This window comes from Denticeps clupeoides, chromosome 5 (genome assembly GCF_900700375.1).
Source record: "Denticeps clupeoides chromosome 5, fDenClu1.1, whole genome shotgun sequence".
Taxonomy (NCBI): domain Eukaryota; kingdom Metazoa; phylum Chordata; class Actinopteri; order Clupeiformes; family Denticipitidae; genus Denticeps; species Denticeps clupeoides.
In genome coordinates, this window is record NC_041711.1 from 1574179 (window position 1) to 1645092 (window position 70914).

At 47.9% G+C, this 70914-nt stretch overlaps 3 protein-coding genes across 6 annotated transcripts; 2 read left to right on the forward strand and 1 right to left on the reverse strand.

Annotated features, from left to right (window-relative positions):
* Positions 1-8125: 8125 nt before the first annotated feature.
* tcaim (T cell activation inhibitor, mitochondrial) lies at positions 8126-25104 on the forward strand. 3 transcript variants are annotated; one of them, XM_028982114.1, is made up of 11 exons: positions 8126-8234; positions 8419-8569; positions 11422-11554; positions 12535-12679; positions 12758-13004; positions 13346-13468; positions 13538-13635; positions 13842-13933; positions 20633-20865; positions 20939-21070; positions 23326-25104. In XM_028982114.1, exons 2-11 carry the CDS (start codon positions 8535-8537, stop codon positions 23549-23551), a joined length of 1464 nt encoding a protein of 487 aa, XP_028837947.1. In that variant the 5' UTR covers positions 8126-8234; positions 8419-8534; the 3' UTR covers positions 23552-25104. The 3 variants fall into 3 exon arrangements, with proteins under 3 accessions (XP_028837947.1, XP_028837945.1, XP_028837946.1); XM_028982112.1 differs by having other exon boundaries at positions 12535-13004; XM_028982113.1 differs by having other exon boundaries at positions 8193-8260; positions 12535-13004.
* A 3095-nt stretch (positions 25105-28199) lies between these two features.
* trim71 (tripartite motif containing 71, E3 ubiquitin protein ligase) lies at positions 28200-39267 on the forward strand. Its single transcript, XM_028982101.1, has 4 exons — positions 28200-29190; positions 33540-33707; positions 35993-36127; positions 37301-39267. Exons 1-4 carry the CDS (start codon positions 28540-28542, stop codon positions 38750-38752), a joined length of 2406 nt encoding a protein of 801 aa, XP_028837934.1. The 5' UTR covers positions 28200-28539; the 3' UTR covers positions 38753-39267.
* A 2754-nt stretch (positions 39268-42021) lies between these two features.
* Positions 42022-54214, reverse strand: cnot10 (CCR4-NOT transcription complex, subunit 10). Of its 2 annotated transcripts, none has more exons than XM_028982110.1 (19): positions 54024-54214; positions 53288-53382; positions 50744-50905; positions 50293-50443; positions 48543-48679; positions 48384-48464; positions 48220-48303; positions 48009-48126; positions 47770-47922; positions 47444-47646; positions 47211-47332; positions 46548-46685; positions 44818-44898; positions 44045-44158; positions 42965-43095; positions 42830-42865; positions 42614-42741; positions 42447-42522; positions 42022-42286 (listed from the first exon to the last, which is right to left on the reverse strand). In XM_028982110.1, exons 1-19 carry the CDS (start codon positions 54040-54042, stop codon positions 42129-42131), a joined length of 2187 nt encoding a protein of 728 aa, XP_028837943.1. In that variant the 5' UTR covers positions 54043-54214; the 3' UTR covers positions 42022-42128. The 2 variants fall into 2 exon arrangements, with proteins under 2 accessions (XP_028837943.1, XP_028837942.1); XM_028982109.1 differs by having other exon boundaries at positions 48543-48682.
* Positions 54215-70914: the final 16700 nt, after the last annotated feature.

Here is a 70914-nt window from a genome sequence, read left to right on the forward strand (position 1 = left end):
AGCTGAGCGCGGCCTCAGTCTCTTGATGGACGACTCGTTTGCTCACGTCAGCAGCCATCTTGCAGCAGGTCAGCGCGTCTCGCTCATCGGGCCCGACTGACAGACCTCCCGACACGGCGATTCCGCGCTCAGACACTCGCAGTAATGAGATGAACCGCGAGCCGGGTCCCCGATACGTGTGACTGGTAGTTACTTTATTTTAACAGAACCTCTTATTCGAAGCACCGTTTGTCAGCGCTGCTCCGTAAATCAATTAGTCAATTCATAAACAGCGGTATTTCGGCCCGATCAATGGGCCCTAATCATGTGACCAACGTCAGATATCGAGCCCGAGGCGCCGCGGCATGATTAATGGCTGCATTATCTCAGCGAGCGGGTCCGGCCGGCATCGCACCGTCGCGCACGGCTGGGAACAAGAGGCTCTTTCTGCAGAGACGCCGCTTTACCGCAGACATTTTAACGCACGGGGCCGCGGGGTGAAGGAGCAGGCGGCACGGCCATTTTACAGCATACGCTCGCCGTCACCGTAAACCGGCCGCTTCACTCAGACACTTCCATATGGAGACGGATGACTTTTTTTTTACGTTTTTGATAGATATAAGTGTGTGTTTGCCTCAGTGTGTGTGTGTGTGTGAAGTTTTGGAGATGAAAAGTTTTGCCATTCGAACAGGTGCTTTACATTCTTCATTTATATTCCTACTTTTAATATAAAATGAACGTGTGTCCGAATGCAGCGGAGTCATGGGCGTCTACCTTCACATACTTACATCAGATGTTGGCTGTTTCTCTGCACACTTAAATTCAATTGAAAAAATCACCTAATCAAAATGTGTTCGGGCACAAACAGCAAAAGGCTGAAAAACAGAAGAAAAAAAAATATTTATTATGATATTACAGGATTTACAATTTTCACGATTGCAATACTGTGTATATAAAACGGACCACTTTCTGTGAAACCTTGATACTGAACATGTTCACTAAACATGTAACAGAATTGATTTTATACAGATCTTAAATTATTAAGATCCCTGCAGTTGCCATTTTAATAATGCCTGTAAAAAACAGCGTTAAAACTGTCCGTTTTGATCTGAAATTGGCATTGCAACTGTCTTCACACTGAAATGTCTGTTAAGTTGGACGTAATATCATGTTGATAAAGAAGCAATTTCTTTCATAATGAACGACACTGGAGCTCAGAATAATAGAAATGCAGATTAGGAGCCGTAATCCCAGCGGCCTCTCCGCCGAGGTGGCGCTTCGCTGATCGTATCGTTTTATATCGTCCCACAGCCTCCACGCAGCGGATTACTGCAAATAAACAGCTTTAAACGACAGCTTTAGGAAAGCTAAATGATTTTCTAATTATTATTATTATTATTATTATTATTGCGATTCTGGTTTATGTGCAGTTTATGTAACAGGCTGCTGCTGCCTCCCCTCCGGGAATTTTACTCCTTCACTGTTAATCAGAGATCCAGATGAGAAAACTTCGTATTCGGTGGGGCAGAGAACCTGGCGTAAGTGTGTGTTGCTGTAAGACTGATGCATGCTGGGTAATCCAGAGAAGCCATGGCGTTTTAACCGTTAAGAGTTACACATTCATTTTAAGTCTTCATTCATAAATGTCTCTTCCGTATGTTTGTAGATTTTGTCATCTTTCTGCATTCCAGTTGACAGTGCTGGGAATTTGTTACTGCATCTAGTATGAGTTTGTGAGTGTGTGTGTGTGTGTGTGTGTGTTGGGAAGGCTGCTTTTTTTTCGCAAAGAAGATTGTCCCCCTAAAAATTCTGCCCTGAAAAGTGCAGCAGAGGCAGTTGTGTGTAGAGCGTGTGTGTGTGTGTATAGTGTGTGTAGTGTGTGTGAATGAGAAAAAGAAACCAAGTGATAGAAGAGTCTGCTGCCAGGCAGATAAGAACCAGCGCCTCACACACACACACACACACACACACACACAGAGTGAGTTAATTCTGTACGCCTGTTCCAGTGCGCTGTACATTTGGCTTGAACGGGGATGGTGACGGGGGTGGGATCAGTGGTCCCATTCAGGCCCAGTCGTAGCCGGTCATAGCCCAGGAAGGGCGTGTCCATCAGCATCCTTCGGATCGCACTGCGCCGCGCTCGTTTCACTGAAAGCTTTCATTACAGCGGCAAGCCATTCACCATCCGGCGCTTTCTGCCCCACCCGAGCACCACGGCAGCCCCGGTGATAAAAAACTAAATTCCAGTAGGAACCACCTCAATCCTACGGTTCTGCTTCTCAGTGGTGGATCCTGAGTGCCCCTGGAGGCCACATCTTGAGCGTGGGCGGATCCTGTTCCTTTAGAGAACCGGAACTGGACCTGCGCAGCCAATCACATCAAGCGTGTAAAATGTGAGGCAAGCTCCTCCCTCTCTGCTCATCCAGGCCCGCCTCCAGAGCGTCAAGCCCTGTGTTCATGTGTAAAGAAAAAAGTGCTGATTAATTGTAAACCGAAACAAACAGTAGAGTTATGGAGTCCAAAAAAAGGACAAAAGGGGCTTCTTTTGCATGAGTAGGGTTGGCAGCTGGAAGAGAAGCTTCAAAAGCAGCATGGTGGGTGAACTGTGGATCGGGCCCGGAGTCACATGTGTGTATATGTGTATTGAATATCAGTCAAATTATGGCCCAAATGACTGGATCCGGCATCATTAACAACGTGCCCAGTCTATTCAGTTAAATGGTAGGTTTCGGTCGACCTTTTTATAAACGTTACGTGGTGGCCTAGTGGGGACAGTGGTGGCCTAGCGGTTAAGGAAGCGGCCCCGTAATCAGAAGGTTGCCGGTTCGAATCCCCATCCGCCAAGTTGCCACTGAGCAAAGCACCGTCCCCACACACTGCTCCCCTGGCACCTGTCATGGCTGCCCACTGCTCACCAAGGGTGACGGTTAAAAGCAAAGGACACATTTCCCCATGTCACCGTGTGCTGTGCTGTGTCCAACTGCGCGTTGTAGGTGGTAGCTAACAAGCAGGGAGCTAACAAAAAAAAAGATGTCATCAGTATGGAGGTCTGTCACACTTTATGTTCCACACCTGCAGCATCAAGGATTCGAGGGGCAGCAGTGATGCGAAGTAAAACACAACCAACGGGGAATTCAGTGAAGCAAAGACAGTGGGTACAGATATATTTGTGTAGTTGTTGTATTGTCATACCAGTAAAGAAACAGTATTTAACGGCGTAATCTCAGTCTCATCCTCATTAAACAGCGACTGCACTGCTTTGCATGTTTGGAAGCCATGACGGTCGGGGGAGCGACTTACAATCAGTAGTTACAGGGACAGTCCCCACCCTGGAGACACTCAGCGTTAAGTGTCTTGCTCAGGGACACGATGGTAGTAAGTGGGGTTTGAACCCGGGTCTTCTGGTTCATAGGCGAGTGTGTTACCAGCTACTACCTACCACACACTTACAGCTACTACCTACCACACTCGTGGTGTATATTCTGCAAGTTTTGTATTTGCTGTTTACAAGATTTCGCCTTTTTATTCTCATTATGAATAAAAAGCGGTATTATACCGGTATTATACAGGTATAAACAGGTACTGGTGTCAGAACTGAGACCGCTGATTCTGTGCAGAAACAGACAATCAAAACTAACTTTCCAAGCTTGATAATACAGTCCAGTAAAATAAGTAAAATAGAACCGCGGCAGTAATGACCCTCGTCCTGGCCTCGGACAGGCCTTACTGCCAGTCGGGGGTTTAACTGGTTCTGGCTTTTAGGAGCAATGTTCACCGTTAAGGAGAAACAACACGAACATTGAGCCTTTGGTGAAGGTAGTCTTCACCTGCGTACCTTCTCCGGTGTGACGTGTTATTCTGCCACGTGACTGATCCTGAATCTGTGCTTTTTATTTGCAGCTGACAAGACAACGAGGCAACCAGGACCGGGAGGCGCGGAACTTCCTGGAGGGGCGGGGCAGCTGGTGTTGTGAATCAGGCCGCAGCGGTGCCAATCACGGCTTCTTCACAACACCAGGGTCACGCGTCCTCCACACTCAGCAGCACGAGTGCCTGGGGTCACAGGTCATACAGCTTTTACACTTCCTAAATCCAGCATAAAATATGGATTTGTTCTCGGCACAGATGGTGTTTCCTGGTGCCAACACTTAATGTGGTATGTGGATAAACTGAAATAAAGTTACTAACTAAAATCCATGAAGTGATGGATTTCAATCAGGTTAATAAAGTTACTAACTGTAATCCGCGAAGTGATGGATTTCAATCAGGTTAATAAAGTTACTAACTGTAATGTGTGAAGTGATGGATTTCAATCAGGTTAATAAAGTTACTAACTGTAATCCGCGAAGTGATGGATTTCAATCAGGTTAATAAAGTTACTAACTGTAATCCGCGAAGTGATGGATTTCAATCAGGTTAATAAAGTTACTAACTGTAATGTGTGAAGTGATGGATTTCAATCAGGTTAATAAAGTTACTAACTGTAATCCGCGAAGTGATGGATTTCAATCAGGTTAATAAAGTTACTAACGGTAATCCGCGAACTGATGGATTTCAATCAGGTTAATAAAGTTACTAACTGATTTCAATCAGGTTAATAAAGTTACTAACGGTAATCCGCGAAGCAATGGATTTCAATCAGGTTAATAAAGTTACTAACTGTAATTCGTGAAGTGATGGATTTCAATCAGGTTAATAAAGTTACTAACTGTAATGTGTGAAGTGATGGATTTCAATCAGGTTAATAAAGTTACTAACGGTAATCCGTGAAGTGATGGATTTCAATCAGGTTAATAAAATTACTAACTGTAATGTGTGAAGTGATGGATTTCAATCAGGTTAATAAAGTTACTAACTGTAATCCACGAAGTGATGGATTTCAATCAGGTTAATAAAGTTACTAACTGTAATGTGTGAAGTGATGGATTTCAATCAGGTTAATAAAGTTACTAACTGATTTCAATCAGGTTAATAAAGTTACTAACGGTAATCCGCGAAGCAATGGATTTCAATCAGGTTAATAAAGTTACTAACGGTAATCCGCGAAGCAATGAATTTCAATCAGGTTAATAAAGTTACTAACTGTAATTCGTGAAGTGATGGATTTCAATCAGGTTAATAAAGTTACTAACTGTAATGTGTGAAGTGATGGATTTCAATCAGGTTAATAAAGTTACTAACTGATTTCAATCAGGTTAATAAAGTTACTAACTGTAATCCGCGAAGTGATGGATTTCAATCAGGTTAATAAAGTTACTAACTGTAATCCGCGAAGTGATGGATTTCAATCAGGTTAATAAAGTTACTAACTGTAATGTGTGAAGTGATGGATTTCAATCAGGTTAATAAAGTTACTAACGGTAATCCGCGAACTGATGGATTTCAATCAGGTTAATAAAGTTACTAACTGTAATGTGTGAAGTGATGGATTTCAATCAGGTTAATAAAGTTACTAACTGATTTCAATCAGGTTAATAAAGTTACTAACGGTAATCCGCGAAGCAATGGATTTCAATCAGGTTAATAAAGTTACTAACTGTAATTCGTGAAGTGATGGATTTCAATCAGGTTAATAAAGTTACTAACTGTAATGTGTGAAGTGATGGATTTCAATCAGGTTAATAAAGTTACTAACGGTAATCCGTGAAGTGATGGATTTCAATCAGGTTAATAAAATTACTAACTGTAATGTGTGAAGTGATGGATTTCAATCAGGTTAATAAAGTTACTAACTGTAATCCACGAAGTGATGGATTTCAATCAGGTTAATAAAGTTACTAACTGTAATGTGTGAAGTGATGGATTTCAATCAGGTTAATAAAGTTACTAACTGTAATGTGTGAAGTGATGGATTTCAATCAGGTTAATAAAGTTACTAACTGTAATCCGTGAAGTGATGGATTTCAATCAGGTTAATAAAGTTACTAACTGTAATCCACAAAGTGATGGATTTCAATCAGGTTTATGATCAGCCTGTTTTTCTTCCTTCAGTTTGTTGTTCTTCTTTCATTTTTAAATTCTTGTCCGGATTTCATTACCTTTCATTGTGAACTTTTTTCATTAGAACAAATTTATTCCCCTTTGCTTTAGCTTTGTGTTTGTTTATTTTATTATATATTAAATTTAGACTGTGTCCTGATGTTGGTGAAAATGTTCTATATTTTATAATAAAAAGCGAACATCTGAGTGTGTCCCTTGTGAATATGAAGGTTTTATTTGTGTTGCAGCATAGTCCTTCAGACATTCAGCCATTTTAATGTATAAATCTTTTCTGATTATGATATCTATCATGGGTTTAATGTATTTTACCTCTACAGCATTATCCAGAGAGCCTTACAATCAGTAGTTACAGGGACAGTCCCCCCTTGGAGACACTCAAGGTTAAGTGTCTTGCTCAGGGACACAATGGCAGCCACTAGGCTTCTACCACCATTTTGTTTCAGATTTTTTATCAACTTTATTCTTTTTTTGTAATTAAACTTTTTATTGAGTTTTATACATTTAAAGACCAAAGATATGAACACAAAAAAATAAAATAAAAAATATAGTAATAACAATCAAATTAGTTGTTATGAATAAAACATTGCAAATACAAGATGTTTATTCCAGATTATAATTTACACTGTCAAGGCATTATAGAGACATGTCAGGATCTCTGCTTTACTGATTAGTCCTCCGAGCATTTTCTCACATGCTGCATTTCAGTCATTCTCTCCTTCCACATTTTCAGGGTTGGGGGTCCTTCCACACCGTCAAAATAAGTCGGCACAAGTCCATTGTTTAAAACTCTGAAGCGGAGAGCGAGACCAGTGGACATTCCCACAAGGCATGCAACAGGGTACCTTTTTTCAAACACAAATCATCCTTACTAAAGGCCATTTTATGAAGTCTCGTTGGTGTGTAATAATATCTGTTGTGAATTTCATATTGGATAAATTTACCTCAAGCCGCCCTGATAAAGAGCCCATTTGCAGAGATGATTGACTCCCATGTTACGAATATTCTTAAGAATGTACTGCATATATTTACATATTTACATAATTACATATACGGCATATATTATACCATTTTGATGCCTTCGTGAGTAGGGATGATTATAGCAAGGAAGTTCTTTCTCCTGAGAAAACTTTATTTTTATCTTTCAAACAGTCTCTAATTTGTAAATGTCACCAAAAATGGCCAGATCGCTCCAAATTAAACTTTTCTGCCAGATCATTATAAAACATAATCTTGTTCTCTTTGTGTAAATCAGTCATTGTCCTTATGCCTTTTTTATGCCATAATGCTAAATAAATGGTGTGTTTGCCTATTGTAATTTTAGGATGCAAATTTCTGGAAATAAAGGGAAAGATTACATTTCTTATGAACCTCTTGACATAATATTTCCGTCCCTTCCTTGTCTAGTTTTTGTGCTTACACCTCCATAGGATTAAATGGGGAAGCGGACCAATTTTTAAATTAAGGGATCATTTACAATCTCTTCTCAGTTCTGGTTCCTTGTGGGCGAAGTGATTTACCTCTGTTCTCTGTTAGAGATGGCTTTGTCGATTTGTCATTTCACAAAACGAAAGTGACGTGATTGTCATTGTGAGATACTGCAGCACAGCACACGGTGACACTGTATTTAACCATCAGCCTTGGTGACAGTGGGCAGCCATGACCGGTGCCCGGGGAGCAGTGTGTGCCTCAGTGGCACCTTGACGGTTCAGGATTCGAACCGGCGACCTTCTATTTATGGGCCTGCTTCCTTACCCGCTATGCCACCACTGCCAATATTTAATATTTTTTCGAATTAGCTGAAATAAAGGAAACACAGCTCATGTTTTGAAATGGGGACACAGTCTTGATGCCTGCGCCGTGCGGTGCAGTGCTGTGCTGTCACCACCAGGCGTCGCCAGGACCCAGTGGAGCTCCCGCTTCCGGTCCGTGTGGCGCTCTGCTGCTTGTGCCTGCCGGAGTTGAGCGGGGTTGCCAAGTCCGCTTGTAGAAAGATTTTCTATCGTAATGTTTTCTACCCCCGAGTGTCGCGGACATTTGAGAGACCCCGTGTGTTGGTTCGTAGGCCGATGAAGGCGGCTGCTGTCCTACACGAACCGAGCTGAATCCAGAGACTTTTATTCTTTGTCTTCGCCTTGTTTGTTTGTCTGTTTGCTCGCGATTCCGACGGATCTGGCAACACGGAAATGACCCGTGAACGCGCTTCAAAGTCAGCGTGTAAGTGTGTACTGAGCGCTCCTCGGCCGTTATAACGCCAGGTGGGTTCGCCGGTGCCACAGTGCGGGTGTGTAGATACAGAAATTCTGTGCCGATAATCAGTCATGCCTAATTAGTCGAGAGCTGCTTTAGTGCCTGGTCATGGCGTTTTTGCGCCACATAAATCAATAAACGACGCAGTTTCAACCTCCGGTGATCACGTGACTTGTGTCCCGTCCTCTGTAGGGAGCCCCGTCCTCGGGCAGCTGACCCCGCCTGACCCCTCTCAGGCCGGCCTGGTCGGGCAGGATGTGAAGGGAGGCTGCTAGGCGCTCACTTGGGCTGCGGGGTCAGAGGTCAGGATGTCTGTGACCGCCATCCTGCGATCTGCGGTCAGGTGGGTGTCATTGGTCATCTGCACAGTAGGCAAGACGGAATGGACCCAGAGTTGCCAAACGTACGATGGTTATCGCATTTGTGCCATTGTTTTTCCCTAGGGCTGCAACTAACGATTAATAATCGATTAATCTGTCAGGGTTTTTTTTATATTGTAGAATAAATTTCCAACTCTTTATTTAGAAACAGATTTAAAATAGTTAGAAAATGCATGAACATGTTGCTCCTTGAGCGTTTATAATAATCTCCACCAGCTCCATCATTTCTCCAGCGTGTCCTGGGTTGACCTCCTGCCGGCAGGACATGACCGAAACACCTCCCCAGGGAGGCGTCCTCCTACAGGAGGCATCCTGACCAGATGCCCGATCCACCTCAACTGGAGTCCCTCCCGAATGTCTGAGATCATCACCCTATGGGGCAGTGGTGGCCTAGCGGTTAAGGATGCGGCCCCGTAACCAGAAGGTTGCCAGTTTGAATCCCGATCCGCCGAGGTGCCACTGAGCAAAGTACCGTCCCCACACACTGCTCCCCGGGCGCCTGTCATGGCTGCCCACTGCTCACTCAGGGTGATGGGTTAAATGCAGAGGACAAATTTCACTGTGTGCACCGTGTGCTGTGCTGCTGTGTATCACATGTGACACTCACTTCACTTTGAAGGCTGCACCCGTCCAATCTACGGAGGAAACTAATTTCGGCCGCTTGTTACCCAAAGCTCATTTGTACATTTACGGCGTTTATCAGACGTCCGTAGTTACAGGGACAGTCCCCCCCTGGAGACACTCAGGGTTAAGTGTCTTGCTCTGGGACACAATGGTAGTAAGTGGGGTTTGAACCTGGGTCTTCTGGTTCACAGGCGAGTGTGTTACCCACTAGGATACTACCACCCTACTACCAAGCTCATGACAATCAGTGAGGATCAGGACGTAGATCGACGGGTAAATTGAGAGCCCTGCATTCTGGCTCAGCTCCCTCTTCGCCACGACACGCCTTTCGGATCTCCTGCTCCCTTCTTCCTCACCCGAGATACTCAAGGCAGGACCTCTCTCCCGAGCTTACGTCTGCCAAACACACACTAAAATATAGGGCTGCAACAATGAATCGGTTGAATCGATTTTTATCGATTACTAAAAGAGGCGTCTGATAAATGCTGTAAATGTAAATGTTTACCCGTCATCCAGCTTGACAAGCATGACAAGTTAGCGTTAGCGCGTTAATAACAGTAGTAAAGCGGGGGTGCTATAAGTTACTTTGCATTAAAAGACTAAAGACATGTTTTTATTCACTTGCCTTTTTTGGACCATTCATTTTTCAATCTGTTGTCATGTATAGATACACTGCAAAAAAAGCTTTTCTTACCTAGTAATTTTGTCTTGTTTCCAGCCCAATATCTAAAGAATCTTAAATCAAGATTACTAGACAAGAAAAATGGCATGAGAAAATTAAGTGATGCTTAAAACTCCTGTTTGAGATTATATCTCATTAAGATTAGTTTTCTTACCCAATTGGCAGATAATTTTGCTTGTTTTAAATAAACAATCACTTAATTTTGAGATGTTTTTTTCAGAAAACAAGACAATTTCTTATACTATTTCATGTGTCTAGTAAATGTATCTTAATTTAAGATTTTTTAGAGATTTGGACTGAAATCAGGACAAAACTACTAAATTAGAAAATCATTTTTTGCAGTGTGTGTGTGTGTGTGTCAGTGTGAGAGTTTGTGAGTGTGTGCGTCTGCGAGTGTGTGCAACATGTTTTTGCACTTTCTAAAGATTTTGGTTCTGTTTTTGAATAAAGGGTTGGAAATGAATGCTTTTCTTGTTTTTTTGTTTTTTTTTATCCGATTCTACAACAGATTAATCGATTATTAAAATAATCGTTAGTTGCAGCCCTACTAAAATACAAGCTGCCAGAACAATAAATAATTTACAAAAAAAAATAAGAACAATACAAATCTGAAAATTTTACAGGATTTGCTTGAATGTCAGAACTTGTTGTCTACACTACACTGGACACCCACAAACTCTCACACTGACACACACACACACACTCTCACTTTGTCTGACGAGCTGGCTGTTTTGTGGCGTGTCAGAGCAGACGCGTGACGCCTGGACAGAGCAGGTGCGGTGGACCAGGTGTCACGTGCAGAAAGAGAAGCCCACGTAACGTGTGGTCACTTTGACCACTGCTTACTGCCTGCGGCCACTGGCGCCACTTTTTTCATTAGAATGCGTGTTCTTAGCCTTTTACTACGCGTATCTTTCCTCTACCAATGCTCGCTCATTTTTTATTTTTGCTCCGCCCTGTCTGTAAGGCGGCGAATGCAGGCATCAGTGCGCGAGAGAGACCGATTTCATAATCGAATGTCTCACGACACAACGAATCGATTAACAATTTTGTTGCCGACTCTTAGTAATCGATTTTTAACGATTGCATCGATTGGTTGTTGCAGCCCTAGTACGGTGTACGATCAGTAATTCCAACAATCTCGTACTCTGTGATAATTTTATCAGCACGACCAGGTACGGATCTCAGTTCTCATCTGGCTTATTGATGCACAGCAGCGTCACGCGCCTTTACAGCCAATCAATGCACGATGTGTCCATTCATAGTTTTGATGCCTTCAGTGAGAATCTACCAACGTAAATGGTCATGAAAATAAAGAAAACACGTTGAATGAGAAGGTGTCCAAACATTTGTCCTGTACTGTGAATTTCACCTTTAATTCACAAATACAGTTCTTTTTTGTTATCATCTGTGTTGTTATAATCGGAATAACCTTAAACTGCTGAGGATACGAAACATCTAAGGATCTCACAGAGGGTTGCTAGATGCTGTTCTTATGTTCTCATGCAGAGCCGAGAACAGACATGTCGTGACGCACATCATCCCGAAGAGGGCGCTCTCCGGCGCCGAGGCCGTCAACGCGCTGAGACCCTTTTATTTCGCCGTCCACCCGGACTTCTTCGGCCAGCATCCAAAAGAACGTGTGAGTTGCCTGCTCCGCTCGGGTTCTTCTGGTCGAATCACAGAACCGTCTAGAACAAATTCCAGTGATGTTTCTACATTTAAAAGAATATATAGAATTCACTCCTGGGATTCCATGAAAGTTCTGATTCTCGGGTGCAATGTGTTTGAATTCATGGGGTGGTAGTAGTAATAGTAATAGTAGTAGGGTGGTAGTAGTAATAGTAATGGTAGTATGGGGTGGTAGTATTAATAGTAGTACTAGTAATAGTAGTATGGGGTGGTAGTAGTAATAGTAATAGTAGTATGGGGTGGTAGTAGTAATAGTAATAGTAGTATGGGGTGGTAGGTCTTATCTTCGTCCTAGTACCTCGTAGTATGGGTGGTCGTAGTTCGTCGTAGGGTGGTCGTAGTCGTCATGGTCGTCTGGGGTGGTCGTTCTTCCTCGTCGTCCTCGTCCTCGTCGTCTGGGGTGGTCGTCTCTCGTAGGCGTAGTCGTCTGGGGTGGTCGTCGTCCCGTCCTCGTAGTATGGGGTGGTAGTTAGTAGTAGTAGTAGTATGGGGTGGCAGTAGTAATAGTAGTATGGGGTGGTTGTAGTAATAGTAATAGTAGTATGGGGTGGTAGTAGTAATAGTAGTAGTAGTAGTAGTATGGGGTGGTAGTAGTAATAGTAGTATGGGGTGGTAGTAGTAATAGTAATAGTAGTAGGGTGGTAGTAGTAATAGTAGTAATAGTAGTAGTAGTAGTAGTATGGGGTGGTAGTAGCCTAGTGGGTAACACACTCGCCTATGAACCAGAAGACCCAGGTTCAAATCCCACTTACTACCATTGTGTCCCTGAGCAGGACACTTAACCCTGAGTGTCTCCAGGGGGACTGTCCCTGTAACTACTGACTGTAAGTCGCTCTGGATAAGCGTGTCTGGTAAATGCCCTGGTAAATGTAAATGAATTGTAGATTTTGCTCAGCGTAAGGTAAACGTCACCTTTAACACGCGTTTCAGGAAGTGAACGAAAACTCGCTGAAAAGACTGAACGGATACCTGGAAAGCCTTCAGAAGCCGGGAGGCCGGCCTGTCCGGCCAACGAGGCTGACCTTTTACGTGCGGGAAACGCAGGCCCAGGGGGACGAGGAGAGAAAAGCAGCAGGTACGTCCGTCCGTCCCCTGGTAGACGGCAGCGCCGGCTCTTCTCCGAGTGAGGCGGGTCCCCTCGTTCCGCATCCAGGCTTCCGCCCGGTGACCTTCACCCTGCAGACGCGGGACGTGCTGAGCACGGTGGTGGACGTGCTCCGGTCCTGCAGCCTGTCCGTGGAGCACGTGCAGGCCCTGCAGAGCGGCAGCGGTTCCGGAGCCGCGGCCGCGCGGCCCTTTTACAGGCCCATCAAGTGGGACAAGACGTACTACGCCTTCACCGGTTTCCGGGACCCGGAACAGGAGCTGGAGCAAGCCCGGCGAGTGGAACCGGCGCTGAGGTACTCGCCTGTAATCGAATTGATATAAAGCGAGGAGCAGTTAGAAGTCACATGTCCAGAGTTTTAGATCGAACCCTTCGTTCCCATGCTGGTAAACTGGCTTCAGTTAGCGGGATCTGTCTGTCTGGGGGGGCAGTGGTGGCCCCGTAATCAGAAGGTTGCCGGTTCGAATCCCGATCCGCCAAGGTGCCACTGAGCGCCTGTCATGGTGCCCACTGCTCACTCAGGGTGATGGTTAAATGCAGAGGACAAATTTCACTATGTGCACCGTGTGCTGTGCTGCCGCGCATCACGTGTGACAATCACTTCGCTTTGATTAATGAATGAACCGTTTCTGGCAGCGTCTGGCTGCGGGACAACGAGGCGGGCGCCAGTCAGAAGCAGAGTGCCAGTCTGCCCAGGAGAGAGGAGCTGGAGAGGCTGAAGACGGAGCTGCGTGAGAAGCTGGGACTCGGGGACATCAGGTGTGTCCTCGCTCTGGCGGTCCCGCTGTCAGCCGCCCGGAACGTGACTGTGGTTTCTGCGCCCCGCAGGTGGCAGCGTTGCTGGGACGTGTCCCACCGCTGCTGTCAGCTGCAGAGCCTGGCGCGCCTGTCCCTTCAGAACCCCGAGGCGCTGCTCAACCTGCGAGGTACAAGCCAGGGGGCGCCGTCTGGGTGTGATGGGGGACGCTTTACAGAATTTAAGATGCAACGATGGTTCTCCGCCCGGGTTCCGTTCGTTTGTACCGCTACATGGCTAAATGCATATGGCTAAAAAGGGCTGAATATAGTATTTATTAATCTGGTACGCGACAGAAGAGCTCCTTCCGAGTGACAAATCGCATTTTAATCACAGGACACACGATTCTGTACAGCGACCAATCAGGGATGAACGCGTCAGGATACGTCATGCTGGGAAACACTGATGTGCACCATCACTGGGCCAGAGTAAGGACTCAAGTGTGTGTGTGTGTATACGCCACATTGTTTATGTTGTGTGTGTGTGTGTGTATATGCCACATTGTTTATGTTGTGTGTGTGTGTGTATACGCCACATTGTTTATGTTGTGTGTGTGTGTGTATATGCCACATTGTTTATGTTGTGTGTGTGTGTGTATACGCCACATTGTTTATGTTGTGTGTGTGTGTATATGCCACATTGTTTGTTGTGTGTGTGTGTGTATACGCCACATTGTTTATGTGTGTGTGTGTGTGTGTATACGCCGCATTGTTTATGTTGTGTGTGTGTGTGTATATGCCACATTGTTTGTTGTGTGTGTGTGTATACGCCACATTGTTTATGTTGTGTGTGTGTGTGTATACGCCACATTGTTTATGTTGTGTGTGTGTATATGCCACATTGTTTGTTGTGTGTGTGTGTATACGCCACATTGTTTATGTTGTGTGTGTGTGTGTGTGTATACGCCACATTGTTTATGTTGTGTGTATGTATACGCCACATTGTTTATGTTGTGTGTGTGTGTGTTAGTGTGTGTATACGCCGCATTGTTTATGTTGTGTGTGTGTATATGCCACATTGTTTGTTGTGTGTGTGTGTGTATACGCCACATTGTTTATGTTGTGTGTGTGTGTGTGTATACGCCGCATTGTTTATGTTGTGTGTGTGTGTGTATATGCCACATTGTTTGTTGTGTGTGTGTGTGTGTGTGTGTATACGCCGCATTGTTTATGTTGTGTGTGTGTGTGTATACGCCACTTTGTTTATGTTGTGTGTGTGTGTATATGCCACATTGTTTGTTGTGTGTGTGTGTGTGTATACGCCGCATTGTTTATGTTGTGTGTGTGTGTTAGTGTGTGTATACGGCGCATTGTTTATGTTGTGTGTCTGTGTGTTAGTGTGTGTATACGCCACATTGTTAATGTTGTGTGTGTGTGTGTATATGCCACATTGTTTGTTGTGTGTGTGTGTATACGCCACATTGTTTATGTTGTGTGTGTGTGTGTGTATACGCCACATTGTTTATGTTGTGTGTGTGTGTGTGTATACGCCACTTTGTTTATGTTGTGTGTGTGTGTGTGTATACGCCACATTGTTTATGTTGTGTGTGTGTGTGTATACGCCACTTTGTTTATGTTGTGTGTGTGTGTGTGTATACGCCACATTGTTTATGTTGTGTGTGTGTGTGTGTGTATACGCCGCATTGTTTATGTTGTGTGTGTGTGTGTGTATACGCCACATTGTTTATGTTGTGTGTGTGTGTATATGCCACATTGTTTGTTGTGTGTGTGTGTGTATATGCCACATTGTTTATGTGTTGTGTTGTGTGTGTGTATACGCCACATTGTTATGTTGTGGTGTGTTGTGTATATGCCACATTGTTGTTTTTTGTGTGTGTGTATACGCCACATTGTTTATGTTGTGTTGTGTGTGTGTGTATACGCCACATTGTTTATGTTGTGTGTGTGTGTGTATACGCCATATTGTTTATGTTGTGTGTGTGTATACGCCACATTGTTTATGTTGTGTGTGTGTGAGAGTGTGTTTATACGCCGCATTGTTTATGTTGTGTGTGTGTGTATATGCCACATTGTTTGTTGTGTGTGTGTGTGTATACGCCACATTGTTTATGTTGTGTGTGTGTGTGTGTGTTACGCCGCATGTTTATGTTGTGTGTGTGTGTGTATATGCCACATTGTTTGTTGTGTGGTGTGTGTGTGTATACGCCACATTGTTTATGTTGTGTGTGTGTGTGTATACGCCACACTTGTTTATGTTGTGGTGTGTGTATACGCACATTGTTTGTTGTGTGTGTGTGTATACGCCACATTGTTTATGTTGTGTGTGTGTGTGTATACGCCACATTGTTTATGTTGTGTGTATGTATAGCCACATTGTTTATGTTTGTGTGTGTGTGTGTTAGTGTGTGTATACGCCGCATTGTTTATGTTGTGTGTGTGTATATGCCACATTGTTTGTTGTGTGTGTGTGTATACGCCACATTGTTTATGTTGTGTGTGTGTGTGTGTGTGTGTATACGCCGCATTGTTTATGTTGTGTGTGTGTGTGTATATGCCACATTGTTTGTTGTGTGTGTGTGTGTGTGTGTATACGCCGCATTGTTTATGTTGTGTGTGTGTGTGTATACGCCACTTTGTTTATGTTGTGTGTGTGTGTATATGCCACATTGTTTGTTGTGTGTGTGTGTGTGTATACGCCGCATTGTTTATGTTGTGTGTGTGTGTGTGTGTATACGCCACATTGTTTATGTTGTGTGTGTGTGTGTTAGTGTGTGTATACGGCGCATTGTTTATGTTGTGTGTCTGTGTGTTAGTGTGTGTATACGCCACATTGTTAATGTTGTGTGTGTGTGTGTATATGCCACATTGTTTGTTGTGTGTGTGTGTATACGCCACATTGTTTATGTTGTGTGTGTGTGTGTATACGCCACATTGTTTATGTTGTGTGTGTGTGTATATGCCACATTGTTTGTTGTGTGTGTGTGTATACGCCACATTGTTTATGTTGTGTGTGTGTGTGTGTGTATACGCCACATTGTTTATGTTGTGTGTGTGTGTGTATACGCCATATTGTTTATGTTGTGTGTGTGTATACGCCTTATTGTTTATGTTGTGTGTGTGTGAGAGTGTGTTTATACGCCGCATTGTTTATGTTGTGTGTGTGTGTGTATATGCCACATTGTTTGTTGTGTGTGTGTGTGTATACGCCACATTGTTTATGTTGTGTGTGTGTGTGTGTATACGCCGCATTGTTTATGTTGTGTGTGTGTGTATATGCCACATTGTTTGTTGTGTGTGTGTGTATACGCCACATTGTTTATGTTGTGTGTGTGTGTGTATACGCCACATTGTTTATGTTGTGTGTGTGTGTATACGCCACATTGTTTGTTGTGTGTGTGTGTATACACCACATTGTTTATGTTGTGTGTGTGTGTGTATACGCCACATTGTTTATGTTGTGTGTATGTATACGCCACATTGTTTATGTTGTGTGTGTGTGTGTTAGTGTGTGTATACGCCGCATTGTTTATGTTGTGTGTGTGTATATGCCACATTGTTTGTTGTGTGTGTGTGTGTATACGCCACATTGTTTATGTTGTGTGTGTGTGTGTGTGTATACGCCGCATTGTTTATGTTGTGTGTGTGTGTGTATATGCCACATTGTTTGTTGTGTGTGTGTGTATACGCCGCATTGTTTATGTTGTGTGTGTGTGTGTATACGCCACTTTGTTTATGTTGTGTGTGTGTGTATATGCCACATTGTTTGTTGTGTGTGTGTGTGTGTATACGCCGCATTGTTTATGTTGTGTGTGTGTGTGTGTATACGCCACATTGTTTATGTTGTGTGTGTGTGTGTTAGTGTGTGTATACGGCGCATTGTTTATGTTGTGTGTCTGTGTGTTAGTGTGTGTATACGCCACATTGTTAATGTTGTGTGTGTGTATATATGCCACATTGTTTGTTGTGTGTGTGTGTATACGCCACATTGTTTATGTTGTGTGTGTGTGTGTATACGCCACATTGTTTATGTTGTGTGTGTGTGTGTGTATACGCCACTTTGTTTATGTTGTGTGTGTGTGTGTGTATACGCCACATTGTTTATGTTTGTGTGTGTGTGTGTATACGCCACTTTGTTTATGTTGTGTGTGTGTGTATACGCCGCATTGTTTATGTTGTGTGTGTGTGTGTGTATATGCCGCATTGTTTATGTTGTGTGTGTGTATACGCCACAATTGTTATGTTGTGTGTGTGTATAAGCCGCATTGTTTATGTTGTGTGTGTGTATACGCCACATTGTTTGTTGTGTGTGTGTGTGTGTGTGTGTATACGCCGCATTGTTTATGTTGTGTGTGTGTGTGTGTGTATATACGCCGCATTGTTTATGTTGTGTGTGTGTATACGCCACATTGTTTATGTTGTGTGTTGTGTGTGTGTGTGTATACGCCACATTGTTTATGTTGTGTGTGTGTGTGTGTATACGCCACATTGTTTGTTGTGTGTGTGTGTGTGTGTGTGTGTATACGCCACATTGTTTATGTTGTGTGTGTGTGTGTGTGTATACGCCGCATTGTTTATGTTGTGTGTGTGTATACGCGACATTGTTTATGGTGTGTGTGTGTGTGTATACGCGACATTGTTTATGTTGTGTGTGTGTGTGTGTGTATACGCCACATTGTTTATGTTGTGTGTGTGTGTGTGTGTGTATACGCCGCATTGTTTATGTTGTGTGTGTGTATACGCCGCATTGTTTATGTTGTGTGTGTGTATACGCGACATTGTTTATGTTGTGTGTGTGTGTGTATACGCCGCATTGTTTATGTTGTGTGTGTGTATACGCCGCATTGTTTATGTTGTGGTGTGTGTGTGTGTGTGTGTATACGCCGCATTGTTTATGTTGTGTGTGTGTGTGTGTATACGCCGCATTGTTTATGTTGTGTGTGTGTGTGTGTATACGCCGCATTGTTTATGTTGTGTGTGTGTATACGCGACATTGTTTATGTTGTGTGTGTGTGTGTGTATACGCCGCATTGTTTATGTTGTGTGTGTGTATACGCCGCATTGTTTATGTTGTGTGTGTGTATACGCGACATTGTTTATGTTGTGTGTGTGTGTGTGTATACGCCGCATTGTTTATGTTGTGTGTGTGTATACGCCGCATTTGTTTTATGTTGTGTGTGTGTGTGTATACGCCGCATTGTTTATGTTGTGTGTGTGTGTGTGTGTATACGCCGCATTGTTTATGTTGTGTGTGTGTGTGTATACGCCACATTGTTTATGTTGTGTGTGTGTGTATACGCCACATTGTTTGTTGTGTGTGTGTGTATACACCACATTGTTTATGTTGTGTGTGTGTGTGTATACGCTACATTGTTTATGTTGTGTGTATGTATACGCCACATTGTTTATGTTGTGTGTGTGTGTGTTAGTGTGTGTATACGCCGCATTGTTTATGTTGTGTGTGTGTATATGCCACATTGTTTGTTGTGTGTGTGTGTGTATACGCCACATTGTTTATGTTGTGTGTGTGTGTGTATACGCCGCATTGTTTATGTTGTGTGTGTGTGTGTATATGCCACATTGTTTGTTGTGTGTGTGTATACGCCGCATTGTTTATGTTGTGTGTGTGTGTGTATACGCCACTTTGTTTATGTTGTGTGTGTGTGTATATGCCACGTTGTTTGTTGTGTGTGTGTGTGTGTATACGCCACATTGTTTATGTTGTGTGTGTGTGTGTATACGCCACATTGTTTATGTTGTGTGTGTGTGTGTGTATACGCCACTTTGTTTATGTTGTGTGTGTGTGTGTGTATACGCCACATTGTTTATGTTGTGTGTGTGTGTGTATACGCCACTTTGTTTATGTTGTGTGTGTGTGTATACGCCGCATTGTTTATGTTGTGTGTGTGTGTGTGTATATGCCGCATTGTTTATGTTGTGTGTGTGTATACGCCACATTGTTTATGTTGTGTGTGTGTATAAGCCGCATTGTTTATGTTGTGTGTGTGTATACGCCACATTGTTTGTTGTGTGTGTGTGTGTGTATACGCCGCATTGTTTATGTTGTGTGTGTGTGTGTGTATATACGCCGCATTGTTTATGTTGTGTGTGTGTATACGCCACATTGTTTATGTTGTGTGTGTGTGTGTGTGTATACGCCGCATTGTTTATGTTGTGTGTGTGTATACGCTGCATTGTTTATGTTGTGTGTGTGTATACGCGACATTGTTTATGTTGTGTGTGTGTGTGTGTGTATACGCCGCATTGTTTATGTTGTGTGTGTGTATACGCCGCATTGTTTATGTTGTGTGTGTGTATACGCCACATTGTTTGTTGTGTGTGTGTGTGTGTGTGTATACGCCACATTGTTTATGTTGTGTGTGTGTGTGTGTATACGCCACATTGTTTGTTGTGTGTGTGTGTGTGTGTGTGTATACGCCACATTGTTTATGTTGTGTGTGTGTGTGTGTGTATACGCCGCATTGTTTATGTTGTGTGTGTGTATACGCGACATTGTTTATGGTGTGTGTGTGTGTGTATACGCGACATTGTTTATGTTGTGTGTGTGTGTGTGTATACGCCACATTGTTTATGTGTGTGTGTGTGTGTGTGTATACGCCGCATTGTTTATGTTGTGTGTGTGTATACGCCGCATTGTTTATGTTGTGTGTGTGTATACGCGACATTGTTTATTGTGTGTGTGTGTGTGTATACGCCGCATTGTTTATGTTGTGTGTGTGTATACGCCGCATTGTTTATGTTGTGTGTGTGTGTGTATACGCCGCATTGTTTATGTTGTGTGTGTGTGTGTGTGTGTATACGCCGCATTGTTTATGTTGTGTGTGTGTATACGCCGCATTGTTTATGTTGTGTGTGTGTATACGCCGCATTGTTTATGTTGTGTGTGTGTATACGCGACATTGTTTATGTTGTGTGTGTGTGTGTGTATACGCCGCATTGTTTATGTTGTGTGTGTGTATACGCCGCATTGTTTATGTTGTGTGTGTGTATACGCCGCATTGTTTATGTGTGTGTGTGTATACGCGACATTGTTTATGTTGTGTGTGTGTATACGCCACATTGTTTATGTTGTGTGTGTGTGTGTGTGTGTGTTTATACGCCACATTGTTTATGTTGTGTGTGTGTGTGTGTGTGTGTGTGTGTGTGTAGCTCTTTGAAAGGCTGCCCAGTTACTGCGGCCTGTTCCAGCAGACGGAGTGTCTGAAGGAGCAGATCAGCCTGCTGCTGGGCGGAGTCCAGGTGGTCCACGTGGAGCGGCTGGGGCCGGTTCTGCCGCTGGAGGAACATTACGCCGCCCTCAGCGCCTTCCAGAACAGGCTCCTCCCCCAGCGCCTGGTGCTCCACCCCCGCAGCCTGCAGGGTCTCACCATGACCCTGGAGAAGTAAGTGTGCGCGTGTGTGCGCGTCGGGCGTGGCTCCGTGTTCTCGGATCACCGTCGCCGCCTGTTCCCACAGTGACCGTACCCGTCCCAGCCTGCACGAGTTGGGTCACTTCATCATCCCCACGGCGTCCGACCCCGCCCAGCTGCGCAGCTTCCTCCAGAGCAGGGCGCAGGAGGCTCGCAAACGCATGAAGAGCAGGAAGGAGTGAGTGTTGGGTTTTTTAAATAAATCTGTGACGATGACATGAATGCCATCTCACACAAAGACAGATCGACAAAGATAAAAATAGAAAAAACTGTGCACACACAGACAAAAGGCAGAGCTTTGTTTGGATATGGAACCTGTGCGACATCTCGCGACATCACTTTATATGGATTTATTATTATGGCCCCGCGATACGCAGTGCTGATGACACGTAAACTGCACATCCCATAATGCAGTGCGCGATTTGGTGCCAAACCGAATCTCCCTACGCACCACACTTTGGTGACTTTGAAGCAGGAAACGTGGAAACAGCTCCTGTAGATGAAAGTGACCTCATTGTGAAACACTGCAGCGCAGCACACGGTGAGACGGTGAATCGTGTCCTCTGCATTTAACCACCACCCTTGGTGAGCAGTGAGCGGCCATGACAGGCGCCCGGGGAGCAGTGTGTGGGGACGATGGCACCTCAGTGGCACCTTGGTGGATCGGGATTCGAACCGACAACCTTCTGATTACGGGGCCGCTTCCTTAACCACTAGGCCACCTCTGATCCAGACTCAGGCTAAAGGTTGCGGTCGCCAAGGCAACTGAAGCGCTGCATTGTGGGACGTGTAGTTTGTGTTGCGTGCGGGCCATAATAATAGATCTATACAGGGAGTGCAGAATTATTAGGCTAATGAGTATTTTGTCCACATCATCTTCTTCATGCATGTTGTCTTACTCCAAGCTGTATAGGCTCGAAAGCCTACTACCAATTAAGCATATTAGGTGATGTGCATCTCTGTAATGAGAAGGGGTGTGGTCTAATGACATCAACACCCTATATCAGGTGTGCATAATTATTAGGCAACTTCCTTTCCTTTGGCAAAATGGGTCAAAAGAAGGACTTGACAGGCTCAGAAAAGTCAAAAATAGTGAGATATCTTGCAGAGGGATGCAGCACTCTTAAAATTGCAAAGCTTCTGAAGCGTGATCATCGAACAATCAAGCGTTTGAACTGAGAAAAGTCAAGCGTGCAGCTGCCAAGATGCCACTTGCCACCAGTTTGGCCATATTTCAGAGCTGCAACATCACTGGAGTGCCCAAAAGCACAAGGTGTGCAATACTCAGAGACATGGCCAAGGTAAGAAAGGCTGAAAGACGACCACCACTGAACAAGACACACAAGCTGAAACGTCAAGACTGGGCCAAGAAATATCTCAAGACTGATTTTTCTAAGGTTTTATGGACTGATGAAATGAGACTGAGTCTTGATGGGCCAGATGGATGGGCCCGTGGCTGGATTGGAAAACGGCAGAGAGCTCCAGTCCGACTCAGACGCCAGCAAGGTGGAGGTGGAGTACTGGTTTGGGCTGGTATCATCAAAGATGAGCTTGTGGGACCTTTTCGGGTTGAGGATGGAGTCAAGCTCAACTCCCAGTACTACTGCCAGTTTCTGGAAGACACCTTCTTCAAGCAGTGGTACAGGAAGAAGTCTGCATCCTTCAAGAAAAACATGATTTTCATGCAGGACAATGCTCCATCACACGTGTCCAAGTACTCCACAGCGTGGCTGGCAAGAAAGGGTATAAAAGAAGAAAAACTAATGACATGGTCTCCTTGTTCACCTGATCTGAGCCCCATTGAGAACTGTGGTCCATCATCAAATGTGAGATTTACAAGGAGGGAAAACAGTACACCTCTCTGAACAGTGTCTGGGAGGCTGTGGTTGCTGCTGCACGCAATGTTGATGGTGAACAGATCAAAACACTGACAGAATCCATGGATGGCAGGCTTTTGAGTGTCCTTGCAAAGAAAGGTGGCTATATTGGTCGCTGATTTGTTTTTGTTTTGTTTTTGAATGTCAGAAATGTATATTTGTGAATGTGGAGATGTTATATTGGTTTCACTGGTAAAAATAAATAGTTGAAATGGGTATATATTTGTTTTTTGTTAAGTTGCCTAATAATTATGCACAGTAATAGTCACCTGCACACACAGATATCCCCCTAAAATAGCAAAAAATAAAAACAAACTAAAAACTACTTCCAAAAACATTCAGCTTTGATATTAATGAGTTTTTTGGGTTTATTGAGAACATGGTTGTTGTTCAATAATAAAATTATTCCTCAAAAATACAACTTGCCTAATAATTCTGCACTCCCTGTATAAAGTGCTGTGGGGGGAATGACGCCCCCTGGTTTAGAGGATGGATTTCTATCTGAAGGTCCTTGTATGAAGTCTTCTCTGCTGCGATGGCGGATGTGTTTCTCCAGGCTGGAGGCTGAGGAGCAGGCCGTGGTGGAGCGCTGTGTGCGGAGACTCTCTCTCTCGGTCCTGACCAAGGAGCCCAGCGTGTCCAGCAGCCAGATGATCCAGTGCTGCAGGCGGCTGCTGGATGAGTGTTCGCCGCATGTCCAGGGCCTTCGGCTCCGCGTCTCACACTTCTATTCAGTCGTGCAGGACGGGGACCTCTGCATCCCGTGGGACTGGAAGAGCTGAGGGCCGACGCACACACTCACACACTAGATCACGTTCTTACCCTGCTGAAGAACTCGTCTTGATGTCTTCAGTAACGTCCTGCAGGCTGAACAGAGAAAGTTCCTGTAGGTTCTGCATCTAGGACCTTCGTGGAGGACAGCGCTGGTCCTCCTGCCAAAAGCAGGTCTGAACTGGTGGATGATGGGTGGATCATGATGAAAGTGAATTGAATTGTTTAGATCATCTGCAGTTGGAGGTCTTCAGCAGTGGGTGGTGCTGTTGTCTCTCCGGAGGAAATACACTAAATGGACGTTACCCACATGAATCATTAAAAACGGCTCGTACGCGTCGATGTCGGGTTGGTTTCTGCAGCCTCCTCTCCTCTTTTGTCTGTGGGAATTTTCGCCCATTTCTCCAGAACAGAAGTTGGGGTCCTAGTGAACCGGAATTGATCTCTTCATCGATGGTAACTTGAAAGCACGTTGTAAGTCGCTCTGGATAAGGGCGTCTGCCAAATGCCGTAAATGTAATTTGTCTTCTTGTGCTCGGGTTCAGAAGTTGGACATTCTGGTCAGTGGGATCAAGGTTTGGTTCCTAAACCACTCACACAGCTGAAATCATGTAAAAAAAAAAATTACTAACTACATATTCTGCAGTTCTTCTGTCCACTTACTGTAAAAACAGCATGTTGGTGCTGAAGATCATTTCCTGATGCCGGGTGTTAATGGTCATTTCGAAATGTTTATATACCTACACGACCAGGCAAACGTCTGGACGCCCCTTCTCTGTGGCAGGTACGGGGACGAAGATGGAGCCATGTTGAAGCGGCATTTGACGAATCTGTCTTTTCCTCTTCTTACCTTCATGGCTGCTTTGTTCACTATCGTTGCTGTGAGGCGGGGACGTACACGTCAAAAATTTAAACCAAAAAAAAACCTGAAGAAAAACAAAATATGGCGCCGTGGCCAAATTAGACATGAATTAACATACGTATTTAAGAAAGACACAGATTCACCAACCTGACCCTGACACACGAAGCCCCTCTCCTTACTACTCTGTCCCGTCAAAATACACCCCACCATCGTCTCATAATTGGGTGAGCTCAATTTGGAGGGGGGGGGTCATCAATCACCCCCCCACATCAGACCCCCTTTTCCCCGGTCCCAAGATAGCCAATAACGGCATCGTTCTCCCAGGGCGGGTGTATGACGGGGTGTATGCGTAACGGCCAAAAGAGTGGCGCTGAGGCAGTGGGTACCTCACTGTTCACTAGGATGAATTTATTTATTCATAAATTAATAAATGAAAATGAATGGTAACATACGGTGTGTTGTGCAGGTAACAGACGTAACCACGGGGTACATTTACAACACACTTTACACAGACATCATCACGAGATGCTCATTAAACTGCTGCCATCACAACAGAAGCTCCCTGCAAATCTTCCAACTTTTCGTTCATTACATGACCTCACGTCTTTTATTTCATAGCCTGCGTCTTCAGTTTTGTTCTATGATGTTTAAAAAAAAAAAAAAAGTCAAAAGTTTGGACGCCCCCCGCTCATATTTTTATATATATATATACACACACACACACACACACACACACACACACACACACACACACACAGGAGTGGGGGGCGTCCAAACTTTTGACTGGTAGTGTAGATGCCACGCCCATATATGGCATAAAAAACATGAAAGTGAAGTGATTGTCATTGTGATACACAGCACACGGTGCACACAGTGAAATGTGTCCTCTGTATTTAACCATCCTCCTTAGTGAGCAGTGGGCACCATGACAGGCGCCCGGGGAGCAGTATGTGGGGACGGTGCTCCGTGGCACCTCGGCGGCACCTTGGTGGATCGAGATTCGAACCGGCAACTTTCTGACTGCTTTTTTAACCGCTAGGCCACAAATGCCCCAGTTGACCACATGTGATGCCGTACCTCTGTGTCAGTAGTCTGATTTGAGGAATTAACTTCTAAATGATAATCTGAACTGGTGGCGTGACTCGGACAGGTTCTGGTCCCGTGTTGTATTTACAGAACATCGGTGCGGTCGGTCCGAGCGTCTAAAGCAGCGCGGCACTCGGCGGCTTCAGGATCGGTGGTACCCTGGCAGAGCCATGCGGGCTCATTCGGGGCCTTTTCAAGCAGGATTAATGGCCTGCCGGTGAGTTTTCCATTGACTGGCGTTAATCTTTCCTTCTCTTTTGAATTAGCTGGCAGGTGGCCACGCCCCCTTCCCATAGTTAGCGAGGAACCCCGGGGAGGTTTGAGTGCGTTCCTGCAGGCAGCGCCACTAAACCTGAACGTCCGGTGACCCTGGCGCCTGCCTGATTTACACCTGACAGCTTCAGGCCGCCATTCTCCCAGCGTCCTTCCACCGAAACCCTCTCATTATTTCAGAAACGAAGCTGATTAACCCCCAGATCAGCCAATTACACCCAGCCCCGACACTGCTGCGAACGAAGGCTTTACCCCGTAATCCACACACGCTGGACCATGTGACGATGACGTCTGCTGACTGATGTGACGTGGTGGCACGGGGACGCCGGGACCACCCAGCAGACTGTGGCAGTGGGTCGTTTTTCTGGGCTGACCCGTCCCCACAATGGTCCACCCGGGGGGGGGGTTCTTCTGTGTGCTGTTTCCTCTTAAACCAGCCTCGCTGCAACAGTGCGGATTATCCCTCCTTATCACACGTTCACCAGCAGACTGCTCAGGTGCAGGAGATGCGCCGGCCAGAAGCCCCGCCCTAATCCCATCAGTCTCAGGGACACGACGGCGACCATCCCGAGTGGAGCGGTTCCCCGGGTGTGGAGCGTTTCCCGGGCGGTCGAGCAGACCTCTGCTGTGACCTTTCCATAAAGGTCGCGCTCGGCGCCCCGATCTGCATGCGAACGTCTATTTTTAAACCGCGGCGTGAAGAGTTTAGGACGCTGGCCAGCCGAACGGGGGCCGTTAATCCACAGTCTTAGGCCACCGGACACCCGATCGCTCTGCTTAACGCCCGGCCCACCGCGGGGAGGAATACCCTTCACACCTTCTCACTTCTCCCCACAACCAATCTTTAAACCTGGGACAGGTCCCTGGTCAAACTCCTGACTCCGCCCAGCCACGCTAATTCTGTTCATTATGTAACCCAATCGAAGCGGGTAAAGAAACCTCTTTTAACCGTTCTTAAATATAAACTGTGATGCTTTAAAACCAAAATCTTCCCAAAGAGACGAATGACGTGTGAGTTTCATCTGCCACTTCCAGAGACTGTGGCTTCCTGTGTCGAGGACAGGAACCACCTCATTACACACACACACACTGCCCATAACCTCTGCCATTTTTATCCGCAAACCCTCCGGTCATTTCCCCAAGTGACCTGACCTTTCGGTGCTTTTTTTTTCTCCCTTTGTCCTGGTCCCCAACCCCCCGCTCTCTCTCCTTGTCCACAGAGATCAATGGTATGTCCTTGGAGGGTTTGGAAATTGTGAGCGGGTAGGTCCTGCTCTTTTTAAAGTCAGGGCAGGATAATGGGGGTCAAAAGGTACCTCCCCAACCCTGTCCCCCAGCCTGCTGGTCTGGCATCCCACTGCTTTATAGAGCTGCCCACATCTGGAGCCCAGCCCCCACAGAGGTCGCATCCTGCCCTGCTGAGCCACGCAAACAGCCCGCCCCGAGAACCCCGGTGTGTGTGTGTGTGTGTGTGTGTGTGGAGCGCTGGGTCATTTACCCAAAAAGACCCTTTCTACTGTACAAATCCACTCATCAATCACCCTCACGCTCCTCCCATGTGCAGGAGCCGCTTTGTTGGAGCTTCTGAAATGACCCTAACCTGATTTACGGCGGACTAAAACCCGGCAAAAAACATCTCACCTTAAACCAATGCAGATAAATGAGTGTTGTTTATTTCTTCATTCTAGAAATAGATCCTGCTGGTGTCTGTGATGGTTTCTTTAATATTATTATGTCTGTTATTTTATTAATGATGAGAGAACAATATTAAAATCTTGCAATATATTAGCCTGTAAATGAGAGTTTTATGGTTGGAATTGAGTTTTTTTCTTATTCTTTTTATTATCGTTGCTTATGGAGGAAACGGCAGTATACAAATGCTAATACAGTCATCCCACAATATCGTGTTGTACTATGTGATGGTGGTGAACAACGAAGGAATTTATATATTTATTTGGGTATTATATAAATGATAGTACATTAATATGTCTGTTTTGCATTTTAATAGAATGTTGCAATTTTTATTACATTCAGCTCAAATTGCGACAAACGCAATATATAGATGTTTAATAAAAGAAATACGATAAAACTGCTGTTTTTATTTCTACACACACATACATTTATTTATGTGTATATATAAAATAAAAAATGTCCCCTGTAGGAATAAATTATACACTGTTGAAGAATCGCCCATAATCAATGGAATTTCGTTCGCGTTCCGTCGTCTTTATACGAGAGAAACAGCAGGAACCGAGCAAGCCGCGTTCGGACCGAGATCGGCGACTCTACGCCCGTCCCCCACCCGGAAGTAAAATTGCAAGGTGAACTACGAAAGCCGCCCGCTTCGAGCCGCGGCCAATCCGGAAGCGGCGCCCGCGGCTCGTCGCTCTGGTCCGCGTGCGGCGTCTTTGCCGTGGCCCCGCCTCCCGGAAGTGCGCGCGAGGCTTTAGGACGCGAGACCGCGCGCGGGATGTCGGATCGAGCGCAGCCGCCGCGACGCGCGCGCGGCCACAGCGGAACGTCCGCATTCTGCTAAACAAACAAACAAACAAACAAACAAACAAACAAGACGACCGGACGGACGGACGGAGCGACGACCGGCGGAGACGGAGCTGCTGCTGCTGCTGCTGCTGCTGCTGCTGGCGCCCATGGGTCCAGAGGCCGCCGCCTGCGTCCCACGGCGGATTAGAGGCGCTCGCTGACAGAAGAAGAAGAAGAAGAGGAACATGCGCGAACGGTGGCGCCAGCAGCTCGGCGGTTGAAGGTTCCCGCGCATCCATGGCTTCGTTCCCGGACTCCGACCTGCAGACGTGCCCCATGTGCAAGGAGCTGTGCGGCTCCTCCGCCCCGATCTCCTCCAACTCCTCCACGTCGTCCTCCTCGTCGCAGACGTCCGGCTCCTCCACCTCCTCCACGTCCTCCCGGCGCCTGCACGTCCTGCCCTGCCTGCACGCCTTCTGCCGCCGCTGCCTGGAGGGCCAGCGGACCCCCGGCGAGCCGCTCAAGCTCCGCTGCCCCACCTGCGACCAGAAGGTCTCCATGTCCGAGTCCGGCGTGGACGCCCTGCCCTCGTCCAACTTCCTCTTCAGCAACCTGCTGGACGTGGTGGTCTCCTCCGAGGAGCAGAGCAAGGCGGCGGCGCGGGAGGGCCTCCTCCGGCCGCCCCAGTGCAGCTCCTGCGACGAGGGCAACCGCGCCGCGTCGCACTGCCTGGACTGCCAGGAGTACCTGTGCGACAACTGCGTCCGGGCGCACCAGCGCGTCCGCCTGACCAAGGACCACTTCATCGAGCGCCTGGCCGCCGCCGAGACGCTGCACCTGGCCGGCGGCCGCGGCCCGGCGTCCCTGGCGCGGACCTTCCACTCCAGCTACTCCCTGCTGCCCGTCTTCCAGGAGCGGGTGGACTTCTGCCAGCAGCACGACAGCGCGGTGAGTCGCGGCGCGAGAACCGGCGCGGTGACGTCACGCTGGGACGCGGTGACGTCAGCGAGCGGCTCGTGCACGGATGTCGGTCGTTCGTCGTCAGCCGCTACTTCCGGTTAGAACCGGAAGACCCGGGTTCGAACCCCACTTACTACCATCGTGTCCCTGAGCAGGACACTTAACCCTGTGTGTCCCCAGGGGGGGGACTGTCCCTGTAACTACTGACTGTAAATGTGTGGATCCCTCCTTTACTCTTGTCGTACGTCTTGCTGGACGCGGCGTGTCCAGTTGTGTGGTTTGTGGCGAGTTGTAGAACCTTTTTCATTTGAGCCCCGCCCTGATGACCCCTTCAGGTCTCGGGCGCGGTTCTGACCGCGAGGTGTAGCCCGCATTCTCACGCACGCTCACGGCGGCGGGTTTTGTGTGTGTGTTTGCTGACGTGTGGATGTTTGGTCACGTGATCAGTGGGTGTGGAGGGCGTGTCGGGCCCAGCCCGGGGACGGGGCTTCCTGTTGCCTGGAGGTCAGAGGTCACCTGGTTGCTTCTCGGAAACACTGTGCGGGGGTCGCCACCGTCCCCCGGTTTCCAGCTTCGGCCCGTAATTCATAAACCAAAAATCCCGTTCAAGCTAGGAACGGGGGGGGGGGGGGGGTGGGGTGGCGGAGCCACGCCTGTCGTCATCCCAGCAACAACTCAAGCTCTGAGTTGGAGTCTTCGGTGTCGACCCACGAATTTAACACCAAAGATTCATACATCCTGGTTGAAGGGCGTCCTGGTTACTCGGGGCGTGGCCGTGTGTCATGGCGAGGAGCGAACGGAATACGGTTTTGGGCCGCCTGGTTACGGAGCGTCTAGCCGGGGGCCTCCTCGCGGTTGTAAAGCGGCGGGCTGCGGGGAACACGTCTGGATGTTTATTAGCGGCGGTGAGAGGAAACAGATGCCGGTCCGACGGGCTGCGGGTGAAGAATGGAAAGTTGGGTTTAACCCTCCAGCTCCTGGAGGGATTTCGGACGAGCTGTGGACGTTCGCTCGGGTTCCCTACGCGTGTCGGGACCGTAGAACGTAGAATAAAACGTGGAATGACCGTGAAAACGGTGTAATGCGTGTGTGGCCAGAAAGGACAGGAGAATTCCCAGCTGCGGACGGGATTCACTCTGGAATGTTCTCCTTTTCCATATGGGATCAGAAACGTGTGTGTGGCAGACGATTGGCTGGGACAGCGCTGGAGCCCCGCCTCTTGCGTGTGGTTGGTGGACCTGTATGGCGGCCCGCCGTTTGGGGACTTTGTTGTGATGGTGAGAGGGACGGTGGCGTCTCCACACACACACACACACACATGGAAGTGCTTACATAAGTCCCAGTAAGTACCGCCCTGGCTGCGGTTCAAAGCGTGTCTGGCCGTTGCGAGGGGTCTCGTCGCGGTTCGGGGGGAGCAGAACGTACGCCGCAGCGGCGAGGGGGGTCAGATGTTGGCGAGCGTGCACGTCTGCACACGCTCAGGGGCGTGTGTGGGTGAGAACCTGGATTGGCGCGCGTCTTGAGTATCGGTTGAGCGCCGGGACTCGAGGGTCCGTGGGCAACGGGCCGATGGATTCGCCACGTTGCATTTCCCATCAACCCTCGGTGTGGCTGGACCGGACATGAATCTGGTGACCGACGGCGTTCTGAAATGTCCGGCGTTGGGAACCGGCGCTGTATGTTGCAGGAAGTTGTCTCTGGAGTGGTCTGCCTCGGCCGTAACCCGACCCTCCATCTCCAAGGGGCCCGGCCGGAGAGGCGGACCTCATCAATGATTAACGCCGCTGCGTGGGGAGACGAGGGCGTGGCCAGAGCCGGGGATCAGCAGCAGTAACGACATGCAGCTACCCGATTGGTCGCTTGAGTGCGCTGCACCCTGGTACTAAACTAATAACATGAAGTTGTTAAGCTTTTTACTTCAGTTTAGTTCATTCGTTGTAGATCTGCTTTGGAAGCCCCCTGGAGCCGTAGGCTCTGTAGAGATTTAACCCAGAATCCTTGAGACGTGGACATGTCAACGCTAGTGGTGGGAACCTTCACTGGTCTCTGGGTTCCGTTACGATTATTAGCACCTCCGTTACCGACGCATCCCATCAATTCTTTTACGTGACTTTGCATGATGGAACATTTTTCTTATTGGTGTTCGTGGTGAGCTGAACACTGACTTTTCTCAAAGCGTCAACACCAGCGTTCGACCATCAAACTCTGCCAAAGTCCCGACAGGCGCCAAACGGCAACGAGTGTCAATCGAATGTGGTGTATGGCGTCCAGAGGGCGTTCGTTTCGAACCTGGAGTCAGATCAGGCCGCCACAGTCACTACCGGCCCTGCGTCTTAACTAGAAAACCACCAAGCAACGTCGTTCTGGAATAATTGATTGTCGGCATGGCAATGCATCGATTATGAGCTTCATTTCAACGCGCACAGAGACCGTTCTTGTAATCATCTTCCTTAAAATCAGAAGAAGAGTTGGTTCTGGTTCATAGGGGAGTATGTTACCCGCTAGGGTGCCACCACCGCCCTTCATCTTGGTTGTCTTCTCCGTATCAAGGTCACCTGCTATGTTAGTCTGATCGCGTTTATATGTATTAGGATTAGAAGTGGTCCTAAAACTGAACCCTGGTGTACTCAGTGCGTGCATGAAGTGTGGGACTGTGTGGAGCCGAAAAGAATCTCTACTCGGTAGAATGCCGTTTTGGGGTGAAAGGTCACCGATTCTGTGTGGCCATTGATGTCTGGTCCTCAAACCTCATCTGATTGACAGAAGAATGGAGCCAATCAGTCCCCTGCAGGAAGCAGAAACGCCTGTGCGCTGAAAGCTGTGCTGTTGATAAGACCCGTAACAATGACACGGATCCGCAAAAAGCTGAAAGGCTATCATTTCTCCTGTGGTGGCAGCCTAGTGGGCACCAGAAGACCCAGGTTTAAACCCCACTTACTACCATCGTGTCCCTGAGCAGGACACTTAACCCTGAGTGTCTCCAGGGGGGGACTGTCCCTGTACCTACTGACTGCAGGGCGCTCTGGATAAGGGCGTAAATGTCGATGTTCTATTTGACTGGTAAACATCACTGTTTTCTGAACGTACTTCTGTCCGTTTGCCAGAGAGGAAGGTCAAACAGACTCGAGCGGGTATTGATGTTGCGGGTGTGTCCAGTTGCTGATGAGGCACTCTTCACCACGAGTCCCGAGTCCAGGATGACGCGCTGAAACCATTAGGAGATATGAATCTTTTTCCAGTTTTCCCACCGGAGCCCGGCTTCTCCTGCACTCCTCATGTTGTGACCGTACACACGCCGGGACCTACGAAATCTTGTGTGCTATGTACGTGCTTTTTTTGTTTTGTTTTTTTTTTGTGTGTGATTGTGGGGTGGATGAAGGGAAAAAAGAATAAATGCAGTGTGACGGATCACATTGGATCCCTGTCCAGCGGTGCTCGGCCATTTTCTAAACCATGTGCGTTTCATGCAAACAACTATTTTATTTCCGGCATTTACAGGACGCCCTTATCCAGAGGGACTTACAATCAGTAGTTACAGGAACAGTCCCCCCCCTGGAGACACTCAGGGTTAAGTGTCTTGCTCAGGGACACGATGGTAGTAAGTGGGGTTTGAACCTGGGTCTTCTGGTTCATAGGCGAGTGTGTTACCTACTAGGCTACTACCACCCTAAATACCATTATCCAGAGGGACTTACAATCAGTAGTTACAGGGACAGTCCCCCCCTGGAGACACTCAGGGTTAAGTGTCTTGCTCAGGGACACGATGGTAGTAAGTGGGGTTTGAACCTGGGTCTTCTGGTTCATAGGTGAGTGTGTTACCCACTAGGCTACTACTAACACCCTCTTTCACATAATACATGTCCTTCGCTTTTGACCTGGACATAAAAAAAATGTCTCAGATAAGTAAACGTTGGGGAGACCTTGAATACAGAACCATGATCATGAAATCAGCCGATATGTTGGCCGATCAGGCGAGTGGTCCGGATTCGGATCTGAACCGCCTCCCCGCCATCGCTGGCCGCATGTTGAGGGTCCCGCCTTGCCCAGAAACACAAATTATACGCAATTCCGCATCGTACGGTGTTCGGTTGCGTCCTCGTCATCCGCTCTGGCCTCGTCTGCTTGTTTGTCCACGACGTCTCCATGGCGACTCCTCCACCGCACCTCCAGCTCGATGGCGTTGGACGTGTCTGGTCTCTAGCCGCATGACTTATGGCCGGCCTGATCACTGCTGCTGGGTGTCTGGAGGAACGGGCAGAATTACGGTCCCATTTTGATTCCTTGCGAGATCTCCGCAGTTTTAAAACGTCGTCTCGTCCCGATGTCTCTGCCGACAGGTCCTGCGGCTCTTCTGCGATACCTGCTCCGTGCCCATCTGCCGGGACTGCAGTGCCGGGCGCCACGCCGGCCACAGCTTCACCTACCTGCAGGACGCGGTGCAGGACTCGCGCACCCTCACCATCCAGCTGCTGGCCGACGCCCAGCAGGGCCGACAGGCTGTCCAGGTGAGTTGGACACCCATCTATTCCGTAGGGATGTGATGATGGACTCATTTGGGATTACTCGCGGTTCGATTCGGTTACGATCGTCACGTTGCGTTTTAAATCCGTCAGTGGGTGGAGGGTGGAGTTCCTCGAACCCGGAGCGGCGCTGTGCTCCCATCAGGCTGGCACTACTTCTTAACTGAATAATCGCCAAGTATTCCGTCCTTCCGAAATAATCGGAATAATGAGATGAACTGGATTACGACCTACTGGAGTCCATGTCCAGCTCTTCTCGGGGGACAACTGCTCAATAATGTTATGGCTGATCGGTGTCAGCGGCCGTCTTTGGTCTTGTTATTGACCCGTGACATTCAGGATTAGTACTTTGACTACTACTTGCTACTGTAATTCGCTTCATCTGAGATGGAATGTACGCTTCAACTCGTCCACCATTTTTCCGAATGGCCGGTTGGGCGTTCGTTTGTATTTTTATTTCCTTATTTCAACTGAACTCCGCAGTACCGTGAAAAAGCGTGATGATCACAGTCAGAATGCCCAGCTGCTGCAGCAGAGATCTGCGGTTTTGCTGTTCTTCTGTGTCGTCCACATGATGGTTCTGGATGTGGAACCTGTGGTTCTATACCTGAAACCCGTTACCATTCAAACCCCGGATCCATGAGGAAAACTGTGTTCCGTTTCAGTCCCATGCAGGTGATCTTTGTTGTGTGTGTGTGTGTGTGTTCTAGCGTCTTTTAGAACAGTAGAAGGCTTCCTTTCTCTGTCTCGATTAGAACTGAATGGACGCTGGAGCCCCTCTGTGTGGCCTGACGCCTGAACACAACGCATCATTAGCACAACACAGAGGAAACGTTTCTATGAGGCTCTGTGTCAGGACCTGATGAGGGTGGAGGAGGGTCAGCGCTGAAATGGAGGTGTTGTGCTGGGAGATCAGGCCGGCAGCTGGACATTGGAGTGAAAGGGCGGGGTGGTGTGTGGTGTGTGGTGTGTGTGTGTGTGTGTGTGTGTGTGTGTGTGTGTGCGTGTGTGCGTGCGTGCGCTGGAGAGGAATTCCAGGGAGAGTTTCTGACACCCCACCCCCAAGCCCCTTGAAGTGTCAATAAATTATGCACGGCCCCGCCCCCACCCTAAACAAACGGCCTTCTGCAACTGTCCCATTCACTGCTATTGTTGAGGGTGGAGGTTGGTCACAAGGAACACACACACACACACACACACACACACACACACCAGGTCAAATTGTATTGATCCCCACCTCCACTATTTACTGCCACCATCTGCTTATCCCTCGGCTGAGGATTGGTCAGCGGGGCCACGCGGTGTCCACTGTCCTTCAGCCCTAGAGCTCACGGTGACCTGCGGAGCCACCAGGTCCCGACCTCCTAAACCTGGAGCCCATTCATGGACCAAATCCCCCGTTAAAGGGCCCTGCGGAACGGTTCTAGCGGTTGGCTGGTTTATATTTTCCGTACTCGTCCAGGTGACTGTTGAAGGCGTGGCTGGCGGGAGAGAGGAATCTGTCGCGCTGCGGTTTAGCAGCTGACCGGCCCAACCCCCACGAGGGACTGGAGCTGCTTGCTGATTGGTGCTTAAATCCTGATTGACGGGAGCTGACACGCCCACTTATTTAATTCCAAAAGCATTGACGTGATACGTCCACTGCACGTGATCCTGGTGCGTGTGTGTGTGTGCGCGCTGGATCTGTAGGATTCACGCAACGTTAATGATTTTTCGCGCTTCCGTGGTCGACTGTGGTGAAACCGGCACTGTTCCGGCCTCCAAAACCCCTTTAAGGAAAATTCCGAGCATTTTATTTAAGAATGCTTGCCATGTAGTTGTGTTTTTGTGTGAGATCCTTTTGCCTGTTTTACTGGGGTCAGAGGTCAAGGCCCTGCAGCTTGGCCTTGCTTATTTCTGGCCAACATCACAAAGGAGCTTCTCATGCCTGTCGGCCTGTTCAGCCCCGCCCAGAATGGGGAGGAGGAAAAAACCAAATGTCTCTATTTACAGCGCGGTGTTTAACAATTAAAAAAAAGAAAATTAAATTCTGAGCGGGCATGTACACAGTTCAAGAAAAAAAAATTTTAAATTCTGAGCGGGCATGTACACACAGTTCAAGCCAAAACAAAAAATTTAAATTCTGAGCGGGCATGTGCACACAGTTCAAGCAAAAAAATATTTAAATTCTGAGCGGGCATGTACACACAGTTCAAGCAAAAACAAAAAATTAAATTCTGAGCGGGCATATGATTGAATCTAAATTCTGTGTAAAATGTTGTTTTTCCCAGCTGAGCATTGAGAAGGCTCAGGCCATCGCGGAGCAGGTGGAGCTGAAGGCCAAGGTGGTGCAGAAGGAGGTGAAGACCATAACGCTGCGCCATAAGAAGGCGTTGGAAGAGAGGGAGTGCGAGCTGCTGTGGAAGGTGCGTTTCGGTCCGGTCATCACAGTCACATGGTCTAGAATTTCTTTTTTTTTTTTTGCATTTTGCGGTGTTGTATTTGGGGTGTTGTATTTTGGGGTACTGTATTTGCAGGTTGCTGGTTGGATGAAGTCATCTGTAATTTGAACCGTTTCCGTCTTTCTTAACTCTGTTGTTGGTGGAACGTCTGCAGTTGTTCTCTCCGCCGGACTTTTCCTCTTATTAGTCCCAGACGGCGGGGAGGATTTTCACTGGAACCCATGACTACACGTCGCAGCTCGTGCTGCTGCATATTAAGCGACGTGGAGAAGCATGTCCAGCCTCAGAATATATACGACCGTAACTTGACCGAGGCCTTTCAAGTGATAAAAGCCAAACCCTCTGGACGTGCGCGGCCTGTGGGGTTTCTCTCCACGTGATGTGGGATATTGGCCCAGTCTGGTCGCAGTTTCACCTTGAGAATAACAGACCTTTACGTAGGAACCAACGACCACCGAAACAAGAGCTCCAAACCAGAGGGGGCCGTTCAGCTCGCCGAGCTCACCACCCCGAGGGAGCTGAACTTATAATTTAAAGGAATCCGGCTTTGTAGCCGCGGTTCTGGCTTGTACGACCCCTTCGGGCAAACCATTCCACACTCGTAACTACGCGTTCTTTCGCAGATCCAGGCCGAGGCCACAGGTTCACGCGGTCGCCGTGAAATAAGCGATAATTCAGCGTTCATTTACATTTACGACATTTACCAGACGCCCTTATCCAGAGCGACTTACAGTCAGTGGTTACAGGGACAGTCGCCTGGAGACACTCAGGGTTAAGTGTCTTGCTCGGGGACACAATGGTAGTAAGTGGGGTTTGAACCTGGGTCTTCTGGTTCACAGGCGAGTGTGTTACCCACTAGGCTACTACCTCCCAGCGTTCAGTGAAACGCTGCATGCAAAGCGCAGCAAAATCGCGCCTGGCGTTCGGAGGACGTTCGTGTCCCAACTCCGAGCCGGAGCGCCGCCACGGTCACTACCGGCACCACTTCTTAACTAGAAGACCACCAAGCATTTAGTCATTCTGAAATAATCGCAGACCTCTGCTTCTGATTCGCTGCTGTAATGGAGGAAGCACGCCTGTTATTTAAGCTCCGCCCACCCAGAACCTTCCTTGATTTGATTTTTTTTCTCGTAACAGGTGGAGAAGATCCGTCAGGTGAAGGCCAAGTCCCTGTATCTCCAGGTGGAGAAGCTGCATCAGAGTCTGACCAAGCTGGACTCCACCATCACCACGGTACAGCAGGTGCTGGAAGAAGGCGGCGGCCTGGACATCCTACTGGCCCGGGAGCACATGCTGACCCAGATCCAGGAGCTGAAGGCCATGCGCTGCCTGCTGCAGCCCCAGGAGGACGACCGCATCGTCTTCACCGCCCCGGACCAGGCGCTCTACATCGCCATCAAGTCCATGGGCCTGATCAGCAGCGGCGCCTTCGCCTCGGCCACCAAGGCCCACGGGGAGGGCCTGAAGCGCGCCCTGCAGGGCAAGATGGCCTCCTTCACCGTGGTGGGCTACGACCACGACGGCGAGCCCCGGATGTCGGGCGGGGACGGGGTCTCCGCCGTGCTCATGGGGCCGGACGGGAGCCTGTGCAGCAGCGAGGTTTCCGACCACCAGGACGGCACCTACACGGTCAGCTACCTGCCGAAGGCCGAGGGGGAGCACCTGCTGTCCGTGCTCATCTGCAACCAGCACATCGACGGGAGCCCCTTCAAGGTGCTGGTGAAGTCCGGCCGGTGCTACGGCGGCGTGGGCCTGCCCATCACCTCGTTCGGCGGCGAGGGCGACGGGGACGGCCAGCTGTGCCGGCCGTGGGGCATCTGCGTGGACAAGGAGGGCTACATCGTGGTGGCGGACCGCAGCAATAACCGCGTGCAGATCTTCAAGCCCTGCGGGACCTTCCACCACAAGTTCGGCTCGCTGGGCTCGCGGCCGGGCCAGTTCGACCGGCCGGCGGGCGTGGCCTGCGACAGCCAGCGGCGGATCGTCGTGGCCGACAAGGACAATCACCGCATCCAGGTCTTCACCTTCGAGGGCCAGTTCGTCCTGAAGTTCGGCGAGAAGGGCAGCAAGAACGGCCAGTTTAACTACCCGTGGGACGTGGCGGTGAATTCGGAGGGCAAGGTCCTGGTGTCGGACACGCGCAACCACCGCGTGCAGCTCTTCGGGCCCGACGGAACCTTCCTGAACAAGTACGGCTTTGAGGGGGCCCTCTGGAAGCATTTCGACTCCCCGCGAGGCGTGGCCTTCAACCAGGAGGGCCACTTGGTGGTGACCGACTTCAACAACCACCGCCTGCTGGTCATCCGTCCGGACTGCCAGTCGGCGCGCTTCCTGGGCTCCGAGGGGACCGGCAACGGCCAGTTCCTCCGGCCGCAGGGCGTGGCGGTGGACCAGGAGGACCGCATCATCGTGGCCGACTCCCGCAACCACCGGATCCAGGTGTTCGAGCCCAACGGGAACTTCCTGTGCAAGTTCGGGACGCAGGGCAACAGCTTCGGCCAGATGGACCGGCCGTCGGGCATCGCCGTCACGCCGGACGGGATCGTCGTGGCCGTGGACTTCGGGAACAACCGGATCCTCATGTTCTAGCCGCGCCGCGCCGCACCCCACGTTTCTCAGGGATTTTTCCTCCTTTTCTCCGCCGCTTCACCTACCTCATCTCGCTTCCGTATGAATGTAACTGGCAAGTGGCGGTTTTGTTGTGCGGAGAAGGACGTTCTACCTCATTTTCTTTTTCGTGGGAATTGAAGCGATGTTTGTTTGGTTCATATTTGCACGGGTCGCACAAGGGGTCCTCATTGTTACTGTGCACATAAAAAGCAGCCAGAAGCCTGAATGTTAACGAGAGCCATGATCACATGACCCACGCAGAGACGGCCATATTCCGACGTATCTACTGTGTGTATTATTGTTATTTGTAATATATATTCGCATATATTATATAGAAGTATTGATCACCATACCTCAGCAAACTTCTTACCTCATGGCTACGCATTACCTCTTTGGTCCGGTTGCCTCACAGTCGGTTTTTACAGTACGTGGTGCAGGTGTGTTACGAGTCGATAATTCAATAATCATTTATTATTATTATTGATTTTTTTTTTTTTTTGAGGGGGGGGGGGGGGGGGGGGGGTGTTTTACGTAATGACTGGAGCCGTGCGAATTCTCCTCAGAAGCGTCCCCAGACAGAACAGATGCAGGAGGATTTAAAATATTCCTCCGTGCCCACCGTTAACAGGTGAATTTTAAACCCGTGGGCACCGTATACGCGATGGTGGACCTGCTGCTTCTGAACGAAGAGAAAATGTTGGATGTAATCCAGGCCTTGTCAAGGTTCCTTCTGCCCTTCAGAACAATTTCTGGGGTAAAAATATTTTGACACCAAACTAATTTGCCGTATTTAGTAACGTGGCTCCATGGTTCTGGTTCTGACGTCCTCCGGGCCGTTTTGGGGTTCCACTTTAAAGAAGAGATTTAATTCAAAATCAGTCCTGCTGTCGAATTGACTTAAAAAGGAGAAAAAAGTTCTTAATCATGCAGCGCGGTAGACGTATTTAATTCCGTCTTGAAAGTAAAAAAAAAAAAAAAAAAGTGATGACCTGGATCTGTTCAGAACTGAACTTGTGGTTTTGTCAAAACGTCAAACTCCCATGAATGGGGGGGGGTCAGCAGCAGGGAGAACGTTCCCAGAACTCAGGAAGTACAGCTGCATTGTAAGGAGAGGTTCCAGATTGGTGGTGCCATGATTGTCCTGCGTGGTCGGAACCGTCGGACCGCTGCCCCCCCGCACTGGTTCTGCTCGCCGGCTGCTGCTCTCGGTCTTAATGAGAAGGCATTTCCTGTTGCTGTCTGCTCTTTAATGAGTCCAAGGTTGTGTGTGTGTGTGTGTGTGTGTGTGTGTGTGTGTGCGCTCTCTCCCCTTACATTAGATGTGATTCAGGGATTATGCTTCTTGTTCAAGTGAGGTTTGCTCGGCAGCGCCCCCTCTGGTGGTGGAGTTTGTTGCGCAGCGGTCAGCACAGACTCTTTGCCAAAGTTCTGACCACAGGACGGCCGTTGGTGCCAAAGCATCCGGTGGCGGTGACCGAGGTCGCTGAGACTCGGCTGTCCGGTCGCTCTTTGTCAGGGAACATGGCGCTTCTCCTCCTCAAGGACCTCTCTCTCTAAGAGGAAAAATCCTGTGTTTTGCATGCTTTTAAAGTCTTTGTAGAAAAGTGGAATTGAAATGATAGGAATTTAACCAAAAATGTAAAAAAAAACAAAAAAAAACAAAACCTTTCGGGTGGGGGGGGGGGGGGGGGTTGCGACACTTTTATGATCCCCCCCCCCCCAAAAAAAGGTCTTGATATGGTAGCTGTGGTGGGTGGGCTCTGACAATAAGATTGTATTTCTCTCAATAGCTTTAACGGCCGGGACTTGGGTACGACGGACACTTGCCTTAACCTCCACTGCCGCGGTGAACTGCCAAAGAGTTTGCTCACGTGAATCAGTATTCGGGTACCACGCGCCAATCCGAGACCCCGGTGGGACCAAAGACGCCCGAGCGAGACTGGCCGCCAGCGGGACACGCTCGGCTCGAATGATTGTATCTGTGCTGACGTGGACACAGAAAGACTCAGGTAGCTTTTCTAGAGATTCGCCCCCTCCTCCCAGTTCAGTGTTCAGCCGTCGACTAGTCAGGCCTCAGTTAGGACTCTTAGACTCTTGCTTGTGTGTGTTGGGGTGGGTGTGTGTGTGTATTAGTGTGTATGCGTCTCGGTTTCGTTTAAGAAAAATACTTTGTCGTTTTTTTTTTTTTGAAAATTGACAGGATCCCTTTCTGCCTTTTTTTATTTTTGCTGATTTTGCTGAAAGAAGAATAATAATGATAATAGTTACACGTGTAAAAGATTAGTGACCAGAGAGCCCGAGTGGGAGGAGCTTCTCAGGAAACGGGTTTCAGTTGCGGGTTTGACCTCGGTCCGGAATGCCTTTTCTGTTCTGTTCTTTCGGGTTTCGTTGTTGCACCAGGACCCGGGTGTCGCCAGGGCGGGGCTGCAGTCCTCCCGCCATTAGATGGGACCGTAAACGGTGGGCGGGAAGCTCTTGAAGAGTTCTGGGTGAATCCCGTCTTCATCTCTGGTCTTTGTGGACTTTAAACGTTTCCTATGCAGCTTTGAGTTTTATGTACCGTTGTTTACACTTAATTAAACTCCGACTTGGATCCTGAAACGATGCTGTTTGTGTGTTTTTTCCTTTTAATAACTTTTCATAGAAAACTTGTAGTGCATCTGTATACGTCTGATAATAAAGATGAAAATGGATGACATGGATCTATTGATAACGCAAAGCAGATCTCCGCATTCCTGGCCGCTGGAATCTGGCGCCCATTTGGAAACGAGTGGGACCACATGTCAGTGTGTGGCCTGGGCGGGGGAGGGGCAGCCCACGGGGGGTCAAAGTTCAGAGTTGGGCTTCTTAAAAGGAGCGAAATGTAAACGGCTGGGGCTGGAACCGGTTGAGGAATGCTGCCCCGCGCTTTGTGGCCAGAACCGGCAGCGGGAAAAACCCGACTGGGGCAGAACCAGGACCGCCGCCCTGCAGACCTGGCCCTTCAATAATGTGGACGAAGCGGTTGGTTGGTGTGTGTGGGGGCTGGGACGGGATTATCGTGAGAATGGACATGCTGCCTGGGGGACAGGAGACCACCCTGGGGGGAGGAAATCTCTCACACCCCCCCCATGATAGGATTCATCCGCATCTCACTCATCTATGAACTTTACAGCCAGGTGACGATCTGGAATAATACAGAAGATCTTCAGCAGCAGCCTCCAGTTTCGGAGACACGATAAACGTAAAGACAGATTTTACACAAGGGGTGTAAATAAAAATGTATTTTTTTTTAGACTACAGGCAAAATACAGTCCACTGGACCCCAGACCCCGGCCTGGACGTCCGCATAAATAAAAGAGTTGGAGGATGGGCTTCATTTGCGCGGCCCCGGCGTGAACGCGGAGGGCATCTGGACGGGCTGGACGGGCTGGAACGCAGGAGGCTTCTTGCGCAGGTCGGGCGAGGCCGCGCCCTTCAGCGCCGGCAGCAGCTGGTTGCGCTTTATGATCTGCAGGGCGAGCTGCGTGTTTCCTGGAGCGGGAGACCAGAGGAACGGGTCACTGAAGATCAAGCCGCCAATCAGACGAGCCGAATGTCATAAAACTAAACGTTACGACGACGGGCGTGAACACACAAACGTGCAGCGATCTCAAAGCGCCCCCCACACACACACACACACACACACACACACCATTCTGCAGCTCTAGGTAGACACCAAGCAGGATGGCTTCCGGAGGAATCTCCTTCGTCTGGACCATGGTGGCGGCCTGAGAGAGAAGACCAACGGGACAGTTCTGGTCACCACTGCACACACGTGTGAAAGAGTGTAGTACAACCCACGTGTGTGTGTGTGTGTACCTGATGCAGGCATTTGCGGGCCTTGTCGTATTCACTCCTCAGGCAGTAGGCGGAGCCAAGGTTGAAAAGCATCATGGCCCTGGCCGAGCTCACAGAGCTGGGATAACAAAGAGGAGTCTGCTTCCCGGCTACAAGTACCCAACACACACAGAAATAAAGACAGTCTTGTCACTCAGACCCCGACTGGACCTGCAACTTAAGAGAACAGACACTCACAAGACTCCACAGGTTCCAGATCTCCTTTATCAGAACCTGCAAGGAGAAAAAAAAAAAAACAAGAGCATCGGCTCAACACAGAATCCATGCAGGTGTGTGTGTGTGTGTGTGTGTGAGAGAGAGAGAGAGACCTACCCTGGTCCTGCTCGCTGCTGGACACGCCCAGTGACACGTCAGTGATGTTCTCAGGGTTGAGGTGGGTGATGGCATCTGAGATTCGGTCCAATGAGATGAGAGCCTCAGCAGCGTAAAGGTGACCTAAGAACCTGATAAGCACTCTGGGTCAGAACACCAGTGAAGGAACCATCTGCAAAGTTAACGGTGTTTTCATGGTTTTACAGAAAAAAAAAAAAAAAAAGTGTCAGAAGTAGAGTCCCCAAATATTTCTGAAATCCAGCCATGGTGCAGAATTACAGCCACGTTGGTCCAGTCCCACAATGAGATTCCCCAGGACGCGCCGTTTCACCGTCTGTAGCTTTAAATGCTAATGAGGAGGAGAGAAGCGGGACGAGGAGGAGAGCGGCCTATAGAAGTTGAGCTGGCATTCGTGGAAATGACGTCCACACCGTTCACCAACCACAATGTTTGGTGCAGACAGGAAGTTGAGTCAGCGTTTTTCCATAAAAAAATTTAATGAACCCGCTGGTTCTTCAGTCTCGGGCTCATTTTTACATCTAATCATCGAGCAAATGCTTCACACGTTTGGAAGCAATGACTGTCGGTGGAGATAAATGTTTTAGGGGAGGGGTGGGAAATTCTCTGGGCGGAAAAAGCATGAGAAACGGGAGGTGACCTTTCCCCTTATGACATCATAAGGGGACAAATTCCAGATCTGACCATCTGAGCTGCCGCTCTCTGAACGGTGAATGGCGAAAACCCTCTTTACACCAATCACCATTTCTAGCCACTGCAAGACCATAGACAGGTTCAGGGAACTCTTATTAATCTTAAATCATCTCACAAAAGGGACATTTTCATAATACAGGACCTTTAACAAAACTCTGTGAACAAGTGCCATAATGTCCAAAGCAACTGGTCGTTTAAAAATTGACATTTAGGGAAAAATGCTTGATGAGAATCATGATGGTGGGAGACCCCGTGTGATCTTTGCGATGATTTGATATTTCTACTTCTAAATCAGCCAAATCTATCACAACCATGTCATCTTTGGACGTGCCGTCAAGTTGTTCACAAACGGGGTGTGGGCGCTCTTACTTGAGTGATCCGGACAGTTTGGGTTGGTTCAGCAGCTTCTCTGAGTGACTGAGGGCCATCAGGTTATCACCTAGAGCCAGCGCCACATAGGCACTGCAGGCCAGGATACAGCACCTAACACACACACACACACACACACACACACACACACACACACAGTGCTGAGTCATCAGTGTTTGGTAACATTAGACCTGAACATGAGCAGGAGTCAGAAATAAGACCCCTGAAGAGGAATGGAGATCGCCGCCGGACCAAAGCGTGAGAGGAGCGAGAGATGAATCAGCACAGGCCCAACCGGTTACCCCTCAGGTGTGTGTGTGTGTGTGTGTGTGTGTGTGTGAGAGAGAGAGAGAGAAAAGGCTCTTTACGGGAAATCGTGGTGGGGGAGGGGTGTCTGGAATGTGGCCTCGGCTGAGACAACAGAACCGAAGGACTCTGGGAATGGAAATCTGAGAGGGCAACGGTCACACTCGTAAAGTTGTCAAGGTTGGGGTGTGTGTAGGGGAGGCCGCGCTGCCGAGATCAAACGCGCACAATAAAGTGCGGTTCTTTAATTGCATGCCGTGTACATCACTGCTCTGCACCCGCATTCAGAAACACAGAAGCGACTCGACGCCCCCCGATGGAGGCTTTCATTTTATAGGAATTTTATTCACTTCGAAACAGTAGGCTCGCGTGGCCACGCCTCCCATAGTGCTGCTGACAATACCAGAGAGCAAGATGCAGGAAAATTAAACTTGCTCTGATTGGCAGATATTCCCCTACAGTCCTACCTGAGGTTCTCCACTTCCTGTTTCCTGAAGGGAGAGGACGGCGCTGCAGGGATGAAGTTGTCTCCTTCTTGCACCTTTCCACTGCAAAACAAAACCCACATCAGAACCGAGGCAGAGTGGGGCGGGGTCATACCACATTCCCATCGTAATCGTGCCGCCGAGTGGTGCAGAAACCCACACCGCCGACCACCTGCGCATTCGGAAGTGGTGGAGGGGGGCGTGTATGAGCTGAATTGACAATTGTGGCTCTATAGCGCCTCCTAGAGACAGTTTCTGCGGGTTTAAGGAAGCCAAAACGAAGGCTTTTAAAGACCCTGCATCCGGATCGCCAACTACATTTATCTCAGCAGACACCGTGAGGGTGACATTAATGTTATTATATTATTAATATAGTATTATTTGAAATATAAAATTTTCCTTCCAATTTTTTTTTTTTTAAGCTTTTGTCAATGCTACCAGATTCAAATAACCTGTAGTGAAGCAAACCACTATGAGGCGTCTGCGATACACTATATATATGTAAAGCAAATATAACAAACATTACATTTACACTGCAAATGTTATTTTCCCAATACAGCAGCTTAATACGATTTTTTTTCCAAATACAGGTATATTTTGAGAAAGATGTACTATATATATATATAGTAGTGTATAGGAAGTGCTGGATATAAAAAAAGGACATTTTAGGGTTTTAAGTTTACTGTCGCCCGGCTCAATATAATTAACACTTCATCCAAAAAATATTTAACATTTATTTACAGCATGCGAAACACTAATCTGAAATCGTGATTGCGTGGCGCTGCACTCGAGAACCCGGAAGTTTGCGGTGCGCAGAGACCGTGGACTACTGACAAATTGAAGGCTTGCCTCATTTGAATTACAAAAATAAATAAATAAATAAAAATGGATAATAATACGTAGGAACTCACCTTAGCCTCCTCACTATTCTTAATTCAATAATATCAGATTATTTTATTATCAGAACGGTTCCGCTAATTCCGATCTCGTACACATACCAGAAACAGGCCAAATTATTCAGAGATTACCAGTAAATAAATGTATTGGGTCTGCAATACTTTTAAGACCTGTATTTAACTCTGGATTTAAGGATTACAAGTCACTTTTAATTATATCCAATTTAAGACTTCAGGATTCGCGAAACAGTATGAAGACCAAAAAAAAAAAATTCTATTATGATAGTCAGTGCCTTGATTATCGATGAATCATGATCAATTTGTCTACATTAATTCACATTATATTTCCAAATAAGTCAGTGAAATGGGGCTTTTCTGCCGTTCTTGGCATCAGGTAAGTGTGGACGTAATACCGGCTGTTTTTCCAAAGCGTCCACATGGGCGTTCCGTGTTCGGATGGAGTCACATAAAAAAGCTGCCGAAACCCCAACGAGCATGACACAGTCAAAAGAACGACAGTGAAGGGCGACCGTTTTGAACATCCGTGTGGACGCGGCGCTGTGCTTAGATCACTAGCGCCACTACGCTTTAACTAGAAAACCACTGAGCAACGTTATTATGATACCTTCCATTATGTTCCGCAATGCATCGACGCAGAACAGTCAATTATGAAACACCCCTAATATATCTATATTTTCTCAGTTTAATATGTTCTATATATTCTTTGCAATACAACAATTCAGTTGCACTCCCATACGCTCACCAAGCCCTCGCCGTGACTTAATTCTGTTAGGTTCCGGTATGTAAGTGTGTTACCTGTCGTTGTCGTTGTCCGTATTGCTCGTCTCTCTGCTCTCTGACTGTTGATGTTCGGGCAGCAGCAACAACGCGTTTCTCAGACAGATCGCGGCAAACTCCATGCTGGCTACCGGGATGGCGGCGGACTGGCCTTCGCTGAATAAAAACGAACACACACGTCAGTAGCTGAGCGATGCCACGGTCACTCCAGCTGATGGACCCTTATTTTTGAGCACAGGGATGAGCCACAATGTACAGGGTGGGCCATTTATGTGGATACACCTTAATAAAATGGGAATGGTTGGTGACATTGAACACATAAGTGGTCAGAAACTTGTGTGAGAAACTCATGAAAGAATAAATTTACATTAAAACCAAGCACACCATTGTTTTTCTTGTGAAATTACCAATAAATTTGATGGGTCACGTGACCCTCTTCCTATTGAAAAAACAAATGTTGGATCCAAGATGGCCGACTTCAAAATGGCCACCACCCGTCTTGAAAAGTTTGCCCCCTCACATATACTAATGTGCCACAAACAGGACGTTAATATCACCAACCATTCCCGTTTTATTAAGGTGGATCCATATAAATGGCCCACCCTGTATACTAATTTCACACTAAACACTGCCCCCTGCTGGACACCCGGGTGGTGGGGGAGTGGGCGCGTGCAGACGGACCTGTATGCGGTGTTCTGCGTGGACTGGGAGGCCAGGACGATCTTGCGATGGTACCCCTGGCCCACCACTGACTGCACGATGCCCTTTTTACTGGGCAGACCCTTCGTTTCCTGTTCGGAACTCTGCAAACGCAACAAGAGGGCGTCACCAGCAACACCCGGGGGAAAAAAAATAAATTAAAAAATCTGTCACACACAGATAGTTTGTGCAGCGCGAGGCGAGCGTGGACTCACCCCCTTGTTGGTGGCGATGCAGCACTCGGCCAGGCGCAGCCAGAGGCGCGGGTTGGCGTGGAAGACCTGCACCGTCTCCATGAGACACTCGAAGGCGGCGAGCGGCCGGCCCAGGTGCAGCAGCTGGACGCCGCAGTTGTAGAGAAGCTCGTGCCGCTTGTTGGCCAGCAGGGCGCACATGGGGATGTCCGAGAAGCGCTTACCTGCCCAGCGGGTAAAGGAAGCGGACTCGTAAATCAGACGGTCGCGGGTTCAAACCCTTTCATGGCTGCATTCTGTTGTGTCTCACAAAGCAACGACGCTCGCACACATTTACACAAACTCACTCTGCTGCCCGTTGCTGCCGTCTCCGATCTGGGAGCAGGCGTTGTCGTTCTCCTGGAGGGCCTTTTTGAAGTAGAAGATGCCCAAGTTGTGCTTTCCCATTGCAAAATGGATGCAGCCCAGATTGTTCCAGAACATGCAGCGCACACACTCCCCTGTGGGGGGCGACAGAGATACTGATCAGAGCTTCCGCTTCCGGAACACCGGGCCAGGACCACGACCGTACCAATCTGGAACAGACCTGTCTTCAAAGGCCCTGGGTGCTCTGCTACGTTGGAGGAGTTCAGGAGTTTGATGGCTTTGCGGTAGTTGCCCCTCAGATACTCAAAATTGCTCTTCAAGAAAAGGGACTGAGCCGACTGCAGGAGGGGAAAGAACAACGTCCACCGTGACCTGGAAGCGCTCCACAGACTCATGGGAAATGTGATTTCAGAGCGAGGGCCAGAACTCACGTTGCCCGTGGTGTTCATCACCGACTTGATCTCTCTCTTGCAGGCCTTGAGGGACTTCATCTGAATGTAGGCGCGCACCTTGTACTGCGACACAGACAGCAAGCGGACCAATCAGCTGCCGGGCCGAGGCTGGGAACCGCCCGCAGCCCGTCCTGCCCACTCACCTGGTGCATTTTGGACTTGGCGGCTTCCATCATGGAGGCGAACTCTGCTTTGTGGCTGGCGCCGTCTTTACTGCCGGCGTTCTGAAACGCACGTCTTCCACGTCAGATGCCGCACAGGCCCCAGTCCCCGCCCACAGCGAACCCGGCCCCGCCCCTTACCTCCACTTTGCCGTTCTTGTTGCTGCCCTGCGTAGTCAGCTTCTCCAGGAGGGCCAGCAGGTGCAGGGCTTTCTCCGGCTGGAAGGTCAGCAGGTAAAGGTCCACCAGCAGGAAGCAGACAGCCTGAGCGAACTTCTCTTCTAGGACAAGACGCACCATCAAGCCACGCCACACGAACGCACTGTTCCCTAGACAACCGGTCAGGCGGCCGAGTTCTATTCTCAGACCTGAGCGCGAGAGTAGAGGTGCTGAAATGAACCTCAGAACCGCTGTACCAAGCTCCCTGACCTTCAATCAACCTACAGCAAGCGGTGCTGGACCAGGGCCAGGAAGATCGTGAAGGACCTCAGCCACCCCAACGATGGCCAGTTCTCTCTGCTGCCATCAGGGAAGTCCAGCACCGAGAGGATGAGGAGGAGCTTCTTCCCGCAGGCTGTACGAGCTCTCAGCAACCAGTTCACTCCAGCACTTTCAATCACTCTGGACTCAATACCCCCAGAATCCTTGCAAAGTCTGTATTCTTTTTACTCTTGCACAGTTTTTTTTTTTTACTTTTCACTTTGACTTCACTCATTTGCACGCCTTCAACCTACCTGTTAAACATATTTTATGTTAAAGACATAAAAGGTGTCATATTTAGTTATGTTTGCAATATTTGCATATTGGTTCATTGTATAACTTGCAATACTGTGGTCTGTAGCGGTCGCTAAAGCATTTCACTGCACATCAGGACAAATATCATTTGAATTTGCATGGTGATGCAGACAATTCCAGAGCACGAGCGTTTTTATCGGAATGACGTTGCTTGGTGGTTTTCTGGTTAAACGGTGGTGCCAGTAGTGACTGTGGCGGCCTGATCCGAGTACAGCGCCACTGCGGGTGGGACGTTCGCGATGAACACCCTCTGAACGCCAGGCGTGTTTCGATTGGCTTTCGATGGACGACGTGTAACGTGTCAGGATTTTGGTCGGAATTGTCAAGAAAACGCTGACGGCGGTCTTTTGCCGCCAGAAAAACACCTGGTTCAGGAATCCATGTAAACGAGGCCTCAACACTCATCTCATTGATTTATTTAAAACACTATATGAAGTAAAATTTTCGGGATGCATCGTGATTCATCGATAATCGAATCGTGAGAGCGGTAAAGATGGGTGGTTTGAGAGAGGAGTGAGGGAACCCTCAGGCCTCAGAGACAACTTATCTCCAACCTATAATGCTGCCCCTCCATCCATCCCCAGGAAAATCAGGCCCAATTCACACGTCCACCAGCTCGGCCACATTTAACAACCCGCTAAATGGGGGCAGGAGGAGCTGCCAGGGCGGGGCCGTCATATCTGAGGGTGGTAGTAGCCTGGCGGTTAATGCACTCGCCTGTAAATCAGAAGACCCGGGTTCAAAACCCACTACCATCGTGTCCCTGAGCAAGACACTTAACCCCGAGTTGCTCCAGGGGGGGACTGTCCCTGCAAGTCGCTCTGGATAAGGACGTCTGGTAAAAGCTTTAAATAAATAAAACAAAAATGTCTAGCTGCCCCCTCCCTGCTTTTGTTTCACTTAGCGAGCCTCTTCAAGGCAGAGGGAGTGAGGTGAAACCAACCTGGAGGATAAACTTCCCTCAGATTGACAAAGTTCTGTGGACGCACAATGAAACGTATCTACCAGTCCAGTTGCCACGTGTCAACTTTCACCTGGATGACTGACAATCTTCACAGACAAATATAAAAAAATAAATAAATAAATAACAACGTACCAAATGGCTCCAGAAACTGGTAGAGTTTTTCTCCGATGGCGATGGCTTCGGTGTACTGGCGCATGTGGTAGTGGATGATGGCCTGATTGTAGTACAGGACGCCGTTCTCCACGTCGTCCAGCCCGTCGATGTCCTCCACCGCCGTGTGGACCTGAGACAGCGAGGCACAAATTTCACACAACCAGGCTCCACGATCCACCGGGCCAGTGCCATGTTCCGCTCCAGACCCCGGAGCCAGACCCCGGAGCCAGACCCTGGAGCCAGACCCCGGAGCCAGACCCCGGAGCCAGACCCCGGAGCCAGACCCCGGAGCCAGACCCCGGAGCCAGACCCCGGAGCCAGACCCCGGAGCCAGACCCCGGAGCCAGACCCCGGAGCGACAGAAACCTGGATAGGTGGCCGGGGCCTGAAGCAGCAGGTTGAAACTCAATAACACAACGTGACGGCGTACCTGGTTCTTCAGGACCGTAAGAGTCTGCTTCAGAGTGCTGGTCGTGGTTTGGCCGCTCTTGTAAAACTCCGCCACAGCTTTGTTCATCATTATCTTGTAGTCCTCCCTGTTGAGCTCCTGCAGGCCGTCCAGGTGCTTCAGGCTTTCGTCGTAGTTTCCAGCCTGGGAAGCGGCAATCGGCATTCACAGTGTTAATGTGTGAGGGTAACAGTGTGCTGATCATCCCCGCTGGAGAACATCTCCCAGCCCATGCAGGAGACCCTGACGGCAGGCTGCATCAGCTGACCACACGTACATACACACATCCAATAAAACCACTCAGAACTTACTTATATTCTATATACACACATATATTTTAATGTATATGCTGATATTTTTAAAAAACATCACTTTTTTTTTATATATATATATCATGTACTGTCCACTTTATGCCGTGACAATGTTAATTTCTAGTGCTGTACGATTAATCTAATCGCAATCGCGATGTCAGCCTGTGCGATTACATGAATGCAAAAAGCTGCGATATAAATGATTAGTACATGGATTGGATCGGCAACATATCCGATCCATTCTCTTAAAGTTTGCGAGCTGACTGAAGTCTCACTTCAGTCGGATGTGACTTGTTTGGTCACATGACTTTCGATTCGGAGACATATGGTTAGACGGCGCATGACGCGCTGCATCGTACGTCAACGTCGCCGCCATATTGCGATAGGCTCTGCTGTGGCGTGAAGCATATACATGTCTATGGAGAGAAGTGAATAAAAATGCCTCACTCTTGTGCTGCTTGAGGCTGTACAAACCGCTGTACGGTCCAAACCAGTTCCCGGGGGATTACATTTCATAGGTAAGGCTGGACAATTGTTTTGAATATAGTTGGCCATTATAAAATCCCGTTTTATAAGTCTTAACCTTAGCTAAGCTAGGCTAAGCTAGCGAAGCTATGCATTCCTGTGTTCAAGTCAGCCTCCAAACAACGTTTTGGCTAAACGTAGGCATTTACTATTTAGACTGTTCTTAGCTGTTTAGTTAACTTTTTTCAAACTTTTTTCCTAAAGAAATTCACCTCAGTTTACAAATCTTAACCTTATCTAAGCTAGCAAAACTATGCATCCCTGTGTTCAAGTCAGCCTCCAAACAACATTTGGTTAAATGTAAGAACAACAATACGGGATTTTATAATGGCCAAATATAATCAAAACATTGGTTTAGCCTTACCAGGGTTTGTCGTTCGACAGTAATGTAAAATAGTTTTTTATGATTTATTTAATTTTATAGAATATTGTATTTTGAAGGCACTGGGCATTTCAGGTTGTTATAAGTAGTTTGTATGTTTCACTTTGAAATTAAACATTTCACTATTAGTATGCGACTATTCATTGATATAAAAGCAAGTGTCCGTTATCATATCGCAATATTCATCTCAATAATCGCAACATGTCTTTTTCCTTACTAATAATCCATGGTTTTATACACCCATTACACGGTCCATTAGAAGTATAATGGCTATCAATAAGATGGAGTTCTCTCACGCCTTATACACCGTGTTCCACGGCCACAGCACCAGAGCAAAGCGCCAGGAGCATCACGCCAAAGAACACGAAGAGTTCGGCAAAACTAAAACAGCGAGGCGCTGAAAGCAGCGTATACCGGAATATTGTCTCAAGTATTTAAATGTCACGTTACATAGTGAAACGAAAGAAAGTTTCACCGGAATCTGGTGCTACATGGAATACGTGACCGTGTACGACGGACAAACCGGCAACATAAAAATAAATAAATAAAAACTAAACCAGGGGTCACAGGCAGAGAAAGAGGAACATTTCATACAAACAGAACATTGATACAGACAGACAGACAGCTGGTGAAACTGGTGAAGTGAGGGCCATGTAAGGGGGGCAAGAAAAATGAGTGAATCTCAGTGAGAGAGGTTTGTTCACTAAATACTAGTATTGGTTCAGGACGAGTGGCCGCCTAATGGTCAAGGTCAAATGCAGAGGACACAGTTCCTATCATGGGACAAATGATCACAATAGAAGCCTACTAGGGCGGGGTGGTAGTAACCTCGCCAATGAACCAGACGGCCAGGTTCGAACCTTGAACTTTCCAGTCTGGTCTGACACACTCCCACTACCTTCTGTTATGTTGAGTAATATTATCTGTCTGTAATATCATCTTTTGATGCACCGTTCCATTTTGCACACTTATTATTCATTTCACCAGTTTATCTCTGCCTGTCGGACACGTGCACTTTACGTCAGTATGTAACTTTAACTGCTCAAATGTTACATGCAGCACCAGGTTCTGGACAAACGTTACTTCGTGTGACTGTGTACTCATATGCAGCTGAAATGACAACAAAGCTCAACTTCAACTTACTGAGCTGGACGCTTAAGCCTGAGTGTCCCCAGGGGGGACTGTCCCGGTTACTACTGATTATAAGGAGCTCTGGATAAGGGTTTCTGGTAAACGGTTGCTTCATTTGAGCCTTTGAAGCACTCGACACATCGGGACCTTAAAGGACGTGGAACCACCACCATTTACCATGAAGGCTTCATAGGCGTTGACGGCCAGCTTCTTCTCTTGGTCCGTGATCCCAGGAGAAGACAGGCTCTCGTGCTTCTGCTCGGCGCCTTGCTCTGCGGACAGGAAAACAGGAAGCGGAGGAGGTGAGGAGGAGTGGCGGTGGTTCGAACCCCACCTACTACCATCGTGTCCCTGGGGCAGTGGTGGTTAAGGAAGCGGCCCCGTAATCAGAAGTTTGCCAGGTCGAATCCCGAGCCACCAAGGTGCCACTGAGGTCCCGTCCCCACACACTGCTCCCCGGGCGCCGGTCATGGTGCCCACTGCTCACCAAGGGTGATGGATAAATACAGAGGACACATTTCGTTGTGTCGCCATGTGCTGTGCTGCAGTGTCAATCACTTCAGTTCCACGCTCACTGAAACTACTACTTGTAAAGTCACGATAGAAACCTAGTAGGGCGGGGTGGTAGTGGCCTACGAACCAGAAGACCCAGGTTCAAATCCCACTTACGACCATCGTGTTCCTGAGCAAGACACTTAACCCTGAGTGTCTCCAGGGGGGGACTGTCCCTGTCACTACAGATTGTAAGTCGCTCTGGGGAAGGGTGAAGGGCGTCTGGTGGATGCTGTAAATGTGGTACGAACACTGCGGCGACGCCGCCAGCAGCTACCGAAACGCCGAAAAGGAAACAGGTCCGGGCTCCTACAACGTTAGACGGCGCCGCAGTTAGCATCGTCGTTAGCCGCCCGCTCACCTGTGCTGCTTTCCGCCATTTTCCCGCTGTTCTCCGCTTACGAACTGTGGCCAAGAGTCTCCGAAAGCAAAAGTAAAAACGAGAGGCGCGGATAAAAACGGGAGAACGGGAACCTCCACCGATCCGAGGTCGCAGCTAACGTCCCCTTTCAAATATCCGCCATGGAAATGACCCAGAAGCGACAGGGCGGAGAGGCCGCGGCGCCCGGCCGGAGTGCTGCCCCCTGCCGCCGTGGAGGTGCGTAGCAGCGCCTTCTCGGGATTTAGTTGACCGCTCCCCTGCGCTTTAAAAAGGACACTCGCAGACGGCCAGCTGGTTTAAATAGGTCTGGATTTGCACAAATAAGTAGATAAAACGAGATCTTTAATTACGTTCGAGCTTTTGTCATGGTTTAAATCGCCCAGATCCACCAATCCAGTCCTATAAAAAAAGACCAAAAAACATTTAGTCAAACTCATCTCATAATTTAAAGAGGTGTGAAAAGTGTGTACACTTTTTAACTAGGTGGTGCATTTTGTAAATGTACTATGTTGCTGTGTTAAGTGTTCCCTGTATGATTTGATTTATATATAATGTGTATATTAATTGATGTGTATTTTTGTTTTTCTTCAGTCTTTTTGTTAAAACGTTTGAGCACCTTTTTCATCTCTTCGACTGGTATTGGTTTGGCCTCTTTTGTGGAAGTCCCCGTACTTAGGTGAACTGCACCAATATGCCACTATAAGCACGTATTTCCGTACCAGGCGTACGATGCCACCATCTGCCGCTGCTTCTGTTTGTTCTCTCGACACGCGGAACCAAGCGTCCAGACTTCTGGTAAACCCCAGTGAAGATACCAGCAGATAAATCCTGGTTCCTGGCAACTGCTGAAGGAGGACTCAGCATGAAACGAACCAGAGGGTCACCACAGCCACCACCACCGTTACAACTACAGCTTCAGGGATCTTCAAGTGGACCAGCAGCGTCATAATGGACACCATGACACTGGACTACAACCTACTCTGCACGGTCCAGGACCTCCAAACATGGACAGATGCTCAATACTACACTCTGGACTTCTCCACCTCTACAACTGTAGGACTTTTTCTCTTATTGGACAAATCATCACCAGCCCTGCACTGACACCACTTGTGGGCTCATTCTACCCTGGACAGTCGTCCCTCTCTGTATCACTCCTTCCCAACGTTTCTTCCTTTCTTTTTTCTCTCTCCTAGAGTTTTTCCTTGTGGGCAGAAGGGTCAAGTGTGACTGGTGTCATCTGTAGGGCCTGTCAAAGCCCAATGAGACATACTGTATGTGATTATGGGCTCTATAAGAAATAAATGTTTCCGTTGTTGTTATCTTATTATTATATTATTCAGGGCGGTCCTAATAAATGTGGAGCCCCAGGAAAGATTTTTCGCCCCTTACATCGCAGTAGATTCCACTGTAGATGTACTCACAAGAAACCGAATCGCTTTGTCTTGTTTTTTTTTATTTAAATTAACCAATTGCAAATTGAAAATACTTTGAAAGAAATACAAAAGATATGAACTCGAGCTTGTTGACGTCCCCACGAGTAGCAGGTAAAGGCAAATTCGTCACCCAGTTCTCACCAGTCACGCCACCGAAGTCACATGACATTAGGTATTAAAAAAAACTACAATAGATTAACAATGCTGGTTCTAATATGCAGGTGTCAGGGACGTGAGGCAGGGAAGGGACACACACCTTTAAACCAGAAACCAACATGATGAATTTCAGAACCGTTCTCTCCACACGTGGCATCTGCCGCCAGGACCTCTCCAGCAGACGCTGGCATTGCGAGAACAAGTGTATGTATATTCGTGGTGTTCTAACGTCTTGTAAAAATATTCAAATTATTAATATTTAAATCGTTATTTTTAAAATAGTATCAGTGTTGAGTTTGAAATAGTCTGCACCACCTGAGAGAGCTGAGAAGGTTCCTAAAGACTTCCTGACACAGAACCATACTTCATGGTTCGGTGGTCAGTACTTGGTCTGAACAGGCGGTAAAGTTCAGGCTACAGACACTCAGCATTAAAGAACTGATGTGAATGGTCTGTGCAACGTTCTCTAACTGCAGGCAGGTTGCGAACTTGTTACAGCATTAAAACAGAAGATGACTTTGTGCCGGAAGTGATGCACGGCACTAGGCTACTACCACCCTATTTTCATGTTGGTTTGTTCTTTTCATATTAAGACACATTAATACCAACTAGCTTTTTTCTGTCCACCGTCTGGGGGACCAACATTCCAACATTCGCCTATGCGGCCTACGCCACAATGTCCTAACTGTAGGAGCCCAGGTTTATGACTGACAGCTCATATCCTGTTAATTCGGGAGGAATTAAGCCCCCATCAGTATGTCTGCAATGTTGCCAGACACCTAATTAATTCTGTCCGACGAATATTAGCTGTGACTATGTGACAAAGTGATAACTGTCTTCCTCCGTGTCCTCAACAAAACCAGTAATGCAGATAGATTTGTAGTGCTGAGAAACTTGTCCAGGAACCCATCACGTGTAACGGGGCTTCCACAACGTCCACCTTGCTGTGTGACATTCCTGGAGGAAAGCAAGACCACCTGGTGAAGCTCAGCCTTTACAGCAGAGGCCTGTAGATGTCAGTCAAGCCCAGCCAGTCTGAGGGACGCCTCCGCGTCAGCCATCGTCTTTGTCTCGAAACGATCCTCTTCTCCCTGTGAGTCACTCGTGCTTTGTTACGTAACACAAATTCGAGCTGGATGATGGTTGGATGAACTCTTGTCCATGTCACACTTCAGCACGGCCGGTTATTTAGGGTTGATGTTTAGTAAAAAATTGACCAGGTCCGTTGTTCCTCAACACGAACTAAAATCTGAATTTTATTAATTGTCCCTGTGTTTGTTCGTTGTTTTGCTATCAAACCCTAGTTATTGACTTATTCAGTGATGGTTGGTTTCTATTAAATTCTAATTAAACTTATTACATGCGGGCCACATGCAGGAGTGGCGGTTAGCGTCGTAGCCTCATGAAATCGCATCGGCGTTTTCATAAAAAAATTCATTTTGACGTCATTAGGGGACAAATTCCAGATCCGACGGTCTGGAATTTACAGCTATCGCTCTTTACACCTATCACCATTTCTAGCCACTGCAGGACCATGGACAGGCTCGGGGACCTCGTGTTAATGTTAAATCATCTCACAAAGTGCTATTTTTGTGTTAGTGGATCTTTAAACAGGGTCAAGCGAACTGCAGAGAATCGCCAATCGAACGCAGCTACAAAGCGCAGCAAAAACGAACGTCCGTGTGGACGAGGCCGAACTCCGACCCGGAGCGGCTCTGTACTCGGACCACTGCATCCATGCCGGATCGTCCACGTCTGCATCGCGATGCATCCATGATCCTGGGATGGGCCCCGGCACCCACGACCCACATCAGTCATGGATATTGAGTGAGTGTGTTACATTTCAGCCATTCTGGTAAAATTATACTCAACAATGAAACCGGTAATTCCCGCACAAGGTAACGGGTGGTCGTCGCAAATCACCTTTTCCTTTTTATATTATTGATTTTTGCGACGGGTGGTCGTCGCAAATCACCTTTTCCTTTTTATACTATTGATTTTTGGAAAAACAACGTCGATTTGGCTGAATATCTGACCTGGTGGTTATGAGGTTAGGTCATTGTAGTGAAATGTTGAGAGTAGAACCCTCGTGCATGCCGCGCGCCGGAAAGATTTCTAAATGATTCTGGGATTTCTGGGACTCTGTTCCTCTGTCAGATACAAAGAACTTGTCTACTTTATGACTTTATGATTTATCACCATATGATGAGCAAATTTCTCGTTCATCTCTGCTGCAGTGAATATTCCACACTGAATATTGCTGCTCTGCGTGTGGCCGACATTCCACGGAAAATCGCATATAACACCAAAATGAGATCTGAGGGTGCAGAACTATTTCAGAACCAAATAATTCCACCGACAGCTGAGGAGAACCATGGCCGTTCTTGACTGATAAATGCTAGAACTGACTGTCGGTTTATCGTTCATGTAGAAAAGTGGCAGGGAGCAACGTTAATATCCATCGGCACACTCGACTCGGTTATGGCTTTTGTCAAATGGCAAAACACTGTTATCATTATTACATTTTTAAAAAGTGACCCAGAAATCACAGTGATGTGATTATGGGTCTGAGCGTCATTAACGCCCGATCTCGTCTGATCTCGAAAGCTAAGGAGGGATGGGCCTGGTTAGTACTTGGATGGGAGACTGCCTGGGAATACCAGGCGCTGTAAGCTTTAACTATAGCCTAGCGGTTAAGGAAGCGTCGCCGTAATCAGAAGGTTGCCAAGGTGCCACTGAGAATAGCATCGTCCCCACACACTGCTCCCCGGGTGCCTGTCATGGCTGCCCACTGCTCACCAAGGGTGATGGTTAAAAGCAGAGGACACATTTCATCGTGTCACCATGTGCTGTGCTGTGGTTTATCTGTCACACGGATCTTCTCAGAGGCGAGACAGGAGAGTCAAGAGGAATGACATTCATTATTGCCTCAGTTATGCTGCTCACGCTTTAAGCACAGACCTCCAGAACCTGGATCACAGAGGTGCACAGATTTTCCTCAGGAGTCCTTCAGACCACTGACCTGACCAGACAGAATGAGGAACACAACACAAGAACCCGCCACCACAGGCCAAACATTCAAAGGAGGCACTCAGCAGATGGGTGAACTGTGAAGATGTCTGGATGAGAGAAATCCAGAGCACAGCTCTCAGGGTATTTCAGCCAGTCTGTTGTGAAGGTGGGGATTGACACATGGGAGATCTTTTCATGAAGGACAGTCGAGGATGCTGAAAGAGAGAAAAACCAAGAGGTGAACGAGTGACAGCCGTATGGTCTGAGTGACAAGGTGAGGGGACGCCCTGTCAGAGAGAATGGTTTACATGTGTGGACCCTCAGTTTCAGGACAAGCAGTTGTAAGATGGGACGTCGCAGAGCCATGACATTCCTGTGCCTTTGTTGTGCATAGAGATTCAACACCTCCGTTTTTGCATGCCTTTGTCGGACGGCATTGCAACATTTGGCGGTCCTCCCCCGAGCCAAACGTGTGAGGTGTCGGCCGTCGGGACCGCCCACTCTCTTTGTCTTCCTCAGACGGGAGGCACCGGGGGCGTGATGTCAGAAACAACAGTTTCTGATTGGTCTGTGACAGCTTCCTGTAGGCCAGGTGTATAAAGATCTGTTCACATGTGGGAAAGGGGCTTCACTTTCCCAGCTGCCTTTCCATCGAAACCGTATTTTCCTTCCTCTCATTTTCTCCTGGCTTTTCTCTCTCTTTACGTTTTCTTTTCATTTTGGTTTTCTCTGTAACATTGGTACCTTTTTACATACAATATTCACATGTAACTGCAATAATAATTTACTGGTGTTAATAAATTAGAAACTGTTCATTTTTTTACCTCTATTGTGCCACGCCTCTTTCTGCCAGGTAACATCAAGTTGGAGTGGTTTGAATAAAGTGCTTTTGTGTGTAGAGAGAGCGCTTTTTCTTTGTTCTCTCCCCAGTTTTACACATGTTGAAATAAGGATCAAGCTGGAAAGGGCAGTTCGTGCAGTTCATGTCACTGAAAGGATCTGCAAGGCAGCGGGGCGATGTGAGAAGATGTTTGTTAATTATATGCCACTAGAAACGTCTCATCGAGCACTAATGACAAATTCGGCCCCATTCCCCAGATTTGGGAATTGGTATTCCCGGCAATATTCTTTATCTAATCCATGAAGTCCCAATATCACCTAGAAGCAACATGAGGGCTGATCGTCACTTACCTTCGCTCCTTTGATGATGGCTCACAGGTTCTTCATTTACAATCCGGGCAATTAGGTTGAATAACCGTCATTTAGAACAGATGAAGGAGTCTTGCAGGAGCTATGTGTTTATTGCGCTCAGAGGACACACACACACACACACACACACACACACACACACACAGACTAAAGTAACACAGTAAACCTTTATTGGGCACAGAGGACGTTTGGCCAAGCAGCAACGAATGAAGGAAAAGATGAAGAGCTTCATTAGTTGGTTCTGGTGATTTTAGCTCCAGCGTTTGACACCGCCGCTTCGTCACATCCTCCATCGAATGCTGGCAGTTAATTTATTCATCTTTCACGCTTTCATTGAGCTGTCAGTCCTTGCAGTTGAGGATCCTAGTGATCTTTGACCCAGAGGAATTCAGGAGTTCTTCTGAAGGACAACAGTTTATAAAAACCAGGCCTGTGGAGTCTACTCATTTGTCTTCGCTTCTCTGATGCTCTGCACATTTACATAAATTAGCATATTCCCCTTTCTTGAACAGCCATAGGACGGTTAATAAAGTCAAATCATGATTCCGGAAAAGTCCAATTAAAATTGAAAGAGCAAAATCAATTCCTCAGCCAGAGTTCCATTTTTTCACATACTTGAACTGTAGGTAGGCGTGTTCTGAAATAATGAATTCAGAATAGAAACCGCGGTTTGAACCGCAAATGTCACATCATTAACATATTCATGAATGACTTGTGGAAGCTCAAGTGGTCCAGACCGGTATTTTAACGAAGTCCCTGTAGCTCAGCAGAGACGTGACCTGGTTCTCACATCAGCCTCTTAGCGGGTCCAGTTGTGTTCGTATGCCGTATGCCAGGGTGCATAACGATGTATGTGAGCTTATCGGACCCGAGGGGACACGAGTGGGGAACTTGTTCATGCACAGACCAAACCGGGCTTTTGCTGTTGTAGCTCCTAAACTGTGGCATTAGATTGGCCCTTTTTAAATCTCTTTTTTCTCTTTGGCCTTTGACCTCCAGTTAGACATTAGCATTATTACAATATATTTTTGATTTTATTCAATTTTATGTTTATGCATGATTTCATCTTTGAGATAGCAGCTATGTCTATTATCTATTGTCTTTCAATTTAGTCTTCTGTACAGCACTTTGGTCCAGTGTTGGCCTGGATGAAGGAAAGGGCCACTTAAAATCAGAAAACACATCCCACTCTGCATTTTTCACATTTTAAAATATATTTATATATGAAATAAAATATTATTATTATATAAAAGATTAAAAATATTACAATTTCCCCCACAACCTATGACAGGGCTGTAGGTGTGATGTCAGCTGAAGATGTGACATCATGCATTGAGAAAAGACATGTTTCCAGCTGTGGACAAAGTTGTGTGCTTGACTAAAGTAGCGATAAACAGGGAACAATTGACTTCCATTATAAGTAAAAGTCATCCCTTTAAAATAACACTTATAATAAGAATACAAAAGTATTTGCTTCAAATGTACTTATATACTAAAAATAAAAGTACAGTGACGATTGCGATTTGGGAACCGTCAGAGTTTGCATAAATTCAGAAGGAAGAAGCTCAGGTGATGTCAGGGGGCAGGGCTTGTAGTGTTTGTGGGTGGGGCTTTTACTGCTGCACTAACCACGAGAGGAGGGTTACAAAATGCTTGCTGTTTAGTTGTCGTCTTTTTGTTGCTCTGCCCATTTTTATGATCATTACAGCAAATATATTTCTCAGCGAGACTTAGAATTACATTCAAAGTCATTATAAACAATAATCTTACTTACAATTCTGTGTTTATATGGCTTATATGATGTGTATGGATGAAAACATCTGTGTTATTTTGATTGTCTGCACTTTTACACGTAAAAATTCCCACTGACATTCAGTGAAGAAAAACATCCACGTTGAGCAGACTGTGTCTTGAAAACTAGTCACCCGGGGTTCAAGATAAAATACAGTTATAACTGTATATAAGCAAGTTGAAACTGCGGAAATGGGGATTGTTGTGTCAGGAAGGGCATCTGGCGTGAACCGTTTATCTGTACGCTGGCAACGGCAAATCCTACAGCATACGAGTAAAACTGGCGGCCATGCAGACAATACCCTGCAGATGACAATGGCATGAGTCACACAAATGAAATTTACAGAAAATGATCGTATATTATATATCATCATATATTATTACATCCACCTCAAATCGCTTTCCAGTTATAAAGATATAATTAGCGACCAAACTGTGGGTTTTGTCCAATTAAAGCATATTGACTGAAGTTTTATCAGCCTGGGGCGTTGCATTGATTGCAGTCCCATTCCTCGGCTGAATCCAGTGGAGATGAGTAATTACTGGGCTCCGCTAACCTCTGCTCCCCTCTTTAGTGAGGACAGCCACCGTCTCTCCTAATGACTGCTTAATGATTGATGGAGGAAAGCTGCACTCTTCAACAATTTTAGGGGGCCATTATGAGGTCCCTGGGGAACCACGTGAGTTTCTAGGAAGGCCTTCCTCTGCCCTTTGGCATTCATTTGCACCGAGAGCTTCGCTGGTATTAATCCGAATGTTCACAGGTCGAGGGACCACAGCTCCAGAGAACAGGCATGTTGGAAGATATTGCTGTGCAATTTGATAAGCATCTGAGGGGAGTGAAGGCTGCACCCATGGGTGCAGCGCCCATTCTAATTAGAGCTCAGTCTCAGCACCGCTGCTCAGTCTGATCTCAGGCTGTTCGGATGCAGCGGTTCATGCTGTTGATAGAGAGAGAGAGAGAGACGGCCTGGTAAAGATGTTCAGTGGAGTAACTCCCCTTCTTTTATTATATTCATACCCGTTCTTGCCGAGGTCATTTTCCCCATAAGTGAATTTCCAAGCATGTGCAAATGAATGTACGTGTATAATCTGAAAAAAGATTACGGTGAGTAATCATGTATATTACGTTTATCTGGTTCCACAAACGAAGTAAAAGTATAATTGTTGTTTTTTTTTCCCCTCATGATCTAAATGAACCTCGCGCCCGGTAATAAAACCTCCATCGGCGGCGAGATGCGCTGAACGCGGACACCCGGCTGCAGCAGGTGGGGCACGAGACCCGGGCGCGGCTCCGGACGGGACGCGCCGGCGCAGGGCTGTTTACCGAAGCTGACACGGCCACCGCCGGGGGCGTGACGGGTGGCTTTTTCCACGTCCTCGGCCCTATGACACATAGGCGGGCCGAACAATAGGTCTTATTTGCTTTGATATCGCCATGTTTCATTACAGAATCAACAGTCACATGGACGTCCCCAAATAGAGCCACTTAGAGCCATTGTCATTAGAGACGCATCTGACTGACAAGGGGTCACTGGATCAGGAGGGTGGAGCCCAGTGACACAACACTGATGCTGCTGTTTTCTTTCTGTCCAGAGTCAGAGACATCAAAGCCACGCTGTCGCGGTTAGGCCGCCGTTTACCCGACTACGCGGTTAACGTGTCCTGTGTGGCTTGGTCCAGGCTGGACATCCGTGATGGTAATAACAATGTCATACGTAGCATGTGCGCGTGATTGAATGTTAATACATCTGTTAGCGCCTGTCCGGTGCCACCGTCCAAATCCTGCTGGTCCAATTACGGAGGGAATTTAAGGGCGGGACGGACTGAGGATTTGTCAGTTTCTTCATTCGAGAACGGCGCGTAGATGTAGATCGTCCCGGGTTCGTTAGCTCTGGTCTGACCGCGGTTGTGTGCGGTGCTGCAGCTGCTGCCTGCGGCATGTTTACGGTTTACTTTGGGGGACGGGGACTTTGTAAAACACATAGAACTATTGTTACGTCCGCCTGTCCTCTGTCATTGTTAAAACACGTCATCGCTGTGGACGTCGTTATTCATTTAGAAGATGGCTTTAGAATTCACGCTCACACACGCAGTGGGACATTACGTCCCTGCTGCTTACCCAGGTCATCCAGAGTCTCAGAAGACCAGAGAGCACGGGGCAGTGGCGGCCTAGCGGTTAAGGAAGGAGTTTGCAGGTTCGAATCCCGATCTGCCAAGGTGCCACTGAGGTGCCACTGAGCAAAGCACCGTCCCCACACACTGCTCCCCGGGCGCCTGTCATGGCTGCCCGCTGCTCACTCAGGGTGATGGGTTAAATGCAGAGGACAAATTTCACTGTGTGCACCGTGTGCTGTGTGACAATCACTTCACTTTGAGCTGCTGAGGGACTGCAGCTCTGTTCTCCAGTCCACACGACCCTGAGATGGTCATTGTCACACAGCGACTCTAAAGGAGCGAAGCTTCACTCTCGTCTCTGATGACCCTCGACTTCGCTGCGGACGGGCCAATCGTGCGCTGAATGATGCTATGATCTCTATTCCACGCTCCCCGGCTGCTCCGGCGGCGGGTACGGCTTGATTTCATCTTGATTTCTTTTCACCTGCCCAGACGCCGTCAGATTTTATTTCAACTCAATAATCGGCCATTAACGTTGGGAGGTGTGGCCATCTGCACACGACTCCTGCATCACCGAATTCACCCAACGAACTGTGCGTGAACACCCCGCCCGGATCATAAATCAGGCCTGATAAACATGGCGTGTGACACGGCGCATCGATCATTCGCCGCTTGCGCGGACCTCTCGCACTAATTGTTTCCTGAAGAACGTGCTTAATGGCTGAGGACGGCGTGGACGAGGGACGGCGTGGACGAGGGCGCATATCAACAAGCATCAGTGGAGATGAAGGGTCATTGATTCCGGAATTTGATTATCCGCCCGCGGTCTCGTAGGTAAACAAGCGCTTCTGATTACCTGAGGACGCAGGCGGGGACGGTCCCTCGCGACCGAGGACAGGTGACATCCAGCGGGCCCGACGGCGCGCATGAAGCCATCTGACGCGTGTCATCTCCCGCTCGCTCCCGGACAGACGCGACTCTTATTGGCCGTGACACGGTGGCATTTGTGTGCCAGGCCGCTGCCTGACATCTGACACAATACGCTGGCGTCTTGCCCCGTGACGTCAAAAACGAGAGTCCTGTCCCAGAAACGTGGACGGAGAGGGGAGATGTCAGTTCGGTTTTGATGTCACCGGCACTCAGGAACCTCGATAGCGGAACGGCACGTATGACACGTCATTTTTGGCCAATTACGGCCCGGGCAAATGTTATTGTTAATAATCGCATCAGCGATTATCATCGCTCAACGCGCCGCCTCTGGGATACAATTAAAGTTCTGGATAATCTTCACAAGCGGTCAGCTGAACGATTATCCCCATGCCAACGGGGGGGCGAGATGAAGCCCTCACAACCGGGACCACCGGCGCCGAGGTCCCAGATAACGAAGCTACGTCACGAACCAGGACGACGTGTGAAAAGATGGCGGCCACCGCAGGTCCAGGGCCCCCGCCACGACCGTCCAGCATTTAATCTAACAGCTCCGCACTGTCCTCATATCGAAGCATTCATTAAACGAAACGAAATGAAAGTAAATTATACAGAAGCGAAGGTCCGTGGCTGCAAGCGGCTCGGAGCAGATGTTCCTCTTCCGGTGTCACAACGTTTCTCTAGTTTAGAAACAATAAGGGACCAATGTTTGTGCCAATATTCAGAGTGCGGCAAAAAAAAGAGGCGAGTTGGGCAGGAGGAACTGACTACCCAGACAACCCTTTTTGTGTCGTTATGTCATTATTTCTGACACTAATGATCTTTAATGATGATTTTATTAAAAATAATAAAAAGGTATCTGCTGCTACCGACACCAGATTAATCACAATATAACAGAAAAGAAGGTGATGCAATAAAATACTAAAATAAAGTATTCCCATTTTCCCCAAGAGTTTTTGTCCTTTAATCTGGCCAGCATACGTCACCTCCTCACTCCTCACTCACTATGTTGGGCTCAGAGGTGATTTCCAATACAATTCTTATCCCAAGCATCAGGACGGAATATTTATCCTTTGGCGGTGTTGGTATTTCTGTATTTTTTGCCAAAAGGAGTTGACCATGGTACATTTCCAACAAGTATTGCGATTTATCAATCCAATGTTTAAAAGCCTACATGGGGTCTAATAGTATTGATGTAGAATTTTATATTGAATTTCCTTCATATATTTGCAATTATCCCTCAAGATCTTTTATTTAATTCACAACTAAGGTCTCATTGCCAGACCATTCTCACATTGTCACACATGCTGCTGACCAGATCAACCAAATTATCATGAAATATTGACGCCTTGTGATTAAATGTCTTTCGAAAATATTCCCTTGCTGATCTGATTGAAATGTCGGTTCTATAGATATTTCCAAAAATGTCCTGCAAATATATCCTGTTGGTCTAACTCTGTGAATGATTAAAAACCTCAATCTTTATAAAGATCACTTATTGTATGAATTCCATTCCCTAACCATGTTTCCCCTGTTTTTATTCCTGGGTTGTGCCAAAGTGAGGTATTGTTGGTAGTGTGGCATCTTCAAGGTTTTAATAATGGGATTTATCGGGTGAAAAGGCAGGGCGATGGCCCATTCGAGGTCCAACCCCACTCCGGCACCAGTGTGTTTAAAAGACATGCAAGTTCAACCCTCCTTCAGCTCCAGGTGCCTCTAGGTCGCGGCTCTCTGGAAAGATCGAGAACGTTTGTTGTGACCCCGCTTGTGGTGAACGCTGCTGTGGGATTACGGCACGTTTCCGGTGTAAAAGAGCCCACTGGACGCGGTCAGACGCCGTGGTGTTGCGGCTACTGGTTCTGTACCAGGGGAGCGTGGCCACGCGGGTGAACGGCAGGACCGCGTCCCCTTTCACCGTTCCGTGGTTCTCGGTCACTCCGCTCTGTGCCACCACGCCTCCTTCTTCAAACACACCGCGGTTATCAGACAGCCATTGTGCTTTTACGGTAGCCGCCGCGGCGGGGGCATCGCCTGTTCCATATCTGGCCCGTGTTTGCCCGCCCGCCATCTGCACGGATGATCAAACACTCATCCCCCCATTTGGGCGCAGGATCAGCCGTAAACGACACTCATAAAGCAGGCCTCGTTTACGGATTAATCATCCAGCCGCGACCGCGGCGCAGCGTGGGATGCGGCCGCACATAAGTGCCGTTTTAAATGGTCACCTTTTGTTCTCGTATCGCGAGGAGCGACTGGGATTCGCCATCTGCTCACGGTTTCATACGTTAATGTCGCCCGGGACAGAGACGCGCAGCTCCCGGGGGACCAATTTGACTCCTGTCTTTCCGATGTCCAGTCCATCAGTAAACACTTGGGCCGGCCGTGATTGACTTTCCTCTGCTGGCTGCGGGGTCTTCCTGCGCCGGAGACGGATCGGCAGAGGTGGACTCTCAATTCCGGCCCCCGCCGCGTTCATTACCGCCGCTCTGATGGATCGGCTCCACCCCGTCCCCCCCCGCGCCAATAAACAGGACGGGCCTGTCAGCCGAGGTGCTTTACGAACGCCGATCTCACATGAAGTAAAGGGCCGCGTCAGGTCAAGCGACACCGATGATAGGACTCCGTGTGTCATCGGCGGTACATACATCATCATCTCACCATGGGACCACCACAGGTCCAGCTTCCTCCAGTACGGTTTTAGCCCCGCCCCTTCAGCTCCGGGCCTCCGGTAGCTTCTAGCTCATAACGGCCGATTTCAGCATCGGCCCCTAAACGCGATGGCTGCACGCCCGGTGATTAAATGGCCCGGGCGGGGGCCCTGGGCGCGGCGGAGCGTAATTACCGCGTGTTGAGCGACTGAGGAAGCGCGGGCCAGGAGGAAGAAATGTCATCGTCCCCTCGCCGATGAGAGGCTATCGATCGAGAGGGGCTGCCAGCATCTGAGAGGCTCCTCCACCGCTGGACACCCGGCCGCTTAAGAAAATGTCAGGACGTAACTATGGAAACGTGCGGGATTAACACTCAGCGCAGGTTATTCCGGCTCCTTGGTGTGTGTACGAGGTCTGGTTGTGACAGGTGCCTTCTGGCATCCAATTACACCGACATTCGTTTTTCTTGCCCCGCCTCGCTGCTCCGGCACACCAACGGCCATCGTTCTGCCACAACACACACAAACACCCCTGGGTGTGACCCCTGAACTGACATGCAGATAAAGGGGGAATTACGGGCACCGATAACTATTCCTCCCAAAATGAAGTGGCTTAGAATTCCCGGCCTGACCAAATTCTGGGGCCCTCCGGGGATGAACTTCTCCTCGACGTCATGCCAGTCATTACCGCTGAACCCAAATGTACAGCACTAATTTACAGGATCCCGTTTGATTTATTTTTCATGCAGAGTTGAAAGGTTTGCTACGTTTTCAGACGGCCTAAAGTCTTCTTTGTTCAACTTTATCTTCCCCTCGGCTTTGAAGAACAAAAAAAAAAAAAGCGCTGGCTGACGTCGAGTTTGTGTCGAGGGAGCCACGGGGATTATGCGAATAAGTACTACATTGGAGAGGGGGTTCTGAGGGTGGCATCCTGATGAAAGCCTTGCAGCTTCATGGAGCTCAGAGGTGCGCAATGACACGGCGGCAAAGCCCAGCGGCCCGCCACCCACTCACGGCACGGCCCACGGCAGGGACGTTGCCCCTCCCCCTGCAGGGCTCATTACCTTCTAGCCATATGAGTGGGCGCCGGGTTTGGGACTTTGCTCTGGAAGAAGTTGTAGAATGAAGCTTCTGTCCCCACATTATAATGAAACACTTCCCTCGCTGGGCTGGGTGTCGGTCCTGCTTCACCACGAGTCTAATAGGTTCTGGATTTGTATCTGCTACAGGTCTGCTTCTTTACATGCTGGGCCACCACCTACTGCACCGAGGGTCTAAAACTACTCCAATCGTCAAATGCTGCATTTATCTAGTAGTGAAAGTGACGTGATTGTCATTGTGAGACGGTGCAGCCCAGCACACGGTGACACGGTGAAATGTGTCCTCTGCATTTAACCATCACCCTTGGTGAGCAGTGGGCACCATGACAGGTGCCCGGGGAGCAGTGTGTGGGGACGGTACCTTCATGAAGGGGACCTCAGTGGCACTTCTGATTACAAAATACTTCACCAAGTACCTAATTCGCAGTCAAGTAACTAATACTGCACCAATTATCTAATACTGCACTGAGTGTTTAATACTCCACCATGTGTCTAATACTGCACCAAGTATCTAGTACTGCACTGAGTATTTAATACTCCACCATGTATCTAATACTGCACCAATTATCTAGTACTGCACTGAGTATTTAATACTCCACCATGTATCTAGTACTGCACTGAGTATTTAATACTCCACCATGTATCTAATATTGCACCAATTATCTAGTACTGCACTGAGTATTTCATATCCCACCATGTGTCTAAAACTGCACCAAGTATCTAGTACTGCACTGAGTATTTAATACTCCACCATGTATCTAATACTGCACCAATTATCTAGTACTGCACTGAGTATTTAATACTCCACCATGTATCTAATACTGCACCAATTATCCAGTACTGCACTGAGTATTTCATATTCCACCATTACATTTACATTTACAGCATTTACCAGACGCCCTTATCCAGAGCGACTTACAATCAGTAGTTACAGGGACAGTCCCCCCTGGAGACACTCAGGGTTAAGTGTCTTGCTCAGGGACACAATGGTAGTAAGTGGGATTTGAACCTGGGTCTTCTGGTTCACAGGCGAGTGTCTTACCCACTAGGCTACTACCACCCTGTATCTAATACTGCACTGAGTGTTTAATACTCCACCATGTGTCTAATACTGCACCAAGTATCTAGTACTGCACTAAGTATTTCATATTCCACCATGTATCTAATACTGCACTGAGTATTTAAATCTCCACCATGTATCTAGTACTGCACTTCCAACTCTGCACTGCTCTCGCCTTCTCAGTTATGTCATGTGCAGCTGCAGGTTATAACCAGTGCGTTGGCTGTGGTTTCAAATGTCAGCAGAAACAAACACAGCTGGGCAGTGAGTGAGTGAGGAAGTGCGGGAGAAGAGACGTTCTTTTGGCAAACGCCTGAAAACCCGAAAGAACTCAAAGAATCTGTGAAGGTCTTTTCAGGACAAAATTAGAGTCGTCTCTTTCAGCCTGGTGTAACAGGCAGCTGCTGGGGAGAATGAGCGAGCAGACCGGACTCGTCCGGGGAGAGAAATTAGAGAAATGAAAAGCCTCCAGGAAACGCTGGCTGACACTCAGCGCATTTCCGAATTTTGGGAGATGAAGCCTGTTTCAGCACCACGGAGAGCAACAGAAGCCTGGAAAACCTTATTGGCCGAGCCGCCGGTCCCTTTGGATCTGGGCTTCCCAGGTTACATTCTGGAACAGAAATCCTGAACATTTCCCATGTCGACGCATTAAAATACGTGTTTTAAAGCACATATGCAGCTTTCTATATAGAATATCCAATTCCTCACATAAAACATACATAGACATCCAACTACATGTTTATTTTATGCCTAAACATATTTATTGTAAGGGACCACAGTGGTATGTTTTGTTGGACGCAACAATATTCTAGGAGTTTCTTTTTTTTCTTTCATGGCTTTCAGCATTTCTTGTTGTGTCAGTAATAATGTGTATCTTCATTCAAAATATCTTCATATTTCTCTGAGGACCTGCTGAGCGACGGTGCCGAGAACATTTCTTCCGTACAGCATGAAACCTGCAGAGGCGATGTTTGTTCCGATTTGCTGTAATTCGGAAGCGATGCCGACCGACGGGCGTGGCCGTTCCTCTCACGGCGAGTGGGTTCTCCGCACAACGCAGGAACATTGGTGTTTGGGATTGGTGGCCTGCCGTATGAGGACAGGCAGCTTTATTATATTATTTATGTTATAACTCATCTTTTGATGAAGTTTTAGGTTAGATCATTTGCATTAGCCATAAGATAAATAATAATGAAGTAAAAATAAGTTAAGAATCGTTTTTCAAGTCCCAGAAGTGGGTAATTTAAGAAAAAAAAAAGATATAAATGATGATGGCACCTGTCTGCCTCGCTGCACTTGTGTTAGATAAGCGGGTCCCTCGCCGGCCCGGCACCGCGACTTGTCCACCGATCAGCACATGCCGGAAAGCCGCGAGACGGGAGCTTACGCGGCCACGGCTGCTCTGATTCAGGCC

Bases quoted from the DNA above. Each gene is read 5' to 3' on its own strand.
- tcaim (XM_028982112.1), top strand. From the start codon at position 8,535: ATGTCTGTGACCGCCATCCTGCGATCTGCGGTCAG. The intron at 8,570-11,421 runs GTGGGTGTCATT...GTTCTCATGCAG, and splicing joins ATCCTGCGATCTGCGGTCAG to AGCCGAGAACAGACATGTCG. The intron at 20,866-20,938 runs GTAAGTGTGCGC...CTGTTCCCACAG, and splicing joins CTCACCATGACCCTGGAGAA to TGACCGTACCCGTCCCAGCC.
- trim71 (XM_028982101.1), top strand. From the start codon at position 28,540: ATGGCTTCGTTCCCGGACTCCGACCTGCAGACGTGCCCCATGTGCAAG. The intron at 29,191-33,539 runs GTGAGTCGCGGC...CTCTGCCGACAG, and splicing joins GCCAGCAGCACGACAGCGCG to GTCCTGCGGCTCTTCTGCGA. The intron at 33,708-35,992 runs GTGAGTTGGACA...TGTTTTTCCCAG, and splicing joins AGGGCCGACAGGCTGTCCAG to CTGAGCATTGAGAAGGCTCA.
- cnot10 (XM_028982109.1), bottom strand. The intron at 47,333-47,443 runs GTGAGTCCACGC...TTGCGTTTGCAG, and splicing joins GCATCGCCACCAACAAGGGG to AGTTCCGAACAGGAAACGAA. The intron at 44,159-44,817 runs GTAGGACTGTAG...TGTGTGTGTTAG, and splicing joins CAGGAAGTGGAGAACCTCAG to GTGCTGTATCCTGGCCTGCA.